Source organism: Echiichthys vipera (genome assembly GCF_963691815.1).
Source record: "Echiichthys vipera genome assembly, chromosome: 7".
In the NCBI taxonomy this organism is placed as follows: domain Eukaryota; kingdom Metazoa; phylum Chordata; class Actinopteri; order Perciformes; family Trachinidae; genus Echiichthys; species Echiichthys vipera.
In genome coordinates, this window is record NC_139832.1 from 18140544 (window position 1) to 18212632 (window position 72089).

General features: G+C 40.6%; 1 protein-coding gene across 1 annotated transcript; it reads left to right on the top strand.

Annotated features, from left to right (window-relative positions):
• The first annotated feature begins 22056 nt into the window (after positions 1-22056).
• wnt7bb (wingless-type MMTV integration site family, member 7Bb) lies at positions 22057-53722 on the top strand. The gene is made up of 4 exons (XM_083916271.1): positions 22057-22526; positions 29492-29718; positions 47306-47577; positions 52136-53722. The coding sequence occupies exons 1-4, from the start codon at positions 22339-22341 to the stop codon at positions 52613-52615; spliced, it is 1167 nt and encodes a 388-aa protein (XP_083772397.1). The 5' UTR covers positions 22057-22338; the 3' UTR covers positions 52616-53722.
• Positions 53723-72089: the final 18367 nt, after the last annotated feature.

The window sequence follows — 72089 nt, forward strand, 5'->3', positions numbered from 1 at the left end:
CAAATCAAATCACCTCGATATTAACTGTTCAGGAGGGACCTCTGCTCAGCACTGGATCAGAGCAGTCATACCAGATTAAGTTGTATTTAGCTTTGTGTCATCAGTGGGCAAAATTGTCAGGCCTTTCTGAGGGGGTGCACTAGAGCTTTGATTATCTGCCCAAACCCAACTGTGCCTAACGCGGCCTGAATTGTAATTTCTCAAAGTTACCTTGGAATTGAATCGGGTCGGGTTTGCGCAAATTTCCTGGATATCTATTAAACTTACACACAGATAAATTAGACATAGAAACATTAAAATTCTTCTTCCCTGTTGCTATACTCTGTTTCAGACAATGAATCTCTTATGCCTCTTGAACAAGAGTCCAGACACAACATTCTTGCAAATGCAAAACCACTTGATATTTAGATTAAGGATTACGACTTACTTGTCACACTGCTTCTTCTAGAATTCAATGGAGGTTCGCCGTCATCCATAAGCATGGGAATTCCAGCTCTGGGGTAAAGCTATGAGGTCGCCTGAAGCTGTGCTGAGATGTTTTGCTTGAATGCTCCTTGACCTCAGACTGTCTGGAGGCTCTTCACACACTAAGCCATGCTTATTGGTAAACAGGATGCTTTGCTGAGGTCCACCACGCTCAGTCTCTGAATAAGATCACTGTGCACAAAGGGACCATTCTGGTGTTTGGACCCAATTTCTATTCTCTATACTTTATATTTGTAGTAGAGGCTTTCATTTGCTTTGGATTGAGAAAATTGGAATACTTTTTTGCATAAAGCATGCATTAATCAGTAAATTGAGCACTGAGAAAAGTCAGTGAATGACTAGAAGGTAAGCCTTGATGTTTTTCATAGCACTCAGACCACCAACCTCACTGACAATACACCCCATAAAGTACTGCATGAAATCAAACAAGATTGTAAACCAAAACTGGCACCAGACCTCAGACTCTTGGCTGTCGCTTACTTTCTCACATTCTCCCTGTGCTAGTCTGTTAACTTTCAGTACCTCCTTAGGAAAACATGTTCATTAAATTCTCAGCAGGAGTCCCTACACAGGCTTCACCCTGTCATTGACAGATGCATGAATGACTCAATATGCGTCTGGATTTGTAACCTGCGAGGGCTTAAAGAAAAGCCTGGGAGACAATGGCTACTGAGGCAAAGTTGCAGAGCCTTCAGTCTAAACAAAATCTCATTGTTCCTATTTTCCACAGTTAGGGGGTTAGGCATACCCTTGCCCACCCCCACCCCATAACGATCACAGAACCCCAGTCCGCTGTCCCACCCCGGTCCCTGTATTACACCAGCTCTGAGTGCTGTTAGTGTGGCCAGTAATTAAACAGGGCTGCCTCTCAGTTTCTGCAGCTCCATGGGGGGAGTCCCTCTATGAAATGCACTCCTCATTCTGAGTCCAGACGGCAGCTGATGAGGGATTATCTACTGGCAGAGGCATGGCATACTCCCCACCATAATCTTCAATTAGTTCACGGTGATGTGTTTGGTGGACCTGCAACTACCTTTCCCACGGCATCTTTAAAAACACCACTAATGTATTAAAATATACTCTTTCTATTTTATTCTGACAGAATACAAGTAAGACCAACACTTATAACTTTTTGGTTTAAAGTCAGTGTATTACCAAATAGTGTTTCCATCATAATCATACTTGACTTTCTATTTAACCATTTAAGACTGGCCAGGATTAAGTTCAAGTTCATTTTCTCTTTTTGCAACTTATCACAAGACAAAGAAGAAGGTATTGGAAGAAATACAATCTGTTACATGGGCCACAATGTGGACATTTTGTATCGTGGTGTGATGGTTAGGGTGGAAAGAGTGTTTTGTACCAGTTGCCTCAAACAGCCCTAACTGCCCGACAAGACTGATAAACAGCTTCTACCATAGAGTTGTAACACTACAGACCTCTAAACCCCTTAGAGAATCTCTGGAAAATCCTTAGCAACAAAGTAATGTCTAAGAAACCCAGTACAGTTACCGAACTGTGGAAGAGACTCCAACCAGAGCAGTGTGAGAAACTAGTGATGTCCTGTGGGCACAGATGTGCTAAACTCATTCAAAGCAAGGGCCTCTACACTTCCTATTCATTTTTAATCCTATAGCCCAAAGAAAATATTGTTTAAATCTTCTCTTCTGAAACAGTGGCTACTGTTCTCTAATTTTGCTCACTGCTTTTCTCACAAATGAAATTTTTTGTTGAAGTGCCTTGGTTATTTAAAAAAAAACATGCTAGTACAGTAGGAGTATAGCCCGAGGCGGATATTCTATCAAATTCTGAACAATAAAAAATAACAATATTTTAGAATAAATTAAGTTTTAATAATTTGTTCTCTAATTTTTGTATCTTCAGTGTATACAAATTGATATTTATATTGTGTATACTGTTAACTGTTATTGTATAGTATATACATATGTATGTAGATATGTTTCTATTCATATTCCTGTACAAAAAAATGTCATTGTCTTGTGCAATGACAATAAAGATTATTCTATTCAATAGATGTATCCAATCAAGAACAAAAAAATATAGCACATGAAAAATACATCGCCTTCTGACCAGTCTCAGCTAATATGACTCAAGTTACCTTGCAACAAGCTCGACACAGAGGTAAAGCCTTATAAGAGGTATGCTTTACAGTCATCAGTGCTCTGTTCCTTTAAGTCTTGGTTCATTTACAGTTTGAACAACTGAGAACTCAGAAGACGTGTCTCAAATTACAAAAAAAAGGAAATCCATTAATTACTTTGACTGATAGATTTTTCCAAAAGCTCAGGTTACAGTTTTAAAACACAGTTCAGCGACTGGATTAAATACAATACTTACGCACATACATAGTTCAAGGGCAGCACCTTTTCTTTACTATAAATACACTGTTAATACATTATATTCTAAAAAGATCAAATATGATCAAATCTAATGCATACATTTTAAACATATTTGCAGCAAATTGGGAATCATATTGGAGATGTAACTATGAAATTATTGTGCTATTTCCCTACCTAATCAGCTAGTAGAATTATTCTCCACTCTTTATCCACTTCTCCCATCTTAATACTCTAAGTATTCTGCAATATCCCAAAACATTTCCATTTCAATAATGTATCTTTCAACAGGCATCTCAAGTTATGGGGGCATGTACTGTATGTCAAAGTGAAACGCTTGGTCTGTAATGATGAAAAATGAACAGCAGTGTTTGGAGAGAAACACAATATTTTGTTGAACTGGTTCTCACTGTTTTAAAATCACTTGAGATTATGTTGGAAAGTATTGGCTTTTATACTTAATGTCAGTCATAACGGTCTAATGCAAAGAGGCTGTTAAACTCTGACGAAATATGGTATCTTTTGGTTCGTAAAAATAAAACGATGGAAATCAATAACTCCATCTTGTCAGCGCAAAGGTTATCTGATCCGCCCATCAAACAGCCAAGAGACAGCCAGATAGCTTGGAGCAGGAGGTTGTGAAATGAACCCTCCAGCCACTTCCCCCTCTCTGGATGATCAGCTTGTTTTCCATGGGAAGTCACTAACAAAATGTCTGAAAAACCTGGAAATGGTCTCGCATATGAAAAGGCAAATCCTAAGCCCTTTGAAAATGGAGGCTTAACCAAACCCGAATCATCAAAAAAATCCAATCGGAGCACTATAAGAATACAGAACATAAGTATGATTTCTTGTTAAATGCTGCACCACTGCACTGATGTAGCCTTGTATAAACGTTATTCTTATTATATTATTCTAACATGAGGAATTTTTGATACAATCACAGATTTTCGAAAATCACAATTGCAAGGCTTTACGCTAAATGAAAACTACCATTTCAATGTGTTCTCATGAACGTTGTTCGTAGCAAATACTATGTTAAGTTATGCACAGAAATTTGTACCAAATAACACGCTGATGGTCCATGGCCGATTTAGCCAACAAAAGGTGATGGTTAGGGTTAGGCATATAAAACACATTGTTAGGAGGGAAAAAATAGCTATAACAGACTGGAAGTTGACTGTGAAAAATTGCCAAACTGGAAGTGCAACAACGCACAAAAAACAACGATTTTAGCCAACAAAAGGTGACATTTAGGGTTAGGCATGAAAAACACTGATTAGAAAAAAGGCAGTGGACTGGTTTTTGTACCTTGGCTCCCCACTGACTCGCTGTCTTACACTACGTCACATGCTTTAACTATGGGGAATACACCCACAGTACAATTGGGAATACACTCAAATTACTGTGCATTACTGCATTACTTTTAAAGTCTTATAAATATATTATCTGACGATCAGAAGATGGTTTTATCATTACTCTGTAACCCCTACACTATATTTCTATTTGACTTCAGGCAGCATATCTAAATTGAACAAAAACTTCACAGTAGCAGTATGTCAATTGTTCAACCCTGATGGTTTGATGATATAAATGTTGGTTGTAGCTCACAGTATCAGGACACAATTAAACACTCTAATACGTCTAATATTACTACAAAAAAGTGTGGAATAGCCTTCCAAGTAGTCAACAGTTTGCCTATGCCCACTCCATGCCTGCTGATTGCGAATATTTTATATGTTTTATCTTTAATCATAAACGTGCAATATGGGACAACTTCGTGACCATTTCAGTGGAGTCCTTATGTACATTTATTGTCTCTCTGTCTTCTGCATTTTAATGTGCAGAGGCCAATATTCTCAAATATGTTTACTAAAAAATCCCTGTCATACATGACACAGCACAAGGCATTACCAAACCAATGCAGATAACAGCTTGTGAAGTATTCTAAATTGCATTAACACGTCTTGTCTTCAAAAAAATACCCCAGGTAAAGATCACATACATAGCGTCAAATTTTGTCAAGTCAACAAAATAGATCACAACTAACTATTGGCAAGCTTCAGTGCAAGCGATTCAACTGGTTGTTTAGCCAAAAGTGTACAGTAGATCCTGTTACATTATTATAGGAGGTGTAAAAACCGCAGCAACACCAACAGGGTGAGTCACATTCGTGTGGAGAAGGGTCATCTCAGGTAAAGTGATCACGTGGACTCCCTTGGCACTTCAGGTCTGGCACTTTATCCTATTATTGTTGAGAAAAGCTGTCCCGCATGCTGTGTTCTACAAGAAAGTCAGCCTGACACTGACACAAGGCCAGAAATGCCAGGGCACAAACAAGGCATGGGACTCCCCTCACTTTACCTGTGACCTGCTTTTTAAGGACAAATCAGCCATGCTGCCAAGTGTTTTAGTAGATGTGTGTATATGTGGATCTTGTTTGTTTTCCCCGGAGTGCAGTGATAGGCTTAGATAGGCTGGCAGACATGCCTTAACAAGATGTGGGGCAGGCCTTGATAACAAACTCAGATGAGCTGCCTATCTTCAGTCATGGGCCTCCATGAACTCGCTCACCCGAGCCAGTGCAAATGAAAAAAAGTTGGCTGCAGATTCAAATATCAAAATTTAGCTGGGATCTTGTTTGGAACTTTATTTATACAAAAACATACAACATGAATTTTGTTGTGGCTCTTGCACATGTACATTTGCGTTTTGCATTCACTGTTGCATTCATTATCTGCATGTATTTCTTTGTGCACTGTGTCTGCATGTGTCTGCAAGTGCACAAGTGATCTTTGCATGTGGCAGCTAATGTTTATCTCATGCAGCATGGCCCTGTTGTTTGTCCGGGCATTGCCGCATCTGAACCCTGTCAGTGCTCAAGGATCATCTCCATTTGAGGGTTTTATCCCTTCGGCTGACCCAGAGATCTTTGCCGTTTCAGACTCAGTCTGTTGGGCCATCCCCATAGCCCTGCTGCGGTTATCTTACTCAACACGGCATGTGTTATTCATCACATGTTGTCATGAGCTGTCAAAAGCAGCCATGACAAATGCTGCTTCTCTGTTTATGATAGAATCATGTTGGCCTCACACTTCAAACCACCATTATCATCCATAGTTGACTGCTCTGCACTTGCAAAATCTGTTTTGTGGGCATACGGTGCCATAATTCAAAGACAGGAGGACATTTCATTTGCAAAGTCAATTTAATACAACATTCTTCATGTCAGTGCTGTGAAAAAAGCTGAGAAAACAACAGGAAAGACATTAGTATAATTAATGGTCAGACTGGCCAATATACTATTTTCCCTTACAGTAAGTGACCTGAATGAACTTACAGCATGCTGCAGTCAGCACTGATATCTGCACAATACAATTACTGTATATATCTGTCTATAACCCCCCTCCCATTCTCTCACAGATGACAAACATGCATTGTCCTTGTCCAGGGCCAGAACAATCACTTCCTTTGTGGTGGAATGCTCGAGGGTTCAGCAAGGTCAAGGATCTTTAAGAACTACAGGACTGTAAAAAAAAAATGCAAAGAAATGCGATTTTCCTTTCCACATAAGCATTTTTCACACTCATTCACAAGAAGGCTATTTATAGAAGCATTCAGACTTTATGTTACTGTAAACCCATTACCACTAGTTGAAATGAAGCTTCCTACTTGTGTACCTCTATTTTGTTTTTGCATCTAAAAATCTCAGACAAAAGCCTATTTTGGCTGCTGCATGAAGACAGTTCTGTCCCTCCCTGCGTCACTCCTTAATTCTTTCCCTTGACCCCTCCTCCACACAGGCTGAATCAGCACACTGGGGCTGTGGTCGAATAGACTTTTTTGCTTAGGAAGATTCATAACTAAGTGAAATGACCTGAAGTACGGCTTTTACGGCAGCAATATTTGAAACAAGGCACCATTCTGCTTGTCTTGCACTAATTTAGCAATTATTTCCATACAATCATAGTAATTGTTATTTGTGTCCATTCTCAATGTGACAACCATTCTGTTTCACTTCTTTATTTCTTTTAAAAAATTTAAATTTCAACCTTGGTAACCTTGCAGGATGGTAGGGGGCTAGTAACGACGACACAGAGAGACAACTGTTTGTTCAAAATAACAATGGCAGCTCCTAAAGAGGTTAGTGTAGATGCTGCAGTAGCATTGGTTTTATCAGAACTAGAGTATTTTATCATTGAAAGAAAAGAACCAAACTGAAGGGTTTTCTCAATGAAAAGAAAAATTATTTGACCTTCTCCAAATTGACTTTGGCAAGAAATTGATAGACAAATGGTTCATCCAATCACATGCCAGGTATGTTGTGAAAGTGTCTGCCCTTTTTCAAACAGTTTCCAATGATGCCTTCTCAGATGGTTGTAACTGGCTGTGTAACAAACCATCTGACAAGTCAGGTTATCTGAGATGGTTCTATGTAACAAACAATCTGGCGCGTCAGGTTACCATGACAGACCCATGCCAATAACATCTGCTGTTGCATAATTATGCAGCTTAGTGTATGTGCAGCCAGATTCTTTTAGCACCGCAATTGATTATTCTTAAGTCCTCATGAATTCTCCTTCACATCTTTCCTTGACCTTATGATGTTGTCCAACAAGGTCAATGAAAAGTGGCTAGGAGAAGACATGGGATATCTATGACTATTCGACCGCAGCCTGGGCCACACTGTTTTGCTTCACAATGGCATGAGCAAAAATTTGCTTTGGTGAGCCGGCCAATGCATCACCAACAGAGTGCTGTCTGCCCCAATGACAGAGCCAGAAGGGCGGGAAATGAATTTGAAACAGCCGAGGTGGCTCAAGTTAAAGAATCACTGAAAAGAAAAAAAAAGAAAAAAGTTATTCTCAACTGAGATTTAAGGGGAAACAGGCATAATAAATCAAAAAGAGCTCATGGAGCTTCTTTGTAATGTTGTTTTGGCTCTTGTTCTCGTTTTAACATTTAAAAGACATCTGTATTCACTTTAGCTGTGTAAAGACCACAGAGTATTTGTCATGATGAAATACATGGTGAAAGAGTAAATTCTAATCCTGCGTGATAACTAAACATAAAGCAAAGGAAGGAGATCAGTGTAAATTGGCACACATGTGAATATTACTCGCTAAACTTCTATCTGACCCTCATGATTAGAAGGGAGCTTGAGCAGCAGAGTTTACATGTGCAGTGAGTGGCGGAGTCGAGCAGTTTATGGCTCTGGGGTCTGCTCTGTTAAATGTGTGAATTGGTGTGGACGCAGCAAAGATTGATTGTATACGGGTAGAAAATCTGGTGCACACTCCCTCAGTATAATTTACTGGGTCACTGGCTCTCTTTCTATCTTACTCAAAATCTTTGAAGCATTTAGGAAAAGATAATCTCATTAGCAGCACTATATTTTCTGGTAGTTTGCATCAGGATGCCTGCTGACAAATGCAGAAATACCAGATGGAGAAATATTTTACAACAAGAGAGTAATAAATAAAATCCAGTGAAAGAAAATAGTCTACCATATTAAAGGATAATTACAGTCTAATGCAATTTAGGGTAATATTTTTTGTAGATTTGGCCATCATTTCAAGCAATAACTTCGTACTCATCATCTTATTTGGAGAAATCTTGGAACTTTGCGAGATATACAGGGAAGGTGCTGGGGCAACGAACAGGAAACTGCAAAACTAGGGTAACAAATTGCGATACATATATATTTTTAAACTCTTTTAGACGGCAAGATGGTTACTGGGTTGAACCCTATTTTCAACAAATGTGACAAAAAGACTAAAACCAACTCCCAATACTTTCTGACTTCCTTTCATCTTTTTTTTCCAAACATACTTTTTTTTAAAAATAAAAAAAATAAAAACTGGGCAATATAGTTTTTGGCTAGGTTAGTGTATTCGTGGGGGGGGGGGGGGGGGGCACTTTTATAATCTGTGGCTTCAGTGCACCAGTAAATATTTATGGCATTAGGATGGTATGGGATAGACAAAATACTACAGTGTCCATGTCAATCATAATGAATGAATAGTGATTAGAAAGATTTAATTTGGAACCACCAGACTTTTTATTCATTAACAGTGAGAAGAAGACATTTGTCCATGGAAAGAAAACACTCTTTGTCTTTAAAGGTTGAGCAAGTAAAAGTCCTAAAAGCTCATTTTCCTCAGCGGTTGTGACCAACAGACTGGTTACCGATGAGGTCCCTAAACTAATGCTACAAAATGCTGCTTTGAAATATTTCAAAAAAAGTTTCCTCCACACAATCATGGACATGAACGACATTTCCTCACAGGGGAATAATCATGCTGCTCAGTACATTTGTGATTACTATTCAGTTTGTGTAAGTAGCGCACACCACTATACATTCCAGGTTTTTACCGTCAATCCACGCACTACGAGAGGAGACAGTTTGGACGCCTCATTCCGGTCGAGATCAGCCTGAGATTGCACAATTAACACAGTATTTACATAATGTTTGATGTTTAAGTGCTTTGTGTAACATGCTAAAACAGAACCCAGCGCTATAATGCACTTTGACTCAGAGCAGTGGGCACAATGTCTATCTTTGATCAAGCTCTTTTTGAATCTTAATAGGGGTACTGTTACTGTACACTGATATGCCTGGTGGGACTGGGAGCGTGGGGTGTCCGAGCCAGACACTGTTTCAATCACACGGCAAGGCTGGAATCGGAGGAGATGTGTTCCTCTGAATCTAAAAAGTGGTGTACAATCACACACACACACACACGCACGCACGCACGCACACACACACACACACACACACACACACACACACACGCACACTCACACACACAAACACACACACAATCCAGTTGGCAATCCAATCCACTGTAGTATTGGCTGTAGTCAGGAAGTGCTAATGAAGTTATTAATGATATTCATGTGTGCAGTGGCGTGCAAGCAGGGACTGGGCCTCCATTGGCCAGCTGGTAGATCTGTCTCAAGTTTAGTTCATGGTGATTAATAAAGTGATGAAGAAAAAAAGAGAAAGAGACTTTCACTCTGAGCTTTGTCAAGTAAAAATGAGCAGAGAGATACAGCAGACAAGCACACGATGATGCAGGCAGACACTGAAGAAAAATGACCACTTTGACAATGAGGGAAATGCTGCATATGATTAGATTAGGGGTAAATCTCCTGAAGCACACTTTTATTGCACTAGGCTGTTTGGAAACTAGCAATGCAGACACACTTTCTAATACAGGATAACAACAGATACAAAATATAACGTATCTCTACGGTGATAGACACAGGCTGGTCTTGTCCACAGTTTTAGAACACTCTATTATCGCAGTGATTCTGAGTCATGAGTAACTCCTGCAAAGATGGCAACAATTAAGATGGCGGAAGGACTGGGGGGACAGTTAGACCCCAGCTCTATGCGGGCCAGATCCACTGGCTCCACTACTAGGAGCTGTTGAAAGTAAGGACCTCCTTCCCACTACTGCCTCAATGCTTATCCAACAACTCCCTCTGCTGGATGTCTACATTGCTCAGAGTTGAAGACCAGTTCAGTTTAATCAGACTTCTAATAGGTTGTATGCAGAGAGAGACTGTGAGTCTAACATCAGCCACTTTTTTGAGCATATTTTTAGATCTTTTTATAATCTTAAAGACTGTAAAATATATAATAATTTTTTCTCAATGCATTTCCTTTGCATGTTTTTATTTTGACAGAAAATGGACTTTGTGTGTAGACATTGTGTATAATTTTGTGCTGCACACTTTGTCTCCATCTACTGGGAACACTCTGCCGTCACTTTGTTTTCCAATATTTTTCCAGCGTCTTTCAGTGGCAGCAGATGCAGACATTTTACAATACCAAGACACCAGAAGGTAAGAAGTTGGGTCACTTGGTGAAAACACAGTTGCTCCAGATGTTGGCAATATTTAGGAATATTGCCCTTGGCAGCATATTTGACAGAAAAGTTATTTGTAAATGACTCCATGTAGCGTCACATACAGATTACAAACCAAAGAAGACTTTCTTGAACAGAATGTTTCAGACAGTTCACCTACAGATTAAATATATGTAGAGACATTGTGATCATAATATAGTGAGCTGATTCTTTGACATATTGCCCTAATTTATTATATACCACACACAGATGGGCAGTGATTCCCAAAGACATCATCATTCAGATGGCTTCCTGATGACAGCGGTCAAGTCCGAGTTTCATACAGGAGTGCCAGGATACAACCACCCATTAACCACCATGTATCCCTCAATATATTTAATCGCTTGGTTATGAATGATTTATCTGTCCGACAGCATGCGGCGCCAGCACTGTGCACGTTTGGGAGCCATTATTCTGTTTAAGCTAAATGAAGATAAAGGAAAGACAAATTTATTGCCCCCATGCACCACTGGTCGAAAAAGAGGAATTGCATTGTCCACATATACTATCTGCCACTTTCTGTGTGTCTGTGTCTCTGCCAGCAAGCCTTTGCTACATATTCCACTAGATTCCAGTAAGTGGTGTCAGACAGCTTTCCTGGGCTTAACGGGAAATCTGTCTTTGGGGTGCAAGATTATAACCTCTGCAAACCGCTAGTCAATGGAAAAGTCCTAATCCACTCTTAGGCCAACCACTCCTGTGTGTAATATTGGCTCATATAGAGGTGGCCGATTTGACCAAAAATAAATAAATTCTGTGAAGAATAAAATAAATACTCAGAATAACAGCATGTGGGGAACGGAAGAACATTTCGGTCTCTGTTTTCTTACAGTCACTTTTGGTTATGTAAGGACTGAACTTGGAGATGAGAAAATGCTGCTATAAAGATCTGGGCCCATTTTGTCCCCTCTGATTCGTCTAACACTGCAAACTCTGAGATACTGCAGCTTTTAGATTTGTTCGTTAACTAATTACAAATTACAATGTGGTTGGGGAATTCTTTGGAGTCATGCTAACATCTTCCACATGAATACCTTTTACATTACAGTACAATTCCACACATACAACAGCCTCTCATCAGAAGCTGATAATGACTTTTACTCTTGCACTTGGACTAATTGTTATACGTCAGTCCAAACAAAAGAGAGGTTCTTTTAAGTCTCTGAGGGAATGCATGTTGTAAAAAAAAGTGTTGGACCGCAACAAAATAAAACCAAATGGGAAGCCTTTCATGTGTCTGCAGCTTCAGTTAATAGCTGAGTTTACGCTATGACTGAAAATATCATTGTCATGCTGCCGGCGGCTGAGGTAATGGCTCTGGCCTCAGTGTGGAGGATGGCTCCCCTTCAGTGTCTGCCAGCCGTTGTTGTCATTTTCCCCCAAAATCCTGACACCAGACAGAAAGAGGAACTTAGGACGACATGAAGAAGACATGCAGAGGCAGACGAAGAGGAGGAAGAAAGGCGGATCCCCTTAGAGCGGCCACAGTCTAAATCCAATGGAACGCTTAAATGCCCTTTGACCTCCGTTGTCAAACAACCCAGAATGCTTTCTGTTTGCAGTTCCATTGGAGTTGAGCTTGCCGGCAGGGAGTTCTTGGTTTGGCAGTGCTGGCTGTCACTCTTCTGTCTCCACGGAAATGTCTTCTTCCTCTACGCGCCAAGGGGAAGCTTGAGGGCAGACACTCAGACCGACAGACAGACAAACCGCAGGCAGCCCAGCGCTCTGGAGTTGAAATAGCAGTCACTTCTCACAGGAAGTCGTTGCTCACTGGGATGCTTCACTGCTCAGACACAACAAAGTGGGCTTTTACAGACCAAAACACACAGGAAGAAAAGTGTGGGGTTAAGCAGAGGCCAGGAGCAGGATGAGAGTTGAAATAGAGTGTGTGTTGACTGTACATGCAAATAGTGTGGGATTTGTGTCCTTGAAGTAGCTTGGAAAAAGATGAAGTTGAAGTAAACAATCTTAATAGACAAATGGCCTCAGATAGTGTATTCATAAGGAGTTAATTTCTATTTTGGAAAAAAAAAAGGTTCATACAAGTCTCAAAGCGGTCTGGTTGCCCTTTGCAACACATGTATTGGTATGCGAACTGAAAGCCGGTAAGTTGTCAGCGTCTTTCCACGAGTGTCATCAGGACAACGACTCATGCATTTATTGTTCATGACAATTTAAGTGATTCTCACTGTGACCCGTCTGACCAAGGACAATTTAACTTTCTCTAGTATTTCCTCTCTTCTGGTTGCCTCCTGTTACACTGTCCGGCCTAAGCACTACAAGAACCTCCCTGACCCAATTTAGATGTCAGATTACTATTGTGGAGTCAAACATGCAAACAAGCAGTGTGTGGCTGTGTAACAGATCCATCCAAACATTCCTTTGTGTATGTGAGGCCCCTGCAAGGTTCAGCATGTAGCTGACACAACAAAGAGAACCTGTGTTTGTCAAGCGGCCCGAAGCCAGGCCCAACCCGAGGCTGCCAGAGAAGCCCGGGACACTCTGAACCCACCTGAGGTTGGATGTCCCGCTCATAGACACAATAATGAAAAAGATGCTATGAAAAGTAATGTGTGCTAAGAGTAAATGTTTTTTTTTAATTTATCTGAGAAGGTTTAATCTTTATGTGCCCACAAGACTGAGATGGCAATCAACATTTAAGTTAATCAATTAAATTAAAGCCTGGAAGATGGGGATAATGATAAGAATTTGATGTATATCAAGACCTTTCTTTCGTTCTTTCTTTTACTCCATTTGAAATTTTAAATGTTAAGACACCATGTTACCAGAAATGTAGATGTGATTATAATTTGATGATTCATGAGTAATACAGGTAACAAGCAAAAAATATTACTCATAATGTACTTACTGATATGTTCTGCATTAACTCTTCTTACTTTTCTACCTCAAACCTTATTTACAGCAGACAGTTGCAAAACGCTGTGCTTACCACAGTAACTACAGCCACGACTGACGTGGCTCATACACAACACTTAGTAGCTTATTCCGGAGCTTTCAAGCACATCTCATGGTCATCCTTGGATGGACAGTTAGCCACATGATATCAGGGATTACTGTCTCGCTCACATCTCACCTATTAACACAAGACCAGAGTTCTACAATTCTATACCTAGGTGATGACAAGTGAGCAAACTCCATCTGCTAAGGAAGACTCAGGTGTAATTGAAAAGCTCCGGAAAAGCACTAAAAGCATTTTCAAGATTTCTTGGTTATTTTAGTTTTGTAGTGTTACAATTCTTTATTGTTACAATGAAATACATTTTAAAGAAAAGTATTGTATTGCGTAATTAATAAAAGTTACTATATCAAAATGTACAAGCTATTTCATGTGCTTTAAATCCGCAGGGAGAAATATAATCATTGAGTAACACAAAATCTTGGCATGTGCCACAATGCGATTTGAAGGATGATTGGTCAAGCTAATTGCTGCCCTATATCAACAGCAAACCTAGCTTGAATATCATTTCACATCGACCCTCCTGAAAAAGTGCAGCACCGTAAGGAAACATTTTTCTGCCATTTCTTTATACCGCGGTCTATCAGGCCGGTATTATTAGGCCTCCCTGTACAGCTGCCAAGCCATCAGTGAGCAGGAGTGAACACCACAGATGGCCTTTACATATTACATACCCAGTGTTAGATGTCGGGATGGTATATGAAAAGACACACTGACAGTGCCAAAACAGGAAAACCACATTCCTATATCCAAACATATCAGGCCATTGGTATAGAAACCTCGATCTGCCAAACGCAATGCTGAAGATAAACAGCAAGGATGGATTGAGGGGAATGGTATATGCAGAGACGGAGCAGAATGAAAATTGCCAAACACTTGGAAAAAAAAGTTTTCAGAATTTAGCTGATGCACTCATCCAGAGGGATTTATGTTGAGTTCATCAGTGGAATAATGAAATTCTGAGAAAACGGCTAAGCAATAGTAGGGCCTTCTCTTTTTTTAATCCAATCCGACTGAATAATTGCACATGTAATGTATGATGTGATTTAAGACAATAAAATATATTGCTCTTTTTAAAAAATGCCTTTTGTTCATTTCGTAAAGACAGTCTGGAGTTCATTGTTTATCCATGTTTTTAGGAACCTCTATAACCAGAGCCGAGTGAAAGCGAGGACAACAATCTCCCATGAGTAATTTTGTAAACTTGGCGTTCCAGCTTCGTCCCGACAACCAGAGGTGATTCTAGAGTCAGTTGGAGCCCTAGGCAAAAATTCACAGGGGGGCCCCTCAAACTAGAGTATATCACCATTATAGGTTTGTTTAAACTGAATCATGTATATCACTTAAAAATACAAATAAAAAATAAAAAAATAAATAAAAATACGTATAGGTGGAGTCAGATGGGGCCCCCTGAAGGAGGCCAGGCCTCCTACTGTCATTGCAAACTTTGTGTATTGGCACTACTGTAGTTTTTGAGTTTGCCAGCCCTCAGGGGCCCCCTACTGGCCTGGGGCCCCAAGCCTGCCTTGCCTGCTGGCAAGCAGCGCCCCTGCCAACAGCAGGTTCGTCTTTGTGAATGTCATTGTTAATGAAAGGAAATAGTGCACAACTAAAATCTCTGTGACCCTGACTGGAATGCCAAAACATTTCCAGTTGCCTGAGGAAAAAACACAGGGGAAAATGTATCAGGTGCTTTTTTGAGATATTAGTTAATTTCTCAATGAACTTGGCCCCTGTTTTCTGAGTGCGACCTGAGGCCAAGCCTTCCCGGTTTGTGTGTGTCTTCACAAAAGCAAGCCTCAGTGTGTGCTTGAATGGCAAGGGGACGGAAACGAACACTGTTTGAGCTAGGTGCAGTGCAAACACAGACAGTGCATGGGTCATTGTGTGAGACAGAGAAGAGAACGAAAGACCCACTTGCACTGCAAACACTCCCAGCTGTTCAGAGTGAGATTTGCATGTGTGTGTGTACACGTGCACATGTCTATGCCTTTTGCCCGTCCATAGCTGCGGTCAGATACAACTATGGGGCCACACCTTCTGTCAATGCTCTCTGTTTAACTTTCACAGGTATGTAAACTCCAACTCCAAAGCATGCACTTGATGTATCCGCAAAGTTTACCCAAAAGGGAAGGAAAGTTAATACCTAATTCAGTTTTGCAATGTTATCTCATCCATATTCCTGGCTATTGAGGCAAAACACACTCGGAACATATATATAGTATCATTAGCTCCCAGCCAATGAGACCAATATGCCCTAGAATCAATGATGCAAGGTGGTTATTTATAGAGAACTATTGGCCATGTTGGAGCGCTAAGAGCCCTAAATTTCTTTAAAAAAAACCCAAACTTACTGTTTTATGTCATTTATGCTCTATTAATGCCTTATTTCAAAGTCAAGCTGACATTTAAAAAACAAAAGAACACTTATCCAGTTGAAGTTTTGCTTCTGCACATTGGGGACATGTCCTGATATCAATATTTCAGATTAAAGTGTCAAATTGACGAGGACTCTTTCTGTTCTCAGACTTTTTTCTCATATCCTTGGACTTATTAGAGGCCAACAGAGAGTCTTGCATGGAGGCTACTCGGTCTACTGCACACAGGGTTTGGGACCTTTGCTACAGACACATGCCATATGTCTGTCAGATTTTATTATAAATGTAAATGCCTGGGTTCCATTCTCTGACCAAGGAGACTGAATGCGGTCTATGTATTTTGTTTTATTGTAAGATCAGTCTTTTTCATTTTTTTTCTTCGTAACTAAATTCATTGTTTCTGCATTTAGTGATCTCTGTCACTCTGGGCTCAAAGAGCAGTAATGTACTCCCAATGCACTCTACCGTCTACCACATCCAGGATATTTACATTAAACGGTGTGTTAGTAAAGCCTGCAGGATTATCAGAGACCCCAGCCACCTGAACCACAAACTTTTTGGGCATCTGCTGTCTGGCAACTTCCAGGCCCGGACCAACAGGCAACTAGGCTTATGAACAATTGACACTTACCAACAAGCCTCACTCACACAAACACACTCACGTTAGTTTTCATTGCAATGATTGCTGCAATGTCAAGGAGACAAAATTAATAATTTAACTCTCTTATAATTGTAATTATAAGACAGTAAATATAATAATCGAGGCATTGCATTAAGGAAACCTGAATCTCATGAATCTCGAAATACAACACAAATGCCGTTTCTAATTACTACTGACAAGCCCATCTTCGAACTGATTTAAATTCAAGCACCTGCATACAAATAATTTTCTTCAGAGCAGTCAGGCCAGTCAAATCGGTCTGGAGAATGAAATGGCAGCACTGATGCTCTTAGACTTCTAGACATCGCATAGGGATTAAGAAGGCGAGCAGTATGTGGCTGTACATATTATGGTGTGTATTATCTCCAAGTTGTTTTCCATTTTATATATCAAAGTCTGGATGTGGGTACATATTTGATCTCTGGAATTGATTTAACTCCAGTTCAATCCCCCAGACAGTGTCAACTCACTATTCTGGTTTTTCAGTGGATTGTTTCTGACATTGGGGAAGGAAAAGCTAATAAGATGAATTAAAACATTCTACTAAATCATGAATTCAACAATAGATTACAAATGATTTATGAATTGGCATGAATTGAAGTGTGCAGACATATTTTTCCCAAATGTACTATATTGTACTTCGGGCTGATTAGAAAATATTAGTCTGTAAATCACAAGTGTTTGAGCAGAAGACATAACATCGGAAAAAACAGAGCATCAATTATGAAGTGTCGCTGATGATGATACTAGGGTCTGTTCTGGCATAATTCATTCCTGATGAACTATTACATTTAGTAAATATTAAGTGTATAACATACAACCAACTACAGTCACACTCATATACTCATGAGCCAGGTCTAGACACATGGCACAGTAGCATCATATCCTAATCTCACTCATTCTCAGGCCTCTCCAACTTGAAACTGGACTCTTTTTTTCCCCTCTAAGCCATTTCATTCATTTTACTGAGTGTGATCTTGAATAGAGGCTACAGCTTTGGCTTGGTGTCCCAGACTGTCAGATTTGGGTAAATTGATCCTGCCTCCCTGTTCTGTCTCGGAGCACTGGTCTGATCAGGAAAACACCCATGACAGTTTGGCTAGATGCCTTGCTAAGAAGTGAGCCCTATTTAAAATAGCAACATTGAAAATTAGTGTTTGGAGGTTTTAACCTAAGAAAAAAAAACACTGCTCTCCCTTTGAGTTTCAGTTCAAACTTTATACAAACTCCCAAAGTGGTATCGGACACTAGTGAGGCCAACCCTCAGAAAACCTGCTTTCCATTGGGAGCATGGCGCAGCATTTCAGCCTAAGCTAATCAGCCAGTAAGACGTCTGTTTGGATCCGTATGTATCCTAGCCTGGCAGTTCTGCTTGCATGTGTGTGCGCACACATGCGCGCAAATGAGCTACCAAGGACCTGATATATCAGCGAACATGGTGAGTAACTAATCAGACCACACCCTGCTTCCCTATCCACAGCTGTGACTGGACAAGAAAGAGGAAAAGGTCAAACCCATCGGTCAGGATGGGAGGACTGGTAGAGTTGGTTTAACCTCTGACATCTGACATCCAATCTAAAAGGTCACTTTCTCTAAGCGTACCTCTGTGAATCGTCTTCCTCGGGGGCTGCTTTCTTTCACTGTGTCATGTTCTCTGACTAAAGGCCTGTCTACACGAAAACGTGTCAGCACAACTTTAGTATTGTTTTGGCTGACCAACCACATGCAGCCGGCATTATCTGAGCTTGAAAACGGTATTTTTTGTAACCAGGTCCCAGAGTTGGAAGATTTGAGAAGTAGCGAGACAGTGACCGCCTGTGAGTGCTTTGGGACGGGGAAGGGGCTCACAGAGGACAGTAACTGCAGAGTGATTTGTGCATCAGAGTCTCCGAAACACCACGAAAGTCTCCAATAACATCAGAAACAGTCGACAGATTTCTCTATAGGATGGATGAAGATTTGGGAAGTGGCCAGATTTGGCAAGAACGTCTCTGGTGTTTGTATTATGATTATACACAACAGCGGCTCTCCCTCTCTTCTTCTACTTGTTGGTGTATTTCTGTGGCAGTTACAGCGCCAAATCCAGGCCTGGTATGTGTATTACAGCGTTTTTAGCTGGTTTCATGTGGACGCAGATATTTCTTGAGCCGAGTACGTGTGGATGGAAAACTTTTTAAGAACGACAGGGGAAAAAAGGTCATTTTCGATCATGCGGATGTACCCTAAATCTGAGCCCAGCTAATTGACGGAAGTGTTGAGCTCAAGAAGAATAGTGAGTTAAAGGGAGATGGCCGATGGAGAGGGAGACTTTGCGAGTGTATAATACCCGTTTCCCCCTTCTTGCCTGGGGCCCAGTGTAGATGTGGTGGACCCAGCCCCAGACGCCACTCCATGGTTTGGCATGCTCTGCATTTCAGCCCTCTCACTGTTTCCAGCTGAACCAGCTCCCATGCAAACACATGGGCAACCAGTGGGACTTCTTATTTAGTTGTCGGTCAAGAGTACTTAATAATATTCAAAAAGACAGTGCGACATATCATCCATGTTTGCCAGAGTGTGACCCCCCCTTCTTCCCAACATTTTCCACTCTACGGTTTAGGAAGAGTGCATGCAGATGAAAAGGAACAGATACACAATGGTGCAATCTCAAAGTTTGGCTGACAGTTGTTAAAATAATAGAGCAGACTGAGCAGGAGGGTAAGTACGGAGCAAGGAAGACAGTGGCCGCCTTTCAGGAGACTGTAAGAAAGAAATATTTCAAATACAATGGCCTGTAATGTGGCATAAAGCACAAGCAGTGATGTGGCGTATGACTTACTCAGATTGATATGTCCTCGCTGACCCAAATAGTCTCATCCCTGCCTCAGCTTTTTGAAGTTAAATAAACAGTGTGTCACAAGATCTTCCACATACCACCCAAGTGCTACAGCGTGTGGAAGAGTCTCCCTGTGTGTCTGCAGTGCTTGTGTCTATGGTTTGATTTGTGAGTACACAAACTTACATACTAACTGTATGTATGGAGACGGATAATGTGTGTTAGCGTGCACAGGAATGTGTGCGCCACCAACGAGCGAGCGTGGATGTGCGCGACATGTCTGTAATGACAATGGCGGGTGACAAATAACGCTGACGCACACTGTCCCGAGACTTGATCCTGCTTTAATAAAATAGTGTCAGCTCTTTGAACATTTTAATTAAACTAAACAGGGCCATCCCCACCCAGGCCTCGACGATGAGCTATGTACATTTGAAGACAAACAAGACCATCTGTTACGGGGTAGACATCAAATACATGTCTTTTTTATGTCACCCTGGGCCCGCATGTTGACTTTCATTATTTCTTAAAATCCATCTGGAATTTTGATGGGCATGTTTTGAAGGAAAAGGCCTTGAAACCACAATGCAGGGATGTCTTCAAACAAAGGTCTCTGCGGTTTTGTCTGTTTCTCGTGGTCAACAACAGCCCAACAGTCTCTGTGCTAAGATAGCTCATGTCTGTAATTTTAGTTTATGATATCATTATTACAACACTTTAGCCATTTCTCATAGTTTCTTGGAAATATAGTGAATTGATGGTTTATGTATTCTTTGAAGAAATAGGACTAAGACCATAAAATGTATAGAGAAGATAATGGGGTACCTTAGATTTCTGACAATAGCCAGGCAGAGGAGGAACTTATCCAGATGAGTGTTGCTTACTACAGAAAAAAAAATAGTTTTTATTTAAGTTGTGTCAATAACAGAAGAAGGGGTGAGGTAAAAATCTAAGATCAGAATGGCCTTGTCAAAACAACATCACTTTTATTATGTTCTTCGTGTATCTTCATATTAGATTTTCTCCTCACTAAATCTAAACTTTAATGGCATTTTGATTAAAAAAACAGTAATAAGTAGACAGTAGTTAAATGTCACTTATAGTACATAGAATATTTTGCCAGGTGTTAATTTGTCTGTGGACAGATTTTGTCACCGCAAAACTTTACAGCTGTATAGTTCAGATCAAAATATAGGCCACGTTTGAAAATTGGGTGATATGAGCAAGTCGGGGTAAGAGCTAAACAATAAGCTTCTGAAATAATCACTGGAAGCTTCTGTTCCTGGTGCATAAATGCCCACACACCATCTCTCTTAAAGGGGTCACCAACACACATGGCTGTTGAAAAATGATGAGCTGTCCACTGCAGCAGTGGTCAGCAGCTCCGCAGTGCTACTCTCTGCTAGGTTTACAGAATGTAATCAATATTTTCCTTAATGATTATTTCACAAAGACGCAACTCACTGTTAATCAGAATGTTTTTTTCCTTATGAATACACACACACTGGATCGGCACATGACTAACACACATAGGGTTGAGGGACTTCATTCTCTGCTCAGGACGTCATTATTCCACTATATCTTTACGTAGCAAATATATGTGTTGGCTGCTATTAATGCTCTGAATGTTGATTCCAGTTACTTTAATTTCACTGTAAAATGCCTGCATTAATGCATTTTGAAAAAAATCTTCTTTAGAGGAAATCTTTCACGATTCTGCAGAGCACCCACAGTATTTCATTTGATTTTAAAAGGACTGTCATGCAGGAGTCCCACTGCAGAGGAGGTTTTCACTGTCAGATCATGTCAGCAGTCTTTTTGCCACCAGAGGGAGTCTTCTTAGTCAAATAATATCTCCCAAAGGAGTTGACTCTTTATTCTGAACATCTGCTCAAAATTCACATCATCCTCACTCAAGCCCATGTAATGGGGATATTGATGTTTTGTTTATGCTGTTTTGTTCATGCACTGCACTGTTAATCAAAGTGACTGACTGACAGAATTTCACCAACACATATTTATCATGATGCCAATTCATTATTATTTGTCATTATTAGTCATGCAACTGTAATTTTTATTCATGCAGCTGGAAAGCCATTCCTCCTCTGTTTGACTTTATGGGGCTTACTGTTGTGGTGGAGCCCATCCGAGGAGCCCACATTAGTGGGGCAAAGCCCAATGTTGCAAGGGACAAGCACCAGCCTAGCCTGGACCACAGGCCTATAAAAGGCCATTTCACTTCGTTCATTTTAGTTTTCTGTACAACAACTACACGTGTTGAGCTCAGGCTCAGAAGCCCGTCCCATTCTCTGCATATCCATGCTGGAGGAGGAGGAGGAGGCGTGTAGCCCTTTTGTTACCTGTATTAGAGTACCTGGCTGTTGCAAGTTAGTAACATGGACTGCGTTTAAGGTGTCTTCAGTGAATAGAAACAACGAGCGATGTACAAAAGCTTTAAACAAAACAAGATCCACGGGGTTTGCAGGGCACTGCGAAATGCTAAGTGCCACTCGTTTTTTTTCTACCTGCATGGCGCAGAAAATGGGAATCGTTAATTAGGCTCTACCGTGAAAGTAAGGACGAATAGAAGGCACTTCCTCCAAGAACTCATTCACCTTTCAAGTCCGACCCTCTCTCAAGTTTCATTTTGGATCTCTCAACCACCATTCAGGTCGTCATCAGCATCTCACCTGTACTGCTGGGTCATGGATTTCACACAGACGAAGATTTCAAAAGCGCTTCATCTTCATGTCGCGGAAAATAGGCGGTATACGTGCATCTGGAAGGGTTAGGAAACCTGCCAATGTGAACGGAACGCGTGACCACTATTACATTGCATGGCCTCTGGACGAAGTGTTAACGATCATGCACAAACCCCTCCGAAAACGGAGTCTCTACGTGTTGCTGAGTTTTGGCATCATATACCTCAGACTCGGGTGAGTTTTCATTACCTGTGATTACATGCGCAGAGTGTTTTCTTTTCACATGAGCAAACCTGAAAACCAAATTCATTGCGACACTCTGACTATTAAACTATATACAGTAAAGCTTCGATTGCCCTCTGACCTCAGACTAAAGCATGATGTGAAAAAAATAGTTTTCAGCAAGTATTTTTTTTTAAATAATGATAATATTAATGATATCCAAACGCCCGCACCTGGGGACTGTGTCGCGCGTAAAAGTGTCAGATTTGGTGCCAACAGACAACAGAATCGATTCGTGTTCGCTATCAAATAACTGTTTAGTTCACCTCATGAGACCCATGCTCCATTTGTCGCGCAAGATAATTTGAGCCAGTGTAATTGCTCCAGATCCAGCTCACCCTGCATACCTTCATTAATAGCGGCAGACTGAGTTGTATTTCCACATTCCATTGGCCAGATGGAGTTTTTACCTGTTTTGCAATACCTCACCTTGGTGCATAAACACAGAAGGGCTTCTTATCCATTCTGTCGCTGTGCCTACTGCAGTGTCTCTCGAGCGTGATCGTGTTAGGACTCCCAGGTAGACAGCTATAGACTCGTGAAAATAAGTTTTTCCTAATTGTGTTCATACCGTGCATGCATGGCTCGACGGATGTTAGGCCTTCTCTACTTACGAAAGGTTGAGGGAAATAAAACACCCTGAAACTTAGGCTATAGCCTTCTTACACTTACTCTAACTTATTTTTAATTTAAATAATAACTTATAGTAACAAGTTACACGGTTATTATGCAACACTGCCTAGTTGACAAATTATGATCAGTGAAGGAATAAACCCACCAAGTAAATGTATGGTATTTTTTTCTGATACTTTTGCAGATAATGCATCAACATTACTGGCAACTTTTATGCGCCACTACATTTGCTTTCTTGAATAACTGTAACTGATTACGTGCATACAACATGAAGGCTCTAACACTGATTCCATAGTATTTTCGGAGATTCCTAGAGCCACAATGAACCAACAAAAAGTGTTAGCCCTCCCTGTGAGAACCGCATGTGGAGTGAAGCGTGCAAATGACTTCAAGTTCCACAGACGCTCATATCACATGACAGAAGCTCCCTATGGAGGAAAAGTCACCCATCTCCGTGTTTAGTGAGCCCGAGCAGTTAGCTCATTCCTTCCATCCTTTTACTAAATCTTTCATGGTACCCTCTTCATTTACAATGACTGGAGCCTGCAGGTGTTGAGTGAGAGGCACGATGCTGAGGCGATAAAAGCCTTCCACTCACTAAGCTCTATAGGACTAAATCTCCCAAACTATTTTATTTCTCTGCTCAGATCCAATCTCAGGCAATTTTTTTCAATACCTCACCTTTGGCAATCCTACAATCTAAGGGACCTTATTTTTCAAATGAACATTTGAATATTATAGGGTGACGGCCAACAAATACCATCGGAGTGCAACAGACAGACAGACAGAGCCGGATATTATAGACGTCTATAGGAAATAACATTTCCACGGGAAATAATAAGGTTTGCGGAACTCATATTTGAGTACCACTGAAATGCTTCATTTTATATTTCTGGGGAAATATTATAGGATAACTTGTTACAAGAGGACATAATACTGTATAGGTTCCAGGAATATCATAACCATATTATAGACATATCAGAAGAGGTAAGGATATTTATTTTCATCAGGATAATAACGCTTTATGCTTACTCTCACACACACCCATGCAGAAATATGCATATATGTCGTATTATTGCGTTAATATGACACCCACTTGTTGAATCAAAATGACTCATCCTGCCAAAGAAATGTGCAGATGTTTTTTTGCACGTGAAACGCTGATGATGTGTGTGAGGTTCAAGCAGCCGGCGTCTATGTTTGTTTATTTTTGGGCTGGATGGTGGGGTGGGTGTGGAGGGGTGTGTGGGGGGTGTGATGCTGAATGAAACCTCCTGCACGTCCAACGGGGATCGGATCAGTGTCACCCTATTGTCCCGTTGTGGCAAAGTGGGCGGATAGCAGTGTCTCTCCCTGCCCAATGGCAGGCACGACTCTCATGAGAGTGGAGAGAGGCACTTTTCTGCCATGCGAAATCCCTAAAACCATCATCATTCCGGCTCGGGAACCCACAGTACTGTGTAACAGCCTCTGCCGCTGAGAGATGACAGAGCCAATCTCAGCGCACACACGGCCTTGGGAGCTTGGAGCTGCGTAGAGCCACCGCACCATAGACACGGAGACGCACGGCACCACTTTTTGATTTTGTGCGAAAGGGACCTAAAACCGGGAATTAAAGGAGTTTTTTCATCCTGTCCGCGCCGTCTCACTCTATCCGAACGTGGCTATTTGCTCAATGTCATCATGATCATCTTCTCGTCGCGCAGTGTACTGCTGTCAGTCTATTATCCACAGATCTTCCTGATCCTGACGAGTGGCAGCTACCTGTAAGTTTGCGCCAATTACCGGGGTCCTTAATTAACTTCAGAGAGTGCGCGTGCTCATCCTCAGCAACACAAAGACGCGTGTGTTTGATTGTGCTCCCGTGCAGCTTTCCTACCGGACAACGGACTCTATTGCCTTTATCCTAATCATTAAACGCCGGTTCTGAGATTTATTTCTTTAGTTCACTACGTCCACAGATTGGAGATTCATTTGAACTTGTTTATATTGTGTCATCAGGCTGTAACGGCACAGGGAGCAGGCGTAGCAAAAATGCAACTGAAGCAGTAAATGTGATTTAATACTAGGATGTTTTTTCATCAGTAGAGAATGCTCATTAGTGGAAACCTTACCGGGGGAAATGATCCACGTGGGAATAAACTAATTAGATGAAAACCTGAACGCGCTAATGTGCCGTCTGCAGGCTGATGAGCATGTCTTGTGATTAAACAATGATGACTTGTATCTAGCTGTCTTATTGCAAATATTTTACAATATTTTACCAAACATTTTGGTAACTGCAACATGGATTCATTTTGGCCACAGAGTGGCAGAGATGTTCAAGACAATTGGATGCTGAGAGTCTGCCTTTTTTCCTGTGAGGAGAATTTAAGACAATATGGGTATGCGAGTATACCGTTAACCTGTCAGAGCGTGTGAAAGATTGTCTCTGAGCATTACCTCACCTCTGGTTCATTCTCAGTATTTCGATGTTATCATTTGAACCCACATCTTAGAATATCTGCCTGCAACATGCACGTGATTGACACTATAATGCGCTGCGGCTTTAAATTAAACGAGAATTACTCTTGCAGGAGAACACTGGCTTTCTTAAAGCTTCCAAAATAAATTACTCACCAATGCTCCCTCGCTCCTTTCTCTGCTGCCCGGAGACCCCAAACCTGATGCTGAAATAGATGCGGTTTTTGGTTTGCTGTTAAGTGGGCTACACTGCTAAGTATAGTAATGGCTTGCGCATTAAAAGTACAAACTATTGTTTGTTTAGATTATTTAAGTATGTTTTCTGCTGAGTATTAACCACAACATACGCAATGACGACAACATTTCTATATGGATTCAAAATATAGCCATGCCCCTTTCGCAGTGTCTTGGCTTGTTGAACTATTAAATGTGTAGCGTTGTGGGTGGTAAATGAGCCTTCAGCAAAAGGATCTGACCATGTAGAGCATTCTGGCTATTGAACATTTCGCACTCCACTATTGAGGAATTTCACACTTAGTGTTTCAATGGCAATAATCTGAGCATTTTCACTCTGCTTTATTAATATTACACTGGCCGAACCAGTGTGTGACTTGCATATAGTTAAAAACAGATGCTAAAAGTTTTAAAAATATAAATATATAAAATATAGTGTCACTGATCATCTTATTTGTAAATGAGCTGATAAAAGAGGAAATTCCTATTCAGCATTAAAATAACAGTTAATTTCCTGCTCTTGGAAAAAGAAGAGCATTTATCCACTTGACTTAACTAAGTTGTGTCTCAGGCATTTTTGAGAGTGCATTCCTCGGTAGAAGGTGCATGCCTGGGAGCTGAATAGTATGTCAGTTAGGTTCAAAGTGTTCCATGTGATGGAGTAGGTGGCTGTGAGCATGCTGTATGCCATGACGTAGACTACAGATTCTCTTAAGGCCAAACTACCCTGTGATGGAATCTGTATGCTCATCACTGCTCACACTGGTACTGGTTTGTTTTTTTCAGTCATGTTTTTCCAAAGAAATGAATTGATCGTCAGGTGAAACTGGCAGAGGCATCTGTTTCTCTGAAATTTATGTTTGATGTTTAGGGTGATGTATTTTTTGTTCACATCACACATTTTGTTATTCATATAACAGACAGTAAGCTATGTTTTTGTTTAAAGGCTCTCAAATTGTTAAGGAAAGGGATTAGTGTCACCTGTAGGTGTCAGGGCCAAAATCAGACATCAAATCTTGAAATAACATACAGTATAACACTTTTTTTTTTTTTTTCAAAGGTTTGCATATCATTTTGGAATTGCAATTTACAGGATCTGTGCAAGGCCCAAACTTGGCAACAATTCATGTCACCTGTTGCTTAGTAATTAACAACAAAAGCTCCTTCATCTCTTCATCACAGCTGCGTAGGACGCCGGTGACCAATGAAACACTGCACGCTTTGCATCCATTTATACATTAGATCATTACTGTAATACCTGATAGTTATACTCTAAGTTATACTTTAGAGTGGCTGTTGGCAGTCTATCTGATAGTAGATCTGTGACCGTGGGTGAGCTGTCCCCAAGCTGCTGGCGTACACACAGAGCATATGCTAAGCAAACAGAATCGCATTTGTGCACTTTGATGATTTCAGGGATTTAAAAGCTTAGCTCTGGAATTCTTCGTTTGGTGTTTAGGTTGCCGGTGGTAGATTGTGATTCTATGAATTAGCAGGTGAATGACATGAGAAAGAGCCAAGTGGGAGAGTTATCAGGAGTTCTGTTTGCCAGGAAACATATATATACGGTGTATATATATAGTATATATTTATGAGCTGTTGTATTAGCTTTAAAGCGCACTGAAGGTGCACTGAAGCCTCAAAAGTATTTTATTGCCTTTGGATTTACATAAATAAACCGGCTCCATTCACCCGTAACGTTCATTATGCAAGACAGTGAAGTTCTCCTGTTGCACATTAGCTATACTTGATTTAATGAACCAGACCTTTTCCTTTGTACAGACTACATGTCATTGTTGCCACGAACAACCACAAATACAGAAGGGGGTCACGCAGGGTCAGAACAGTTCAAGCCCGTTTAACAGCAGGGAGAGTGAAGAGGGTTCGAAAGAAGTAGCGGTCCGACTGTTAACTGCAGACACTCAATGCACCTGATGAATTTCTGTTGTTCATTTTGAGTTGTTTCATATTTTAAGTGATAGCCTTCAGTTAACAGTGTGGTGATGCAGATGTTCTGTCGAGAACCACAAGTTATGCTCTTTGTCTCATTAGCATCTTGCTTCTGTTTATTTCTCTCTCATTTATTTTGAAATTCACATCTTAGCGTGTTTATGTAACTGAAGCAAATCTTAGTTCAGTTAGCTTTTGTGTTCACTTTTAGAGCAGGGTTTGCAAAATCAACAGTATACACAATGGCCCTTTCCCTTTACTGTTGTGCGTTCCCCTGACTGCACGGAGAAGACCAAGAGAATGTGCGTAGCCCTCAGTCTAGAAACAGATACTCGTATCGCTGCAGTCAGGGTTTATTTGAACTCATGTGTTTGAAATTGAGATTTATGTGTTTCTGTCTTTGTGGAGAAACTCAAGCAACCAGCGGGGAAAGAGAGCATGATTGTCCGACAGCGATTTATAATCAACGATCATATCTTTGGTTTTAGTCAGGGTTCTCCTACCGAGATCACTGTGAACCAGAATCCACAGAAATCATTGTCTCTGCTTTCAGTGTCTCTCCCCCTCGCCCGCTCTTTCTCTTCATTCTGCTTTTCGCTGACACACAACTTGCCTGCGTTAGTTTGCCCTGTTTGTGGTGAGGCCTTTGGAGGTCGACGTCATACTTCAAAGCTGGTGTTTGCCTCTGCACTCTTTTATGGCTCCCCCATCCCTGACATGTTTGAAAAGTATGTATCTACATGGTTTCAAGGGCTATAAACAGAGTTGTGGAGAAAGTCAGCGCTTTGTTTAGCTGTAATCTGCTTTGGCTTTCTCAGCGGTTGCAAAGCCATCCTTAACATATGTTTTTATATTATCACATCGAGTGATCAGATGTGTTGACGTCTCCCTGAGGATTTGTGTCATTTACTTATACAGCACATTAATACTCTACGAATTAAGGCAACTGGTGTTGAAAGCCACCATATTTTCCGTTTCAAACCAATCTTAGGATGTGGCTAAAATAAAAACAGTCTCTTGTGAAATTTATAGGCAGCACTTTACACCCTGAATAACTTTCACACACATAATCACACAAATCATAAAGAATAATATTTTATATTGTGACGTTTGGCTTTAAATCAAACCCTGCATCTGCATCCCAAGACACTGAGCAAGTGTATATACTGTATTCGCCAAATAGTCAAGACTGGCAACTATTCATGCCACTATGTTACTTAACAATTAACACAAAAACCCCAACTCATTACTCAAACTCCCACCATCCAAACCAATGTGGAGTGGCGTTGTCAGTAGTCAAATAAATATCTTGTTTTCTCTCTCTGGGCTCTTTTACCAAGTTTCCCTGTACTTTATGTTTTTTTAAGTTTAAGATTGATTGAGTTGAGTTGATTTACCTCTAATCCATTAAATAGCAATACTTTAATGCAGTACAGCTTTCACTTCACTACGGAACGTGTATCAATCACTGGCTGAATTGAATCCTGTTCTGGAGAGTCTCACATAAATTAGTCACTCTGACCATCCTCTGGAATTTCTAACTGAATCTGTGTTTGTGTGTGTCTGTGTCCGTTCATGTGTGTGTGTGTATGAACGCATGTGTGCGTGCGTGGTGGTGCGTTTCTCTTACTTTGCAGGGCCCTGTCCTCGGTTGTGGCTCTGGGTGCCAACATCATCTGCAACAAGATTCCCGGGCTGGCACCTCGCCAGCGGGCCATCTGCCAGAGCCGCCCGGACGCCATCATTGTTGTGGGTGAAGGTGCCCAGATGGGCATCAATGAGTGTCAGTACCAGTTCCGATATGGACGCTGGAACTGTTCGGCGCTAGGAGAAAGGACAGTCTTCGGTCAGGAGCTGCGAGTAGGTCAGTCTGGGTTCTATCACAAAAGGGAAAGGTCACATTTTACACTTGTCTGTGTATTTCTGTGTGTTTCTATATGGCTTTCCTTGTGATAACCTTTTTGAGCTTTAGCTGCCAGAGTGCGGATATTTTTTGCATTCCATTTGGTGACAAACATTTTTTTAGTTAGGATTGTATTTGGGTTTATGTACATTCAGAGCTATATTCTTTTTGGACATGGTCTTGTTAAGGCAGCTTCAAGTTAAAAAGTGCCCCGGTTACTATGTGTTAGGATTTTATAATTCAATTAAACACAGCTCTGTGTAGGAATGACACAAAATACGCTGGAATAGTTAAAGATAGAAGGAAGGGCCACACAAATAGGTGGACCCGCTTTTATTGATATTAGACTAATTTGCAGTAACCAAAAAAAAGAATCTACAAAGCTACATGCGTCTAAAATGATATAAAAGATATTACATGCAATGATGCAGCCATAAAGATGGCACCTTAGTCTTCAGTTTAAGCGAAATACTGTTTCAGTGACGCACTGGAAAAAATCGACACCAGCATGTACTCTATATGAGACGCTGTGTTTAGTATGGAATCATATTTTTCTAACTTTGAACCTGATTAAGGTGAATTTTAGGGGAATATCAAGGTTCATGAGGTTAATGTTTGGAATGTTGTGTGAGGGATAAGGTGATTGATTTAGAGAAAGGAATGTTATCAGTGATAGATCTTCTCAAGTGCTTGTGCCTTGTTCACAGTGTATCATTAAATGAATAATTGAACACCGATACTATCACAAATGGTGTGTGTATGTAGGACGCAAAGCAGAGGATAGAGAACTTTTATAGCTGCGTGTGATTAGTGATTGTCATTTGGTAATGATAATGAAGCTGACAATAATAATAAAAGTGAGTGCAGTACGTCCTGTATTATTATTATTATTTTCTTCTTGAAGCAGGAATATAAGTTACAAAATACTCATTTCAAGCCATCATATTGTCTCAGTTTTAAGAAAGAGTACAAGAGAAGTATCAAAAATGCGGTACCACCCCGACCCTCTGAGCCCCATGGAATATGGCTCTTCCCAAGCCAAACCCAAGCTGCACACATCACACAGTCAAAACTCAAACCAGCAACACACAGTCTCTTTGACTCTCTATTGTATAACCATTTGCGTTGGCATTGCTCGAGAGGACTTCATACACTGCTGATTCCAGCCCATCTTAGTTGTCCTCTTTTCAATTGACATGTTGTATTTCTCCAGCATGCTCTGGTTTCTGTTGATGTAGAATCTGCAGCGAGACTGTTGGTTAGCAGCATGCCGACCATTGCTGGCTATGCCAAAGTTTTGGAAAAGCTACCGAAAGGCACTGAAGCCCTAATGGGGAAAACGTATGGTTGAAAAATGATATCGCAAATGAGGAGACAACTAATGGTGTTATTGCAAAGAACGCTTGTCGAACCAAAATAGATGGACACATCTGTTGTTAATCGGGCTAAATTGGTTGTGTCCATGCCTGGCTATGCATATACATGAAGAAAAAGACCTTCAGCAGACAAACATTTACATTTACGATGCTTTTGTTTGAGAGACTTGGCTCTCCGCAAACCTCTTCTGCATCACTTTTGTTTTACAGGGACTTTTATATATTTCCTTTCATTTAGAAGATGCTTTGTTGCCATTACATTGCGGTTGGGCTGTGCATTTAATCCAGTGGCTCTGTTAACAATCACTCCTCTTAAGGAGTAGCTGAATTAGCTCCAGCTCCCTCTCCAAAAGCATTTTTTCTTTGTTGTGAATGTGGTGCTTTCTTTTGTAATGGACCTCATGTTGTTTTCCTCCCCTTTTCTCCTCCTTTTAGCCTGTTCTTTTATGCCCTTTTGCAGGGCATAGAGATTTAGGAACGATATTAAGCACTGGTTCATCAGAAGCATCTGTGTGTCTAATAGTTTTGTAGCACTGAGGTTTGTGTTTTTACGTATTATATTGTTTAACTAAAGCATTGAATAGCAGCTCTAATTCTCTAATGGGGATGTGGTAGCATCTCATGTTTGTGTATTTGATGTACACACTTATGGGGGCTCTTCTACTTTTGTCAGTGATGCAACATCTACAACCCATAGTGGTGTCATCTGAATTTCCTGCTTGCTTTGTTTGGTTTCCATAGTGGATCTGCACAAATAAATGCTTCATGCGCCCGCGCTGAGCACATGACTGTTGGTGTCCAGTTCTGGTTGGAGAGTGATGACTACCGGGGCTTGCCATGATTGTCCAATAATGATGGGACTTGGTGGCCTTTTCAATAAAGTATTCCAACGATGACGTCTTCTTTTAGGCCAATGTGGAAATTGATTTCGCTCATGGTTCCCATGACAGACTTGCAAAGACATTGATTTAGGTTTTTGTTGAATAAAGATAATAACCAGCAAACAAAAGACAGATTTTTGTTCTACATGATAATCACCACAAATCTGCAATTCTGTTGTCACATTTAAATCACACATGCAGGCAATATAAAGTAAATATAAAGCTAAAATGTAGATTCTTGTGAAATGTTTTTATGTTGTATTTGTTAAAAGAAAGAACACATCTGGCGGAACTTACAAACTGTAATGTTCTATTGCCTCATCTGTGTGTCATTGGCACCCTATAATCTCACTCTGTAGCTCTGTTCTTGATCATTTGTGAGAACAGTAACAGGGATGCAGATTCTTCCTCTGTCCTTCGAGTGAGTAGATTTATTCCTTCACTCCACAGGGGCAAAAGGGAGATCATTTTGCATCATTTTTGTCTCTTGACAGCTTTGGCATATTATGTGGAACCCATGGCTGTACTGAGGCGCACACAGCAGCTCTTTGTCCATCGGGTTGGTAAACTGTCTAAACAGAGGCTTAAGCATTGGTTTTGTGATTAGGAAGTGGGTTCATGGTTTTCAAAGTTAACACTAGCCCTAAAGAGCTTAGGTGCTAAAATTATGAGTAACAGTAGCAGTAACTGTAAAAATGATAAGTTCAAGTACAGTCTTTACATTTTTGTGAATCATTTCTGTCAATAAATACACTGGAAAGTGACAAATTGAAAAAAACAACACACACCCAATCCCTCACAAATATTTTTTAATAAATGTGTATTTAAAAAAAAAAAGAAGTTCCAGTGAACAATACATTAACTCACTGACTGGAGCATTCATTGCACAGAAATTAAAGTGTGAAGTATCGAATTGACTTGAACTGAGTTGAGAAATCCTTTCCCCACAGGGTGTTAGATCATTCGGGAGACATGAATTATGACAAATCTCTTTTAAGCGTCTTTTCAGCTTGCGCAGGTATGTTAATGTTACCTGATGACTGAAATATGAGGTTTATTGTTTGATATTGCACATTTAATTAAGTAGTAATTAAGTAGTAAGTAGTAAAAGTAGATTAATGATCTGATGGTTGATTACAACAGCAACAGACTTTAAGACTTGACAGCATAGTTGGAAGGACAACACACAGACTGTGCTCAGCACTTAAAAGAGACGTGTGGGTATAAGAGAAATGATGCACTAATAAAACCAAGCTGGTATCAGCTGTGCCACCCACATTCACCATCTTTGCTTACCAGAAATAATAGTGTGTTGGCTATTCCAGTTGACCTTCTACAATGATCGACAGTCAGGTTTGTGTCAAACAGTACATTCTTCCCCCATACCGATCTGGTTATGTGGCTGGTGGTAGTGTCCTCTGATGTGCCCAGATACGTTCTATACGATCGTATTAACCATATGTTTTTGTGTCACAGCAGGGGTGTAGCGATTGAGAGTGATTGTGAACTTAGTATTGATGTATATCATCCTGGAGTAATATACAGACTTTTAATTTGCAGTTCCTTAAATGATGGCTGTATTAGCCTTTAGAGCATCATAGAGAGTTTCACACATCCACAGTTTCCCTGCTTTACTATTAATTGAGGATTAAGCCTTTTCTTCAGTATATCAGAATAATTGTGTTAGCATGAAGACACATAATTGTTAAAGTTGAACTCTGTGGCTGTTCTCCCTATACTTTTTTTTATTCATTTATTCATTTATTTCTCTTTTATTTTTGGGCAGTTTTCAGAGGACAGATATGAAATGTGGTGAGAGAGAGGGGGAGACATGCAGCAAAGGGCGGCAGGTCGGGGTCGAAACCCGCGGCCGATGCGTAGAGGACCTTCAGTCTCTTTACATGGGGCGACTGCTCTAACCACTGAGCCCCCAGCCCAACCCAGTTTTCCCTATACCAACCAAGCCATGAGATAGACTGCTGGATACATGTGTGTGTCGCGTCTTGAGGCAGCGGGATGAAGCTCTCCACTACTGTAGGTGGGAAGGCAGTTGGTTGGGATCTGACAGTGCTCGTTCAGTTTAGCAGTGTCCCACTAGGTCATCGTGGAAGACCACAGAAGCCACAGCTACTGCAGAACTCCACTGCCAAAAGTGGGCGATGTAACGTTTTCTCTCAACACCTTACTGCCTAGCTGCCATCAGCTCGCACACGACATTCTCAGTTGTGATAGTTTCCAGTGTTTGTTGCATGAGATTGACGATGTAACTAGGTTTTCTGACCATGTCTGTATATATTATGGAATTCTTTAGCATGGCATATGAAATCATGGAATACACCCCTTCAACAAAATGTTCCAATCCCTTCTCCGAATCTGCAAATTCCCACATCATCATAATCAAGTACAGGGGAAAAGCTATTCCCGTTCTGCTCCCATTTAAGTTTTTCATTCAAATCCCCCCAAATTATGAACACTAAACCTTTCCCCCCGCTCTGTGATCCAGTCTTAGTTTTGGACTGGAGGGAGGAGATGTCGACATTTTTTCAAGAACTAAAGATCAGCCGACCGCAAGTCTAATGCATTCTCTCTGTGCTGCCTGCTCTTGGAGGCAGTCCCTCTGTTCTGGAGCTTCTCCATAATATTACATTTGCTTTCCAAGAGAGCACACATTAATAGTTGGGTTATTGAGCATTACAAAGCTAGAGATATCTTCATTCGACAAAGGTAATTTAGTATCAAGGCTTGCCATTTGATATGAATTTCACTCTTCTAGTGTAAACAGAAAAAAAAGTGTATTCAGTTGAGAAGATAACTTCTGCTGGCTCTGTCACTGTCGCGTGACACCCTGCTGAACACAAGACTTGAGGGTAGATGGATTGATGGAAAAATGAAAGCATCCCCTTTCTTGTTGCAGCTCTATCCCTCACCAGTGTCTCTGTTTTGCAATGAGCATTGGCTCCATTATTATGCTCTAACTGACAAATTGAAGAACAACACCATAAACTCGCAGTGAGATTTGAAACTGGCAATTTTAGTGTGTCTCTGTTTCCTCTGCAAAAGCAAATATAGCAGTCTTCTCCTTGTGCCCTATGGTGTTGGCATGACTTAGTACTTTCAGTCTGTAAAAATGTGGAATGAATTATCCTGTGCTAACAGAAATGGGTGTTATTGAGGAGCTTGTTGCAGTCTAATAAGAAGTAATAATGAAATTAGAGACAAATCCATCAGCGAGTCAGGGGGAAAGGAGAGGGTTTCAGGATTTGAATGGCCAGCGTGGTCAATCCTCCAATCATAATACTTGGCCTGGTTTCTGGATGAATCATTCTATTTTAAATATTTCTGTCAAGACTGATCCCAGGGCTGTGATTTGTTGATGCCTTTGTATTATGCGTGTTTAAGTGTGTCCACCCACGCGTGAAGTGCATCGAAAGCCCCATGTGGTTTCTGTTACACATCTTACATAATAAGTTGAAATGTCTTATAGATCCAACCAGTGATCTTTGCCCCGTACCTCAACTTTTACACACAAACAGTATCATATGACCATGCTTTATTTTCCCGACACATTATTCCAATGCACAACCGCGGTGATTAAGGTTTTATCAATCAATTCAATTACTGCTGAATATTCATACTTTTTCCTCCTTTAACATTATGTTTTGACCTAACTTAAGTCTCATCTTGTGTACCATCAGACATTCCTTTGGTTAACTACCTGAAATAGAGATGCCCTTCACTTAAAAGACCTGCTTATGAACACCTTACAGCTCTGTTCAAATGGCAGTGCACTTGATGTCGGCGATTAGGGCTTGAAAATGGACACCTTTCAACGGCTACACTCAGCATCAAAGGCCAACACTGGCCCTCTTGTCATAAAATGGCCTGCTCTGGTTACTCTCTGTTTGACTTTCCAGCCCGTTTGTCACCGTCCTGATTCATGCTTTTCATCTGAAAGAGGTTTCTTGTTGTCCCTGCAGTGAAATATTACAAAAGTTCAATCATTCTGCCTCTGGCCCATTGCACAATAATAGATCCAGCACTTGAGCAGGTGAGCCTTTTGCTACATAGAGAATACTGCAGTTTTTTAGCAGTGTCATAAACCATAGTTTGTAGTTATTGTAGATTGATATGCATTGTTTTATCAATGTTACTTTGAAACAAAAGGGCTTTTCATAAAAGTGAAGTGACCTACATCCTACCTCTCTGCCTTCCCCTCCCTCTCTCTCTCTTTCATTTTCCTCAGATAGGTACTGAGTTATTGCCTCAAATGCGTCATGAATAGAAACTCAGGATGAGAAACTTGATAAGAAATGTCTATCTGAGTAGTTACCAAATCAAATGTGATAAAATTTGGAGGCTTCAGCTGAAGGGAGGTTGGAGAACCTCTTTTATAGTATAACCTCCCAGCCAGTCACTCCCTCCCTCCTCAATCGTTCACTCATCTCTCCTTGAAGCCCAGAATTTGGTGAAGGCAGTAAGCGATCCACCTGCCAGGGCTGCAGGGGCCAAACCAGCGTCTAGTCAGATAAAGGACATTTAAGTCAGCAGGTTCATTGAAAACCACTTGTGTGGAAAGAACTCCCGGACAGGCACATACTTGATTGGGAGCTGGAGATGCAGGACTCCTTTGAGCTGAGCTCCTTCTCAGAGGAGGGGAAAGGTCACTACAGGCAGATAGAGCCAGACATAACTCAGGGTTGAGGTCAGTTTATGTATCCCCAGTTCAAACAATGGAGAAGGATAAGTGCAAAGAGGATGTGGTTGATAGATGTTTTTAGATTTTGGTTTAGTGTTTTGCATTCCACATTAAAAAAAAGTAGAAGAATTTGTGTAAGATTTTTTGAAGGTTTTGTCTTTTTATGTTTGGATGAAGTGTGTCAAAGACAATAGATGCACAGGATTTTGGTTTTATGTCTTAGACTATTCTAAACAACAGAAAATCTGTGCATAGTGCATTTATTTTAGATTGTGAGGTTCTTAAATCAAAAGGACTGGTCAATCAGATGTCTCTTACTGAAGTTAGTTCTTTGGCATTTCCCACCACTTTAACTCATGTTGTAACAGAAGACAATGGCCCAAAGAGTCACAATGATTTGATACATTTCATTCAAGTTGAATGTAAAAACATTACAGCGGCAGTCGTAGTTAATAATCATGACCCTTATCTTTTATTTATTGTTGAAGGCCTAAAATAGCTACTCATTTGCTTTTTTCCCCACATATCCTGCATTTATCCTCTCATGTGCTGCACTACACACTCCTGGTTTGAGGACAACAAAATACTTGCAAATTATAAATGCATTGGCGGAGCTCCTTCCCCTTCTCGGAATCAGTTGATGGTCATTTGTGGTGAAATCATATCCCCGCAGAATGCAAGTACAACATCAGGGTCCAACCTAAGGCTAATAATGAACGGACGAGAAAATCTATTCAAATGACCATGTGGTTCCATTTGTGCTTTGTTTCCTCATTTTGACAAAGTAAAAGGAAATGCAAGTTGAAATATTAATTTCGACCATCTGAACTTCTTCAACAAACTCCTTTTAAATCATGTGATGCCTTCTTAAAAACATATATCAACTACAGGATAAACATTCTTTCCTTGAAAGCAAATAAGTCAGACGTACAATGTAACTGTCTAGCCACCTAAGTTGTCCACGTGCTTGATTGAAATTTTAAAGAAGAAAGAACAAGTCCATAAACTCAACATATTTCTTTGTTTTTCATATTTTAAAGGCATCATTATCATCAGGGAGAGAGGCTTCACAGTTAAATTCCTCCTCAAAAAAACTAAGACATTAGCATGTCTTACATATGAGCTTAGTGAGTTGGCTAGGAGTGTTATACCCAGGACTAGTGTAATAAAGACAGTCAAAAACTCATTCTTCAAAACTGGGCTTTTTCAACAGCACACAATTGGGTGCTTTGACACTGGTGAACTCTCCTAAAGTACCATCAATCATCTCACTGCCGCCGAGGTTTTTCCCTTTGTGGGATTAGTTCCTTGTTGGTTGTATAGCCTTCAGGCACATTGTGGTTATCAACTCAGATATGTAATCATTCACCCGATTCTGTTATCCCGCAGGCTATAGACTAAAAAAAAAATATTTGTCATTGTCATAAAAGGATGTTATATCGTGCCTGCTATCGTAAAAAAAATAAAGCTAAAATATCTCTAGTACATCGTAGTGCTGAGCTACCAGCCAAACTGCAGATTCACTCCCAGGCAGCCAAGTGCTTTGCGGATAACAGCGTGGAAATGATGCGTGCATTGTGTTATGGTGGAACGGTGGTGGATAAAAGGCCTATTTTTCAGCCCATCATCATGTGGGTAGCCGTAATCCTCTGCCCTTCCCTGTGTGAGTCCAGAGAAACAGAGCAGTCGTATATGTGTGTGTGTGTCCTAATGTGTAGGATGTTTCCCCTAACTTTTATCAGATAGGGGAGTGTGATGTGTTGTTGTTCTATGATGTGTGGGTTGTGGTCATCATGGCTTGGTAAAGGTCATCTCTTACTCTTTTTCTCCAAATTTTTCGCCTCACATCCCCTGCCCACAACATGTGTCTGTATCTAGGGTGGGGCCTCTCGTCCTACGCGACCAAACAGCGCTATCATCGCCAGGCCCCTTGTTCATTCATCAGCTCTGTCTCTGTCTCAGACTGTGTGGGTGTGTCGGGAGCTGGGGTCCCTCTCCTTTCCCTCACCCCTCTCTTACTCACTCACTCTCTCTCTCTCTCTCTCCTGCCCACCCACTGTCTGTCTGCTGACGTGGCCCGAGGTCGTTCTGGGCCCTAGCCCTCGGGCCCCTGTGTATGTGTGTATATGTGTGTGTGTTACTCGCCCCTCTTGCAGCGCTGTGTTATCGGTGGGATCTGCGTCTGTCTGTGTCTGCCAGTGCTGCTAGACGCAGGAGGAAACAGGATGCAAGAGGATCAACTGTAATCTCACAGTGCGCTTTGTTCCACACAATCCCAAGCCGATCACTGTATTCTCTACACACAGGGCCGCCACTGGACATTTACATGTGCCAACAATCACACCGCTACTGGCCCACTTAGGTGAGAGCTCAGAGGGAGTGAGAGTTAGTGGGTTTGGGGAAAAGAGAGGATGGACAGGATGTGAAGCTTTATTTGAGGGTTTGATGAATATAAACGAATATGGAAATGTTAGGTTTGGAGGTTTCTTTTGTAATGACAAAGGAAACATGACTGATTATAGTGATGGTGATAATGATATCTTCAATGATATGATGTGGGAGTTATGTTCCTACTGAAGATGAAACAAAGTCAAATGGTATCAAAATTGAGGAAAATCCTCAACATTGTCCTCAAATGAACTTGATTATTACTGTGTACAGCGCATACAGTCCTACATTTCCAGATTTGAGCAGGTAAGGTCCTCATTTAGTCTCATTATTAGGATGAAAGGGTGGGAAGAAGGATTTGTGCCTGTTTTAGCAAGTCTCGGTATTCAGTCAAAAAGCTTTATCTCCACCTCAGGGAGATCAGGGAAGAAAAAGGATGCATATGAAATGTTTTCTGCCAGCCAAATTTTCTATGCCTGGGAGGCAGCTTACTTAGATTCTCAGCATTTAATACCGGCAACGTTAAATACCCTCATAATTGTTTTAGCTTTAGTGCTTAAAGCCCTCCTTATTATACAGTATGAATCAAACTCGGGACCCTACAGTAAGCGGCTGTGCCAAAGCGTGTCACTTCCCCAGCTCCATGATGTGAGTACACGGAGAATGTGGAGCCTAGTTCTGGTAAAACAATATTATTTTATTGTACAGGAACACGGCTGTGCTAATTCCTCAAGCTGCAAACCTCACAGACCACAACTTTGTCTATAATTTGCTGGGAGCATATGTTCATAGCAACGGTACATAACGCGGAACGGAAAACAGTAGTAGAGAGTGCATTAGTCAGTTCAGTGATTGGTATACAAAGCAAGGGGTTTTCCTCTAACTTTCTTCCCCTTCCATGGGGCCCTGGAGACACGGTTCCAGCGCCAGCAAGGCATTGGTTAGAGCTTGTTTTCAGTGTTTTGGGTGTCATAACTTTATTATATATGTGCAGTCTGTTCATAGAGTATGCAGGAACCTATACAATCAGTGCCCAAAAGAATTTCATATTCTATTTGATTCACTCTACTCCTGAAATTTTATTGGTGTCTTTCATATTGTGAATTTATTTCGCTATATAACGTTTTAGCTTTTTTAAATGAAGAGTCTGGAATTTCTTGGCTTAAGGATTTTCACTTTATGAGTGGAATTGCGGCAAAGAGGAGAGAGAAGGGGTAATAAGTAGAAAAACCTTAAACAGGATTTAGTTTAAAGTCAGTGAATCTACATGCAGCTCCAGAAACAGTAATTTTAACTACTTTGGTTATCTCCCTATCCACCTTAAAATATAGTGGGCTGGTAATTGATGCAAAGTGGTGGTGAGTTTTGAGAATTTTCAACTGCTATGTCCCCTATATTAAAAAAAAAGGTTTCTTGTCCTGTTTTTAATATACTGTCAGTCAACATCTCCAACAGTGTAGAGACCCCTGGCCACCAGCAGGTGACACTTTTCCCTTTGTTCACTGTAGTGTCATTTGTCTGTGACAGGATGTCCTTGTGCTTAATGGATATGAAGCTCTAAAACTCCAGTGTATTGTTGTGTTGTTGAGATTTCATTTCTTATGCAATCCAATCCTCCTCTGTCCCCGGGGTGTGAGTGCATGTCCGGGATGAGGGGGCCTTTAAAAAGCTTTCCCCTTCACTGCTCCACCAACAGGCTTGGCTTGTGTTAAGAGGCCATTCAACTGCACTGCTGGGCTCTGCCGGTCTGTGTGTGTTTGTGCATGTGTGTGTTTTCCTGTTGCTTGGCAAGACCCATTCCAGCCTAAACTACTTCTCTGCAGCCCTTTTCATCTGCTGAATTCCTCCCTCATCCTTTTACTATATATCCGGTCGCCCTCACCTTTGTGGCAATTAAGTTGTGTCTGTGCTGCGGTGCTCTTACAGCATGCTTCACTACCGCTCACATGGGCCACAGACCTTTGTATGATCTTCTGCAACGTTAACTGCTAGAATCAGAATCAAGTTCTATGCACACAGACATTGAATTTGAAACTGGTTGTCAGTAGCTTTTTCAGTGCCAGAATCTAGACATTAACATACGGCTAACAAGATTTAAAAAAAGCTAAACAAGCAAAGCATGTACAGTAGCTTCTCTGTACAGGTGAATTTAGTCATGGCAACCAAAAAAAATACAAAATGGTATTCAGAAAGTAAGGTATAAGATGTAACATGGTGGGATCAGTTTAGATTTCAGGCCTTTATCATATGATGTAAAGGCGTATAATACAATTGACCTTTGGTTGTTTTTTGGACTGAGCAGCGGCCTCCACAGCCCCATGTGCAAATCCCCTCAGTATATCTTTTCCCTTTTCTCTTGTCAACAACATAACCTAACCATGGTCTGTAAGTGGTGAAGAAAGCGAGGCCCTTTGAGGTCAGCTGCAGTGTTACTACGTACATGAGCTAGCCTATACACTAGCACTGCCTGCATACATGAAGTGTCGTCGGTTGTAAATCTCCTATGCTGTGTCATGTGAAATTTGTCTAGTGGTGTGCCTGCCTCCGGCTCTAAACACAGATTGCCGTTTAAGCGGCGAGCCACTACATCCAGGGATTTCTTTTTGTGTCCCAGTTTCGGCAGATGGTCAAAAGACGCGACAAGCACTGCAGCAAGGGCCGGTGTCCAAAGTGATGTGGTTAGTCAATGTGAAGGCCAAGGCATACTGAGTCAGTAACTTACATTATATCTCTGGTTTTAGTCCCTGACACAGGGGTTTAACAGGATACTTTATACTTGTTTATGAATGCTTGTACCTGTTCTGAGTGAACCAAGGCTGATCTTCTTTCCTACTTTCTTGGATAGTGTAGCAGACACTTGCCACTAAACTCCATTAGACATCTGGTTTAATATTCCCCCATTCTTCTCTCCTGGATGTTTCCAAGTTCATTGAGGTTTTTCTGGTCACTCCAATGTTCCACTGGCAGCTAGCGAGGCTATCCCAGGGTGGTTCCTCCTGGAGGGCTGTCAGGACTCTGGGGCCAGCCTCTGTAGGGCTTTCAGCTGCTGTTATGGGTGCTTTTTCTCCTCAGCATTTAAACAACCGCATGGCTGTTCAGCAAAGCAGGGCCTTCGTTTCCTGAGGGCTCAGGAGTAAAATGATGTTTCGCACACAACATCCAACACAAGACAGAGGGCATTGTTATATGAAGCGTCCTTGGTTGTGGTTATATTATTCTGTTTGTCTTGTTTTTGTGATCTCAGAACTTTGGGGTCTTTAATTTCAGTTCACATTTGGGCCCCAAAATACAATTGCTATTCATCATGCATTTTACTTAATTTGTAACAATAAAATAAGTGACAAACATTTCAAACATTTGTATCAAGCCAAGTGAAACTTTTTAAACCCACCAACGGAAATTAAGTTGCAGATTAGGTATACAAACACATTCATCATAACAATCATGATCACATAATGCGACAATCTAGACAGACCACAGGGACAAACAGTTCAAATGAATGAAGACAGAAGGCATAAAACAGCGAAATGCCAAATAAAACTGCAACAAAGTAGAGTGAATAACTTTATATTATTGACTTAAAGAATTGTCACACATAATGAATTAAATAGGCAAGAGGGAGATTTATTGCTCCATAAACAAGGATATTTATACCCAGCATAAAACATATTTTAGAAATCCGATTTCTGATGTCTTTTTTGGTTCATTGCACAAAGAAAAAAGGGTCTTGATCGCCACAGCTCCATGGCTTGTGTAATTGGCTTTCATTATGGCCAGGCAGTCTTGGCAGTGCCAGACCCACCAGGGGGTGACAACCAGTACAAGCCCCATCATCATCATTTTCCCCATGAGCAGCACAACTCAATGGGCCCAGAAATGGGCATGCATCTATGGCTCAGGGAACCACCCTTTCTCTGGAAACTGCCTTTATCCTGTTTTAAACATTACAGTGACGCTCTGTTTATGCGTCTATGTGCAAATGTGTTTTTAACAGTGTATGTGTGTGAGGGTGGAGGGTAATGTGAGTGTGTTGTGTATTTTTATTATGTGGCTGGTCACTGAGTATTTGCGTGCATATGTATGCGTGTGAATGCACGTACATTATGGTTGCTCGCCTCCATCTGTACATGTGTGTGAGGTGGGGGCAGCAGAATGTTACCACAAGCTGGTGGGGCACAGCTCTGCTGCTAACCAAAGAAGCAAGTGGTTGTGAGTCAGTCCCCACCAGGCAAACCTGTGGCCGTGGTATTAGCTCTGCTGCACTCGTGCCAAGATAGGAAATTAACAGTGGCTTTGGGTGAAAACGTCTGTGAGAGTTCAGAAAAGGCCCCTGAGACTAGAATAAGAGGTGCAAAAAAATCTTGGAGGAGGAAGAGGAAATTAAATAAAAAAACAGCTGTAAATGACTGCATATAAGCAGCTTACTTAATGCCTGAAAGCTCCGTAAAATTAGCCAATAGGCAAATATAAAACCCAACAGATAAGTAGATTTTACTATTCTGCTTTATGCAAAGCAGTCATGCCAAAGCTAGACTCAAGCTAACCCTAGGTGCCTTGGCTGTACTGTCTGGGCACATTAAATTAAGTAAAATAAGCAAAGATTTTATGTCTAGTAACTTCTAAACATTTTTAAAGTTTATTTGGTTAAGCAAAATGACACAGGCCATACTGAGGTATGTTTGTGTTTTATTTCTATATAATTTCCACTTTATTGTTGTACGTCGCTGATGCAGATGTAAACATTTCCTCTATTTGCTAATTTTAGGTCATTTTTTCTGTTTTTGGTGGACTTGTGTGTTTGTATGTCTGGAGTATCTGACAGTTTATTTACTGAATGCACTGAATGTTTACAACATGTATTTCTTCATTTGGTATTTCACCAGGTTGCAGCTCCCTTTTGCACAAAGTTTTGCATATTTGTTTAAACTCCTCAATTTGAAATCATGTAGTAAATCGGTCACATCTGACATGTTTGATCATGTTACTGCCAAAAAGTCCAGTACAGTGCAGTACAATTTTACTGGTTCACCAAAAACTCATAATGCATCAAAATGATTATAGTTCTTCTTACTAAATGTTACTAGACATTACATATACATAAATCAGTCTCTAATGAAGTTCTGACCACATAGGATTTGATATATCCTTTTCTCTTAACACACAAATCTTCTGCAGTGCATATTGGCATTGAGTCGCAAAGTCCAGAACACTGGAGTTGCGGTTTAGATCTGACGTAATACTGTACAGTGAAGTTTGTTGCCAAACTGATCTTTCAAGCTTCCTGGCTGTTGGCTGTTTCTATGAAAGCCATTGAGGAAATGACAACTCAGCAAGGAGATTTTGGCTTTGTGAAGTACATAAAAAAATGCATTTTACCTAGAGAGATTCAAATAACTGCAACTGAGTACATTACACAACATACATTAAAAGACTTAAAACATTCCTCTCTGCTCTGCGGTTAGCCTTGTTCCTGCTGCTCGGCCGCTTCCAGATTACTTCCAGTTGAAGGGAGACTGGGGTTGTAATAGCCCACAGTCTGTTTTAGACCAGGGGAGCCCTTTTAAGCCAGCCCTCTGTTGCCATTAGGAGAATAGTGGAGGACTGAGATATTTAGAAAGAGATAGGAGTGGTATGACGTGGTTATTGTTGTCGACCTTTTGGCTAAATATGTATTGTAGTCTTTTGTTTCCCTTTTCATTTTAAAGGGATAGTTCAGATTTGATGGGCTTATATGAGGTACTTATCCAAAGCAATGTACTGCTGTGGACGGGGGCAGCAGCTAAACATATTTTTTTTATTTTATTTGTTTGTGTTATTGTACGGCTTTGTTGTTTAAAAGGGCTAGTACGGATTCACCAGTCACGTAATAACACAAATAACAGTTTCCTGCCGTAAAGGGCTGTCTGACAGCAGGGGTAGGTGAAAATATAAAACATTTGATTAAAAAAAGTCTGCTGAAATGATTAGTTGATCAAGAGAAATTAATCAACAGATTTTGACTAATTAATGTCATAGGTTATTTAAGGAAAAATGTCAAACATATGCTATTTTCACCGTCTCAAAGGTGAGGATTTGCACTTTTATATAATTCTAATTGAATATGTTTGCGATATAGACTTGTTCCAAGAAACCAGGCAATTTGAAGACATAGCATTGGGCATACTGGGGGTTTTCTGAATGGCGCTTTTCACTATTTTTGACATTTAATATATTCAACAATTCATCAATTAATTGAAAAATGAATCAGCCTATTAATCAATAACCATCATATTAAAGAATTACACCTATAAATTACCATTAGTTGCAGCAGAAATTTGACCTAACGGTTGAAACAATCAGATACTTGTATCAATTCATAAACCTTCAATTGGATCATCACGTGATCACATCACAGCGTAATGTACCTAACGTAGTGTAGAGTAACGTAATGTAGAGTAACGTAATGTAAATGGGATGTATAGACACAGCAGTACTTAACTATAACACACAGCACAGGTATAAAAAAAAATATCCTGTTTAGCTGCTGATCTTATCCTGTACAGTCTTGGTACAGTACCATCTGGCTCTTGCTCCCCAGAGTGTCTCCTTTCTTGTCAGTCAACAGTGTGAGTGAGGCAGCCAGACCTGCAGACCCCAGCTGTTTGCAGTGTGGGCAGCAGTACAAGGTGCTCCTGTAGAGGAATTCAGCACTTTGGACAGCACCTAGACCAGCTCTCCTCACACTGGAATTCCAACACTGCACTCTCGCAGGCTGGGCCCAAGGACTTTGCGGTCGGAAATGTGACCACATTTCTACCAAGGTGCAGGAGGGAAGCTGTTTAGGAGAGGGAAGGAAAAGATGGTAGCTTATCAAGACGATGGAGCAGGCTTGGACTTTCTGTGCTGTTTATCAAGGTCTCTCAAGGTATCTCTGCTGCAACTCATAACGTGACTTGAGTGGCATGTTGAAAGTTTGATCTGATGAAGGTAACCGGGGTCAGTGTTAGCCCACATAATTTAGACTTATACTGTTTACAATTGTATGAAAGCATGCTAAATTATCACTAAAATAACTTGAGATGCAGTTGTAGGTACTTTAGGTTAATGGATCAAAAGTGTGACTATCAAATGAAATATTTGAAAAAGAAAATTAATAAAGAAAAATTAATAAAAATGAATAACTTTAATATATTAAAAACTTCACGCGGAGAACCAATTAAATGTAGGGCCTTGACTCACATTCAGATTATGAGATTGAGTGTTCTCAATAAACTTATCGTTAATCAAGTAAATATTAGTTATCACCAATAATTATCAAAGATAATAATAAAAATGACTCTAGTTAAACGAGAGTTCCTCGGGGCACCACCGTCATAGAGGGAGTGACAACTAATATAAAAGTCTCATTAAATATATTAAACTACTAATTAAGGGTTGAACACCGATAAATGTAATAGTTTAATCAGTTGAAGGATTTAAAAGTTATTTTCTTAGTAGAGGCTGATTCATCTTTGTGTGATATTAAATAAACAGACATTTGGTAAACACAAACATTTATTAACAAATTAATAAATGCAACAAACAAAACACAATAAACTAACTAAAGCTAACAGCAAAAGTGTGTGTGTGTGTGTGTGTGTGTGTGTGTGTGTGTGTGTGTGTGTGTGTGTGTGTGTGTGTGTGTGTGTGTGTGTGTGTGTGTGTGTGTGTGTGTGTGTGTGTGTGTGTGTGTGTGAAAAGCCAGCAGTCTGAAAACCTCAGAAGTTATAATCAGGTTATAACAAAGTTACAATTCTATCTAGCCGTTCATACAGTCCTATAACATGTAGTAATGCCCAGTTGGTGATTAGTTACCAGTCCATGAGATGGGAAAGATACGTTGCGTTGCTTGCTAGTCTTTTCCCCTTTGTCTGAGCAAAGCGGAGGCCTTCTCATAATCAAACTGAAAGTTCACGTTAATCCAGAAATGAACAATCATCTTTGGGGTGCCGGTTGCACCTACACAGTTTTGAGCTGATGTATAAAATATATTTGGGTTAAAGGTTCACAAAACAAAGGTAGCATGTAATATGCTTACATGGGCTTTTAATGATTGTGGTGGGTGCATTATGCAACATGTGTTCTTGGTTTTGTAATTTGTATAGTAAAGGTGAAAGAAGTTCAACATTTTCATTGTGGCAGTGGTATCACTGTATTTGTAAGAAATAGATCTCTTTTCTCTCTTTTAGGCAGTCGGGAAGCAGCGTTCACCTACGCCATCACAGCGGCAGGGGTGGCCCACGCCATCACAGCAGCTTGCAGCCAGGGCAACCTGAGTCAGTGCGGCTGCGACCGGGAGAAGCAGGGGTATTACAATCAGGAGGAAGGCTGGAAGTGGGGAGGCTGCTCGGCGGACATCAAGTATGGAATCGAGTTTTCTCGCCGCTTCGTGGATGCCCGTGAGATTAAAAAGACCCCACGCCGCCTGATGAACTTGCATAACAATGAGGCAGGGAGAAAGGTAAAGAGATTTTTTTCATAATCCCAGATTTTTTCCCCAGAAGTCCTTCAGAGAGAGCCAATGTCATGCTGAATGAAAGGAAATGAAGGATATTATGAAAATGAGCAACTCCATCTTTTAAGAAATAATGATGACCTGATTCAAATTATTCTAATACTGTATATTACAACTAGTTTTGGCCATCATTCCTATCAGTAAAACTGTACATACCAAGTTAACTGCTGAGGATGTAATGGCATTTCCTAAAAAGAAGTCAGATGGGGCAAGAAACATAGCTAGTTATGAGACCCCAACGGTCCGTAAAAAACCTCCATCAGAGTTTATAGACCGACTTTCTCTTACCCACTGTACTAGATTTTCCTTTGCAATGAGGGATGTATTATTTTGGGTGTGCTCACTTTTATTTTCATCTCCAAATCTAATGGTTTAGATAATCTGCCAAAACTGTTTAAGTTTGTTTACAGCTTGGCAGATTGTTTTATTGCTTGTGTTTCTTGACTCTGCGTTGTTGTACCAATTTTTCTGTGCTCCCTGATCTCAGCAATTCTTGTAACAATAAGCGATAGAAATTATGGCCAATGTGACAAAAATCAGACCCAAGATGTAATGAAGGGGAATTATCCTTTAAGAAGTCCTTGAAGAGTACTCGAGTGACATGAAATAATCTTCTTTCAAAGACAAATAACATTTTATGATCCTATACTTGACAAACTAGATGTGTACATGCGCGTGTTAATATGTTCCTTTGCAGAAAAGCAAACAGTCCCAGATAAAGAGCTCACACAGTCATGTGACAAAAGACTGATTGACCAAGTTGCTGACTATGGATGGATCGCCCAATTATCCTTTCAGCAGCTTGCTTTGCTTCAGCCAATTATTGACATAGCTTTCCCTTCTAAGAGGGTGTTTTTTCTGAGTGTGTTGGCAAATTTCATTATGGACATGTTTGTTTGCTATTAGTTTGACCAGAACAGTCACCCAGTCATGGAGGAAAGAGTGTGGTAAATGAGACTGAGAGGCAAATAAAAGAGAGGAGATTATATTATGTTGACAAAGGGATCTAATTAATAACTCAAGTTTTATTGTGTCCACTGGGAAAATGGGGCCGGTCCAATGGTTGCCAAATGGAGGACTGCCACCCTCTCTTTCCAGCTCATTTTGTGGAATTATGAAGTGTAAAGTCAGGAACAGGATATTATTGCAGTTCTCTGCACAATACCAAAACATGTCACTGCCATTTGACCGCGTCTATTCAGGATGTGTAAGCAGGCCAACAATGCCGGTGTTAACACAGCAGATGATATGGTCTGTGCTGAATGCCAGGGTGCTGGCATGTTGGACTGTCAGGGTTGAAGTTGGCACTGGAGCTGTCTGCACTCTGGGGCTCGGAAACTCGGATTCTAGGAGGATGTGCAAAAGTCAGATTTCCGCTTTGCTGAGACAGTAAGAAGCCAAAATCCCTCTTAGACTGGAAGAGGTTATTGAGGATACAGAGGTCTGAGCCTCTGAAACTTTAATCTTGCTGATAGTCCATACATTTGATTCATCCATCCAATTGTGTTAGTTTATGGGTAATTCTTAGCTAGCTCACCATTATTGGTAACTGTTACTGCTTCAGTGCACAAGTTTTAGATTTTTTTCGAATCCCTGGCAAACAGCTCATGGGGACTCAAGCGGAGTATAGACCATGATTACATGTACCTGTAAAATGATTGTCATTAGATTTGGCCAACAGAGACACGTAGAAAGTGTAGAATGACCTCTGCTGGTTATTGATTAAGACATTTTTTTTGCGTACATTTTGCTGTTTTTTTTTGAGGAATTGTATACTGTATACTACGTAAATTGTATAGATCTTGTTTGTTTTCCCTGCTAACTGCAGGGGGATCATGAGCCAGCATGTGGAGATTAAATTTGTAGTAAAAATATCCAGTATCTTCAAGACAAATGAGCTAAAATAATTATCCTGATGAGGAAACGGTTCCTACAATGGGATCTAGCTGACATTGTGTTTTCTAATAACTAATAAGAAGAATCATTGAAACAGAAAACAATTACAACAGATTCCGTGACTTAACCGAATGTACACCCAGTGAATCACCAGATCTCTTTTATCTTGCATCTGGGCTATGTGTTTGACAAGTGATCTTTAGATGGGAATATTGGACTAATTAGTAGCAGATCTGAGGCTTTGATGGACACAATTTAAGTAAATGTTTCCATGCATCCGTCAGACTCCTTATGCCAGGCATTCCTTGTGGTTTTTGTGCTATACATTTTTGGAAATCCTCATTCTGAATCAACATGCGAGGCAAGATTGACAGCTGACCCCGGCTTTTTATAAAGTCGGCGGCGCTCATGTTTTTTCAATCAAATATCCAAAAATGTTCCACATTTTGGGACTGTGACCACATGAGTCAGTGGACAGCACAACGATACTGAACAACTCTTGTGTACATTTTGTAAGTGTCTGATAGAAATGATGACTTGTGCTTCTGGCGAGGCAAGGTGCCAGGAAAAGCTGCACTGGAAAAATGCCCTGCCAACCAAACTTACATCTTATACTACAAAGTCACACGCTTTGTTCAAGCAATGAATCCTAATTTGGTTAAAGGAGTCATGTTAGGATTATTACAGACGTGTTAATATGACCCATTCAAACTCCAACCCCTTTTCCTCTGTTCCTTTGATTTGAGAAAAGTTCAGCGGAAAATGAAGGGAACAGGGTTTTTTTGGGTTTTTTTGAGGTTTTTTCGTTTCTTAGTCACACGGGGCAAAGGATTGACACTTAAATATTGACGACAGCGCACAATATTTCCCATATGCCACAGGATTAGGCCTCAAGGAGAAGACATTCTTCCCTGTGTGTACCATATGTTGGACATAACCTCAAAGAGAAATTCCAAGTCTGAGTGAGGGAATAACCTTAAAAAAAATCTACATTATTGCATTTAAAATTACTCTTTGACTAAAAGCATCTGAATATATAACTGTGATCCACTTTCATGCATATGGTAACATTGCTTTCTTGTGTTTATCACAATGTTTTTAAGCAGTCAAATAAACCTCAAGTCTCTTGTCCAGCTGTAAACGATTAATTGAGTTTGTCTTTGTTTTGTACAGTATGTGAAACAATTAATGACAATAATCTGGATTCAAGATGATTAATAGGATTACGAAAGCTGTTTATTTTTTAGTGATGGGCTAACATTAACAAACACATTCTGAAAACCTCTTTCGCGTCTGGTATGTATCAGATAAGCTTTTCGAATGTTCTAGTGCTCATGACTCCCTAACTTTTCCCCCTCATACTTCCCATGCACTCGCTGTTATGGTGGGGTACTGCTCATGGTGCTTTGCGTGGTGTCGCAGTCGCTCAAAACAGTAACTGGGATAACCAATGAATGAGCAGGAATCATTGTCTCGAATGACAACAAAGAGTCGAGACAGCCTGACAGCTACTCACTTTACGAGATCAAATGAACCGTTGTCTCAAACTGTCCTAAATGAAAGACATTTTCAAGTGTCTCTAAGAATAAGCTTGCTAAAGCACAACTTTACAACTAGTGACTAAATGACTAAAGTAGTAACTAAGAGGGTGCAGCTCTATTAAATAGATTATTTTCTTTTTGTAATTCAAATGTATACATTATTACTGGCAATGCATTGAAGAGAAGTTTTGTGTTCTGGGCTGTCGCATGAGCTGTTGAATGTGCATGTAGTATAATGGAATGTCACAGAGAAACTGATGGCATATTTTGCATGTATCAAAACTTGAAAGGTTTGAAGGATTCGATACGTTTTACATGTATCAACTCGAAGGAGCTTATTCTGTTAAAAAGAATTGGTTCACCCATCACTATTATTTTTCTGTCATTGATGTGGTTTAAGGAAGGTAGACAAAATTACAGGATGGGATATTACCAGTAAGTGCAATTTTGCCTCCCTCATGGCTTGCAAATGCATGTCATCCATGACAAATTCAGATGTGCTTGGGTTTATTTACTTAACAGATATGTGTCACTCTGCATGTACCTGCATGTGGCATAAACGCACTGAACCTACAGTATAAGCCACTAGCACAATTACCACTTACTAAAAGCATGAATGCAGATAGGAAATGTCAAATTGCCAACACAGTGTCTACCAAAAATTTAAAAAACATCTCACTGTCCAGTTTATCTGCCATATTTTGCATTTATTTGTACTTACATAGTGGCTGGGTAAGACTTAATAAACCCAATTAATAAACCCAATGTTTGGTCAATGTTTATGGAATTAATGCAGAAATAAATAATAGAGTGCTCTCAACAGTTCTTACACCAAAAGAGAAAATAATAGAATAGAAATACTTTATTGATCCCAAGCTGGGAAAATAGTGATGTTAACATGAATTTCATCTAGGAAAATGACAGCATGGTCAGAAAAATAATAACAAAAATGAAATTACGTTGGTTCACCATGATATTTCTTCCTGTTACCTCTAGTGACTTATAGTCATGCAGATAGTTGTTGTCTAAAGTTTTACAACTGTTTTGTTTTCTCTATTACTTTCCAGGTACTAGAAGAAAGGATGAAGTTAGAGTGCAAGTGCCACGGTGTGTCAGGCTCCTGCACCACCAAGACCTGTTGGACCACACTTCCCAAGTTTCGAGAGATTGGCTACGTACTTAAGGACAAGTACAACGAAGCAGTGCATGTGGAGGTAGTCCGGGCTAGCCGACTGCGCCAGCCTACCCACCTCAAGGTGAAGCAGACTCAGGGCTATCGTAAGCCAATGGAGACAGACCTTGTCTACATCGAGAGGTCACCCAACTACTGCGAGGAGGACGCAGCCACGGGGAGCGTGGGTACCCAGGGACGCCTGTGCAACCGCACCTCGCCACATACAGACGGCTGCGACCTTATGTGCTGTGGACGGGGCTACAACACACACCAGTACACCAAAGTGTGGCAGTGCAATTGTAAGTTCCAATGGTGCTGCTTTGTCAAGTGCAACACGTGCAGTGAGAGGACGGAGGTGTTTACCTGCAAATAAGGACGCATGGAACTCAGTGCCAGGATGTGAGGCGCCAAGGACTAACTGAATGAGGAAGACACGAACGAGCAAGATAAAAGTGTGATCTGGACCAGTGACAGATTTTGAAATAAAGTAATGGAATTTACACTATCAGCTCTTCATGGCATCGTTTTGCACAGCAGAATCTATCTAATTTCTTTCAGAAAGTAAATGCTAAATATCAATAGGTAATACCCCAGAACTTTACTGTCGCATAGAGATTGTGCTCATGTACTGATGTATTTACAGTGAAGCTGGGACTACAGGTAATGAATGAAGCCCTGGTGGGAACTGTGTTTTGCACTCTGGGATTTGTAATTGTTAAATTAACAAGAGACTTGTGCATGGAGAGGAAACACAGTAACCTGGGAGTTGATCAAAATGACAGCAGCTGATGAGGGGTGACTGGCAGAGATCTGTCAAGTCTTTGATCGAAAACCTTTAAGAGTTTTGTCGTATTTTCACTAAAGGGGAGCAAAAGTGAATCTTGACATTGATGACCCCCCAAATTGTCTGGGGCTTATGTTGGAAGTCTGTAGAAATGAAGAACATTTTGTAATTATGGTGCGTTGGGGTGCGCCAAGATCGGAGTGGAGAACTCTGTTAAACCCTCTGCTGCCAACTGGAATACGGTGGAGTATGTTAGTTTTCCAGTCACACTGGAACTGTCTGTTCTGAACACTGAAAATAAATTGTTTATTTATGTTATAGTATCTTAAAACGAAGCACTAACGGGTAGAGATGTCTTTTTTGTACTAAGTGTAAAGAAAAATACTTTTTAGAAACTCTGACTGAATATGTGTGTCTATTAGAAAATGACCCCCCCCCCCCATCCCTAAAACGGCTCATCTTTCCTTTTAAAAAGAAAGAAAGAAGGTTTCACTCCTAGAACTACTCTGTGTTGAGAACAAAACATCTTTACAGTGTGTTTCACATTCAAACACCTTTTACTGTAGCATGTTTGTTCAATTCATAGACAGTAGCAAGAAAACTCATTTAACTGCAGAAATCCTTCCTCAATTCATTAAACATGAAGCTGATATGTTGCTGGATGTGTTGTCGAGTGCTGCACTGATATTTTCTATTCAGATACAACTTATGAGAATTAAATAAACTCCCATGTGACTCAGTTTGGCAGTTCATTGCATAAACATCAGTCGGAGTTGAGCTTGCAGTCTGCTCATAGTTTAAAGAGAGACACTGATTAATATGTGTTCCAGAAGTCTGTAACGCTCTTGTCAGTGGTGTGATAATTAGTTGCAACTACACACCTATGGATATAATAGCAGCAAATGAAACCTGCAGAGGAGGAGATTATTATTATTTAGCCTAATATGCCCCTGAACAAGAGCTTATAGTTTAAGTATTTTTTTTCACTTAACATAACACGAACTTGGATGTGATTCTTGTTCTCATTAGAGCTGTAGAAGAATGTTGCTCCTGACTAGATTAGCTCTGTTCTGCAACAATGTTAAAGGACAATTCCACATTATTACAACTTTGATGTTTAGGAGATACAACAATGTTGTACAGATCCATAAAGACTGATAAAGACAAGGATTGCATCCAAAATGTAGGTTAGAATAAATGTACAGTTAGTCAAATGCCATTTCCCACTGCATGTGACAGCTCAGCTCAACTCAGCTCTACTCAACTCTCTGTTTTTTTGGTTTTCCATTAGCAAACGTTGTGGGTTGTACCTGGTACTTGTTTTGGTACCACCCCAGTCGTGGTTCCAAGCAAGCTGGGGCGATACTAAAAGGTGGCGTTAAAACACTGTGGACCACTGATCGACATTAAAAAAACATCCTGCACAAACACAGCCTTTTTACATAACCAAGCTACCGTCAGTATGCCAAACTAGGATGTACACAGTACGTACACTACTCTGTCGATTCCTTTGTTTATTTGCCATTGAAAGGATTGTGTCATGGCAGTTTCATGCGGCGACACTATGACGATCGGCTGAGAATCCCGCCTCCTGGTATTATCTGCAGTGGAAAACCAAAAGACAAAGCAGAAGCAGAGCCATTTCGTACAGTAGAAATACAGAGGAAGTACGGCAAAACTTGAACCAGTTTGTTAACTGTTCGCGCCTTTAATCTTACAAATAACTTAAGCCAACCTCCTTTTTAGCTGTCTCAGCATTCCCAGACAATTGCTATTGACTTACTAAGTACAAGGTTATGATAATTAATGAGGGTCAAAACTCTAAAAAATTAGTAAGGTGCTCCAAGTATTTCCTGATAAACAATAGTACCTCTGTGCCGGGTCTCTGCTGTCTGCTCCAGAAACTCAGTGCACCCCGATGTTGTTCGCCAAGATATTATTGCAGTATTTATTCATGCTAGTCATTATTGTAAATTTGAAATTTGGAAAGAGTATAGTTAACTGTTTCACCGTGCTAAGCTAACTTAAACTGATTCCCTCCTGGCTCTAGCTCCACACTTGACACACAGACATGAGAGCAGTATAGATCTTCTCATTTTACTGTCAGGATTAAAGTGAAAAAGAGAACTTCTGAAAAAGTCAAATAACTCCTTTTATACATGCAGTGTGAAAGAGGCTAAATGAACCATACATTGACACAAGGTTTTGGGCTGAGAATGTGCAGTGCTTTGTGGCACTTAATGTTATAACCACTTTTTGTTTGTTGACATATTCATGCTGTTGTCGTCTATTCAGCTTTATTCTATAATACCATACGTTTCAAGGTCATGTGAGGTTCAAGGACTATACAGGCCAGTTTATCTCTTGGTTTACATATTAATTTATAGGTTTAGAATATATAATATCTTTTGCACATTAACAATAACCATACATTTTAGAGATTTACAGACTTATATAGCCTAGTCTTGCACTTTGCATGATTAGTATTTTGTATGTGCATCAGTCTTAACTTATTTTATTCCAGCAGAGGGACTACTCAGATGGATCACACAGTTGTCATGTAAATAGATTTGCATATTTACTCAATTAAAGTAACTTATTAATATAACAGCATGTAGCCTTATTCTGACATGTATATGTTCTTCTGAAACAGATAAAAATAACTCCAAATGGAGATATAAAAAACATGTTTCTTTTGACAAGGATGCAAATACATTTCCACACATAATAAAGTTGACGTGTCTTTAATTTAATGATGAGTTGTATTAAGAAACATACAAGAAAGCCCAGAGTACAGAATCCCTATTCTTCATTTTGCTGTTTAATGTATGTTCGTACAAGAATGTTCCCACTCAGTGTTCGGTTGCCCATATCGACTGTTCCAATATCCAAAGCTATTATTTTCATAAATGCTCTCCCTGTGAAGAAAAACACACAGGTTTGAAGCCAAATTTGAGTCTGTTATTCAAACATTCCAACCACGCTTAATATAGTAACTGGCAAATGCATTAGGAAGCATAAATCATTAAAAATCAGAAATAAATAAATCCAGCAGTGTGCTGACTTGCTGACATTATTTTGTACATAGCACATTTTCATAATATGCTGTGGTCTTCTGTCTTGGTTGTGGCACGCACGGAACAGAAGTCAATTATCTCTCCCAGCATGGAAACAAGCATCTTCTCCATGTTTGTCTTAAGCAAAAATGTGATCAGAAACACAAAAAGAGAAAGAAAAACAAGCAAGAAAGATTGTGTTTTTCCATTTAAAATAAAAAGAAATGCTCCCCACAAAAATTAAATCCCTTGTTGCACCCTGCAAAATGTGATTATTCATCAAGTTGGAATTGTTTTTTGTTTAAGGATTAAAAGAACGTTTACTGTTTTCAATCTCTTCAAAGTAATTGGGACTTCTGACTTGGGTGGTCAACCCATCTGTGGCACTTTACATGTTTATTTTCTATTGTTGTTGGAATGGCAGGTGATATTACCAATATACTCTCAAGGCATGATGCGGTATCATTCATGATACTTTGAGGATAAACTGAATGAGGATTTAGGACGGACAGAATAACTGGCTCAACACTCAAGTCTCTCCTAATGCTTTCTGTGTTGGCAGAGCAGTTCGGAGTCACTAAATGCGAAGAGGACCTTCATGCAAATGACCTGAAGTGAATAGGAAGTGGTTCAGTGTGCCTCTTGTTTTTAGACACACAAACAAGAGTGTAGTTCTTTTATGAGGGTGTTTTTGAGATGGATGGGATGGCTTGATGAAACAAGGAGGTGCATGTGTAGCCGGAAACTGCGAGTGAATAGAGTGGCTATTTAGGAGAGGAGCTAATTGAGAGTGGTTTGGAGAAAGACTGGGTACACTATATAAGTAGGAGCAGCTGTCGAACCAAGTTAGGGACTATGTGCAAAGCATGGTAAAAAGATTTGGTAACACAGTTTTCAGCCTATGAATCATTTCATGACAGTTAATTCATCATTTTTATTTCGTGAGGTAGTGAGGGATAATGGACATCATTCATAAATGACAATTTTGGACATGACCACTGTCACCATCCAGCTCTTTCTATGAAGTGGCTCTGTGAAAGAGAGCCATGCTATTTCATTCATTTGCTGGACGCTCCCACTTGTCCTCCTGTATGTGAAAAGCATTGTAGGTGGGCAGCAGAGCAGAACTAAGATGTGTTTTGTTAGTTGTCTGAAGCCCTGGGGACCGGAACCGCATAAGCTCCCCATACTATGCCCTGGATTGGGAAAAATAAATCCATTTGTTTCTGACAAACATTTTGTCATTAAAAATATGAGATAGAAAAACAGAGTCTGCTGTGTCTGTCTTCTTCTAAAGCAGCTATTGTTTGGGTGTCAGGATCATTAGTTCATTGGGATATATTCTGAAAGCTAATGCTTCTGGTCTAATTCACACTGAGAGAGATGCACCCACTTTTCCAATTCAGGGCCCAGTTGAGAGGAAAGACAGTCGCAAGGTAACATGGCCACTGACATCATTGGACAGGATGTTGATTACGTCCGGCCAAGGCCATGCATATATGCAAATTTATTGTATGATCCTGCTATTCACTGGGAAACCAGGATAGCTTCTATTGACTGCAAAGAGCATGTCACAGAGTCCGTTTCGTTCACACTGATTAGAGAGAACAGGAAAGACAGATGACAGAACTAAACTATTATTTTGATTATTATTATTTGAGCTAAAAAAGTAGCTCAGAACAGATCAATCTTCCAGAGTGATTTCCTCTTGTTTGGCTGAGGGAACCTTTTACTATCTGCTGAAAAAACGGAATTTATAATGACTGTCTTGGTAATTGCATGACTCACAGCCAAAGGCGCTTAAAACAACTTTTAATTTAGATCTTTTTGAATGTTTTGAGCAACATTCCTTTAAGTCATTTTTTTAAATGTTCTTCCCTGTTTTTTGAAGTGACAGAAGGCCTCCCAAATTCCTTTGAATTAGCTCCAACATTCTGCCTCCTCTTGTAATTTGTAACTTTGGCAAACATGAACGTTCAGATCAGAAGCTTGGCCTCTCAGAGATAAGATACATCTGCAAGAGCGGGGGAAGAGAATGCAAGGGTGGCAAAAAAAATGCCCAAATGAAGGGATTGAATTAAAAATCAGAGAGTCAGAGGTCTTGTTAACTGGTGTTTGAAACTAGCCAGATACCAAGTGTGAAGAAAAGAATTGTTGTCTTCCAGACGCCGCACTTCCATTACAGACTTCTCCTGAGTTGAGGAAAGGGGTGTTTAACAGTCCCATGGGTGATGGATTATTCTGGGGCAATCCTTTACGTCTTGTTTGTTATTTCAGGATGTGAAGACTTTGGTTAAGGTGATACAACATTAAAAAAAAAAAACATTGAAGTACTACTGTACTGAAAGCATCTCTTAGCAGCCCCTGTGAACAGAAATGTGATCAGTCTTTGTACCATAATAATGCTCATTTAAAATGTTAAAACATCTGAACAAAGCAGAAGATCACACAATACAGTTTAACCTTGCCCTCAACACAGCCTGCAGTAATTAAGAATGTATAGTCTCGCTCTCTTTTTCGTTTCATGTGATCACTTGGTGTTTTTCTGTGTTCCTTTAACTTTGTTTTGACTGCTTGTCTTAGTGAAAGACCATCATTTGGAGGTTTCACATCATCTGTTTGATATTAGTGGTGAGGAACACATGGCCATTCAAAGGCAGAGCCTGATGTGACATCATAGACCACAAGGCAAAGTGGGGATCGTCAAGACCCCAGACTGAGGACTCTGAACGCTACCTGACTGCCTCCATTCATCTGCAACTGTACTGTATGTCCAAATAATGGGCCAGTGCGGGCCTCTGTTTCTGATGCGTGCCTGGTGTTTTTGCAGAACTCTGCGTTGTCTCTTCTGCACAGACATTAGATGCCTGAGAGGCCTTTTTCAAAATATCTTTAATTTCATATCAACATAGCATGCAGAGCACAATGAACTAAACTGAAATCAGCTGTCAAACTTAATAGCGAAGACTGTGCATGGTGATTAAATGAAAAGAAAAAAAAGAAGCAAGAAGCAACAGAGTTTTGATTGAAGAGGTTTGATGTGACAAAGACAAAAACAACTTCTCTACTATGGCTCTGAATGAAGAGGTTAAATGCTGTCTGTCAGAGACACTGTAAATACCTTCAGATTCACAGATATTAAAATGAAAGTACTGACTATATATATAAGCAGACAAGACATTAGCCTGGGGAGTAATGACGCCCAATTTGGCGTGCACACCTGTTTATGTTGGACTGGGGTAGTAAGCGGTGCTTGTAAAATATGAGCGAGGTTAATACTTATGCGGTGACGCCCTCAGGCCTCACAGCTACAGTAAGGACAGCATCAGCAGTCTGAGATGATGGGATGGGTTTAACCCCAGGCACTGCTGTATTTGTGTCTGTGTTCATGCGTGTGCAAAGCTCATTCTATAGATTTAAAGCATTTAGCACTAAGCATTTATTTGTCTTCTCCCCTCACCTTGAGTTTCTGTCAGATTGCAACTTCTGCGTCTGAGTGTGCCTATGAGAGACAGACACATCCCCATGGGAAGTGGGTTTCTGTGTGGAGAGATTTGGCGGAGGGAGCTCGAGGACAGCCCACACGCGCTTTTGTACTGCTCAGTGTCCAGTGGTTGGCCTGGCCACGGCTTCTCCTTGAGGTTATTTTTCTCCCAACGTTTTGTTTTCATGAAGTGAGGTCGGGGTTCTAAAAGCAGACTCCACCGAGGGAAAAAATACAAGACCCTTAAGGGCCCTTTTCTTAGCACTTCACCCCTCACCCTATGTGAGACGAAACAGAAGCCAAATGTTCTGGAAGAAGACAATTTTCACAAAGAAGATGCGTTTTCCATGGCCTATTGATTTTAACATACAGTGAGGTACAGTATTTCCAAGGATACAGCATGGATTTGTACAGCTAATTGCCCAGCAGCTCAGTTTTCTAAATCAGGATTATTTTTCTTCAACAAATTGAATTTGGCATTTGATTTGAATGCTGCAAACAATAAACCGAACAAACAAAAATAGACTCAGTCCAAACCAGACTTAGAAAGGCTCCAAGTGCTGTACTCTAAACGATCTGTTCTGATAAAACAACATGAACACGATACACAGCTGAGACCACAGAATTTGAAACTGTACACTGAAAGGCAGACTTAGTGAGTTTTCTACACTTAAGCAACAAATTGTAACACCAGCAACACGTCGATACCTCTTTTGTTAAAGAGCGACACTTGTGAGGCAGGTCCTGAGAAAAGTCCAGGAATAGCCAACCCCCGTACACAGCCAGTGCCAGTGAGATTCAGCGCCAGTGTATCATCCTTCCTTGTCTAGCCTGCAGAAAGAGCAGTGGTGGAGGTGAAGAGGTTCCATGATGTGGGTCATAGCCTACATGGAAAGTTCTTCTGAATCCTGCTTTTCCATGGGGATGGAAGGTCACCGGAACAACACACAAACAGCTCCAACTCAACATGTAGCTAAGTGTGCTGCAAGAAGTGTGCTGCAAGAAATTATCTTGCTACTTTTAATGGCTTTTTCAGCTGTGTCAAACCTAACAAGTACTTGCTTACAGATTGTAAGCAATTGTGGCAGGTAATGAAGAGCAGCATGTTGACAAAGTTTGCTTAACACAAGTGAACTTGTCCATCTCCTCCTCAGAGAGTTGATGGCTAACTAAGTCTGTCAGCAGAGTGCACCGCATGGAAAGCAACATCAGAGGAACTGGTTGCCCAGCGCTTGTATATTTCTGTCTCCATCTGTGTCACCGGCTGGAAGTGGGCTAGTGTACATGCCTTTGAATATGTAGGGCATTGGACACCAGCTCCATGTGGTTTGGGAGAAGTTAAAGGCTGGTTGGGGCTTTAATCCACCAAACCCTCCTCCCAGTTTTTCCCCTTTTTCCTCGTCTCTGTGGGCCTGTTTCCCCCCACCGGTTCCCCATGTACCACACAGACCCGTCAGCACCATAGCTCCAGATGCCCCCCCCCCCCCCCCCCCCCCCATTGCCTCCACACCAACTGGGCCTTGCCTCGCCACAGTCCTGACGTCCTAATGGCTGATGGATGCACCGAGGTCACACTGATGATCTAGAGAAGTCCTTTGGTCCATCATTGAGCCTTTGATCAACATACTTAACCCTTTCTTCCTAAGAACCCCCCTCAGTGGATGAGAATGTGGGGAGATTGAGTTACACAGTGCTGGGGAGCGTGCAGGCTGACATCCCTTTGGTAACACATGTCTTTGTTTAAGGCATAGCTCTGGCACTGACAATCCTCTTCCAAACTCCTCTCCCGCTTTTAATATCCCACCAGAGATACCAGTGAGAAGATCTATAGCGGAGATTCAGCCTGTACCCTGTGAGAAAACCTTAGCAGTTACTTCCAAATCACCCTTCTAGCACAGCTCGTCAACCATGTGACATTTTGGAAAATACACTTGTTTGCTTTCTTGTTGAGTTAGATGAAAAGATTGATGCCACTCTCATATCTGTGTGTTAAAAACAAGGTTACAGCCAGCAGCCAGTTAGCTTAGCTTAGCACAAAGACTCGCCTAGCTCTGTCTGAAGGTAGCAAAATCTACCTGCCAGCATCTAAATCTGTAATGGTCACCAATCAAAACTCTGCACTTAAGTGAATAAGTTATGCTTTACTTCCATAATCGCAAATTATTATATAAAATGTTGTATTGACCATCTAAAGAAAGAAGATACCTGTCACTTTTGCTGTGCAAAGGGCTAAAACAATGCATTTCCTCCAGTATTCAAATTAACTCCAATCAATGGAATTTACTTTTAAATTATTTTCAAATGTTTTAAAAGCTTTTACATCTATACAAAGCTTGAACAATGCGTAAGCAGTGCATGGGAAAAGTACATTTGAGGCATGTTCCTTTCAGCAATGTGATTAATCATTTTATTTGTAGTGCAGGTGTCAGCTTGTTGAGCATGAACCTCACTAGCACCATGACAACCCAATGTTTTTTGGATGCAAAACACAGTGTGCCACCACACAGTAGTTGCATTCATTATTGCTTCTAAAAAACAAGGTACAGGTTTTGCTTAAAGCCAGAGCTAGGTGTTTAGAAGTATTTAAAGTTCATCTCTACATAATTTCAAAGCTTCTATTTTAACCAATTAATGTCTGTATATAACACGACTACGAAGTGCCATATGTATGTTGTACAGTAAATCATCTATTTCATAAGAGCATTACAGAGTGAAATAGCCCATTATATGGTAGATTATATGGTGGTAATCAGATCTTTCATTTGAGTTCTGTAAACACAACGAATCAAATTTATGCTCTCCCATCAGCAAAAAAAAAAATCCTTGTTTTATGTTTTGAAGGATTAGTAAAATCAATTCCTTACTTTGAATTTGCTCAAAGATGATTTTCATTAGCCATTCACAACATATGAAATGAAAAACTTATCCAGTTTGTCATTTCAGGATCACCTTACCAGTATTGTTGTATCAATTAGCGGGCTTGGGCAGAAAGCAGAGGAAAAATGAATGTGTTTCTAATTCTGAGTATCATGGTTTCTGCATATGGACCTGTAGATCAGCCCTCCAAAGAAAACTTCTACCCTTACATTTCTCTGTTTTATTGAGCTGACTTGCAATAAAATGTAATCCACAAATACATAAACGCATTAGACCTCAATGGGAAGTGCTATTAGGCCTGTCTTAAAGCAACAGTAAAAATCTGTTTTTAACTTCTACAGTAACACCTCTCATCACTTTAGTCATTTTAGAATACTGCTTGCTCTACGTGGAGTCAAAGTGATAGGGCACTCCTGTCCTGTCTTGTCCCCACCATCTGCTTGGCTTTCTGTGGACTTTTCCCATGTGCGCAGGTTCGTCAGGCAACAGCAGCTGTCAGACGGTGGTTGATGGCAGGGTGTGGTGCCTGACCAGCGGGTCGGACCAGACACTTGTGCTGTTGTACTCAGCCATGGGCAGAGACTTGACCCCAAAGCCTGCCTCAGACAACTGGTTGACGTGCTGTGGTTGTCGGGGTCCATGACAGCATGGATGAAAATCGACAGAAGGGATGACCTGGACTTCCTGGGTGTGTATTGTCGCATCAGGATTGGCCTATTCTGATTCTGAGAAGATGTCGGGGCTTCTTTTACATGTATATTCATCTTCCTTTGATTGAGCTTATATAAGCTGGCTAAGTAACTTCACAGCTAAACAAACTGTGATTTGTGACCCACAGTAATCCTGTTCTTGGGTCATATTCCTTATTTTCTCTTTCCTTTAATATGCTACTCTAAGTTCCCTCAGAGAGATCTTTAGATCTGGCTGAAGATAAATAGCGAGCACAGCTTGAAGCAGAGTTGGTTTGAGAGGAATATGAGTGATGACTGTCACTATGGCAACTACCTCATGTTTTCAGTTTGAAGCTGACATCTCAATAGGTCCTGTTTTGTCCTGATATGTGGGGGTAGTAAATGTTATAAATGTACGAGGTGAGTTATTAGGAAGTCTGTTAATTACAGGGGTGGGACAAGGTATAAATCTTAGAGATTAGAGGCTGGATGTATAAGCGAAACAATCTGCAAGTTCAACACTTGGTACTTTAAGAGGCCATGTGATAGCAGTGCTGGATAGCCGCAATATAAAGACATGGCATGGAAGACTCAATTATCAAAGTCAAGCTCAGCGTGTATGGAATTGAATCTGATGAATGGAGATTCATAAAATGGGTAGGGGGTGGCCGTATGCAGTGAAAAAACCAGTGCAGACTATTCCATGTTTTCCATTTTTCTTTTTTAAACATTTAAACTTAACATACTAATATAATGGAACACAAGCTTGGTTTTCAGCACTGCATTATACAATTTTAGATTGTCAAGCTAGTACTAGCAGCTATCGCAATAAGTTGCTTATTAAAGCATGTAAATCACTGCAGTCATGCACTGCACAACCATAACTTAAAGAGTAACAATCTTATTTCATAATGCTGCCAATACAGAGCTTATTTAGTGGATTGAATTTTGCCCTACTGTGCCTGATCGGAATTGACAGCTTTTTTTTAATTGACATGGTCAAATAACATGTTTTACTTATAAGTCTCATTAATTCAGTCATGACAGGCCACAAACTCAGTGACAAGGCCCCATGTACCCAATCCCAATAAGTTCCACTGTGCAATGTATACAGATTTTACAGCTGGGATAAAGAGAGCACTGGTATCGCATTGGTATTTAGAGAGATAGATACCTTGAGCTGAGGTAACCAAGAAGTTTCTTGGCCTGTTTGATATCTTTTTAGCAATATCAGCAATTAAAGTCAAACTGAAGTCACTACTTTTTGTAGTCAAAAATGTTTTTAAATGTATTATTATTTTTTTCTATCGGAAGGATGAATAAGGTGATTTACAGAGCATATATATGATGTCAAACACAAATAAATGCAATTTAATTTCAGTTGGAGTTTGTAAGTACAACACTGTTATTTACCTCTGTCAAGGAGGTCATATTCTCCGCTCAGTCTATTTCTTTGTTTGTCAGTGGAAAAAGTACTGGCCAGGTTTCATGAAACTTGGTGGAAGGGTGTCGCACAAGGAAGAACCCATTCAGTTTTGGATCTGAATCATGGAGCCGATACATCAAACTTTTTTTCTGATTTGGGAAAAGTCACACTGTATTAACATTGTGAGATATGGCATGCCTCGGTGGAGGTCTGCACTCTCCAAGTGCCCTTCTAGTTACCAATGTGAACCAATATATGGCCAAAATCATAAAAAACAAGACTCACCTCTAGTTGGATGTGACAAATTGATGTCTGGTTATATGGAATGGCTTGCAGATCTGAAGTGTCAAATGGATCACAAAAGATGTATAAGCAAATGAAAAAAGAGGTACACAACCACAAACAAACATTTCTACTAGGTGAGAGCAGGCGAGCCTGGGTATTGAGAATAGGCAGGAGGGAGGCTGATGGCTGGATAGACAGATCTAGAGGTTGGAGCATTCATGCACAATAGGCCATGAGAGGCTCCTTTCTCCTCTGTGGCAGGCCCTTTCACAGGTTCCTCCTCCCCAGCCCTGAAAAGGACCCCACATGCATCCCCACTGCCCTGTCAGTCCACTTTCCTTTCCCATCATTTCCCAACAGCTGTTTCTGGGTGGCGTTTTGTCATTATTTGTACTCATTTACGGCCCCCTGCCTGCAAAGAGCTTGGTTTTGTTAGGGTTGTTGTGGTAGCGTGCTCACATTTGGTTTCAAATATGTTGCATGTAAGTTATTTGATGGTTTGGCTGTTGACAAGCACTGGTTAAACTAATTTAAATGCTCATAGAAAAAAACACAAGCCTCCAATGCAAGTGAACACATTAATACATTTTTCAAAAGTGACGTATTCTCTTCAGCACTGCTGTTCCGATATTGCAGGAATGGTTTCCTTTAACCATAATATAATGTTGCTGGCACAAAATGTTTGAAGGAGATATTTCCTAATTATGACTGGGGAACATAATCTGTGATCAGATATCAAATGAAACCAACAGGGCATGTTTTCGTGTGGAGAGCAAAACTCGGCTCTGCAATTTTGGCGAAGCAATGAGATGTCTCAGACACTCACTGACACTCGCTCTGACTCGAAAAGACAAGGCATGATCTACCACAGTAGCTCTGACATTTTCTGGGTTTTGGATAAACAGGTGCAACACCGCGACCCTCATGGAAACAATCTTATGTCTAGAATCAACCCACTATCACCCTCAATCCACATAAAGACCTTGTGGATTGTGCAAGAGGACAGTGGTGGATATATCACGTGAAAAAGTGATATGGCAAACTTATGGTTCTGTGCCAGAAGAGCTATAGGGGAGCCACATGTGGTCAAAGTGGTGAAGGGAGGCCTCACAGTGTTGGCAGCCACGTGTGCTAGAGTCCACCAGTTGCTGCTTCCACTTATCTGTTTGATGCAATATGCAGATTTAAGGATCTACCTACTTACTTTCTAACCAGACTGCTATATACGTTCAGTACGCAGGCTAGTTTTTACATCAGTTCAGGGCTGATTTTAAAGTGGAAACAATTTTCACCCACCTAGTGTTGCCAAGTTGTATTGTTGGTGCCACTGTTGCAAAGACAACCAGATAGGGATCGCTTTCGGTTTTTCTCAGAACTAACGTTACCAACAACACAGGACACTGTATTTGCACAAAACTGCACAACAGAGACGATAACAACATATTTTCTGTCTGTTGATTTTCATATGAACAATACATCAATCTAGTGAGGCTGCCTATTTGAACATGAGCTATATTATTTGAGTTATTTATTTGTTGCTTATATGCTGAGGATGCCTTTTGTTATTGGTTTTAGGGAGGTTTTGTTACTTACTGATCGAGCTTAGTAGAAATAATGTTTTTTTTTTTATCACTCTCCCTCTTCCATTCAAAGGGCTTCTTTTCATAAGATGTATAGGGCTTTTATCGTGAAAGGCAGGTATAAAGTAGCGAAGCTGTCGTGCACTGCTGTTGACAGTGTGGAAGGCAAAACTGTTTGCCGTCCTGGTTCAGATCATGGTTCAGACTATAAAGCTTCTGTGTTATTATTTAAGTACTTTCATAAGTACAGACGGGCAGCACGGTGGTGTGGGTTCTTGGTTTGAATCCCGACTGGGCCCCGTCTGTGTGGAGTTTGCATTTTCTTCCCGTGTCTGCGTGGGTTTTCTCCGGATTCTCCGGCTTCCTCCAATAGTCCAAAGACATGCAGGTGTAAGGTCAATTGATTACTCTAAATTGCCCGTAGGTGTGAGTGTGAATGGTTGTCTGTCTCTGATTCTCTATATGTGCCCTGTGATAGACTGGCGTCCTGTCCAGGGTGTACCCCGCCTCACGCCCGATATCAGCTGGGATTGAGTCCAGCCCCCCCGTGACCCCGATAGGGACAAGTGGTTGAAGATGGAAGGATGGATAAGTACTTGAAAACTGAAGCGTTTTCCTCTTACTTTGTGCTGTAAAGCAAGTTGTCATTTTCCCAGGAGCCCGTACCCAGTGGCTGACAAAATTGCATAGTGAAAGCAAGGCTTATAGGGAACCAATCTAAACGGCAGTGTTGTTTGTGCGCGCAACATTGTGCAATCAACATTTACTTCATTATGATAAGTTAAAACAGAAAAGTTATCTGTTGTCACTTTTAATCTATAATAATAATAATAATAATAATGTCAAATTTCCCAACAATCATGTGTGAGACAAAAACTGAACTATTAACTATGCCTTCTGAACTGGCTAAATAAGAATTACACATGTCACAACTTAACTATTTATTTGAAGATCCTTCAGTCGGCTTGCATTTTATATTTGGACACCGTTTGTGGCCTATGGAATGCTTTTAGCGGTCATTTTAACTAGTCTCTGCATAAACACGTGGAATTTGTTACACGGATTTCAGTTATCAAAGCTGTACAGCAGTTTTCTTTGCACATTTTTCATATTTTCATTGCTTTGTTGTTGACTTTGTTTCAAGCTGTGTTTTGTGAATGAGGGTTCTGTTATGGCCTCCAGTGTGATCAGTTATCTTAATATTTTGTGACTTACAAGTGTTTTTCATCACAGTGGGAAATGAGCTGTAAAAGTATAGAGGAAAAAGCTTGGAAGTTGTGTGTTTGCTTGGAGCACACTGAGCATACAGATGAGCGGAGAATTGGATAATGTTGCAAGAGTGACTTGAGAAGTTTATATGGACATTTTTTCCACCGTGAAAAGTGGTCAGTATTGAAATCCATTGTAGCTGGCGTGAAGTCAAACTGGCCATGGACTGAAAATAAAAGGAGAAAGATGTGTTAACCATTGACTTCTTACACATATGAATTCTGAAACCTTTCCGAATTACGTTGTACGTTTTTACTGATGCAGTGACAATAAAGGAACTCTATTCTATATGATGCAGCAATCAATACTCATGAATACAGTTTCAGTGTCTAGTATTTCTGCCATCAGTTACATTAATTCAGTCACAGGCTGCTGACTCACTTATCAGGTCCTTGACAATGTTTGGCCACATGTTACCCACATTGGTGATCGCGATAAGTTTGGCACAATGAGATATAAAAATTTTAAAAAATATTTTAAGAAAGAATTCAGTTTATAATGTGGTAATGGCAGATACCCTGAGTTGAGGGAATCCAAAGTGTCATTAGAAAACAAAAAGTAGGATCATTCTAAATGAATGCGTTTATTTCACAAATACGCCAGAATTAGAAATCAAAGAGATCTTTCTTCAGTAACAAACACTATTAAAACATCAGACCAGAACCCAAACGATCATTACCATGGCGATAACTCATTCATTCAAGTAGCAGCCGACAACTCAAACAAAATACCTTCCAAGTTTCATTTCCATCATTATAATAGGAAGGTCATGTTTTGGCAGAATCAGGGCCATAGGATTTCCCTGCCTGTGTATGCAAGTGGCGATGCCAGTCATGAGGCCTGGGTCACAACAGCCATTCTAGTCAGCGGTCACCATGGTCCAGTTGTTAATGATTGAGTGTGTTCCTTGTGCTGACACTAAGTGGTGAGTCAGGTCAAACGGCCATTCAGTGGAATTCCGTCTCGGACATTCCAATGCTGCTGTTCCCTCAGGTTCACATCACGGAGGGTGCAAGGGAAAAAAGGTCGAACAATGTGATCTGGAATCTGGGAGGGAGTTTGCCACCGCCTGTTCACGGCTCCTGAGATATGAGTTAAACATGCGGAATGTTAATCTGTCAATGTGTGGTCATGGTGCGTTTTTGTAAGCGGTTGTGATTTGAATCACGAGGCCCTGTGGTTTTGCCCAGGCCCTCTCCGCCTATCAGGCGCAATTAGAGGTAACCAGTTCTGACACCCTGATGGCCATGAGAGACATCCCTCGCCCGCCAACAAAGCCACATGTCACACACGGCCATCTTGTTTTCTCCCAGCAGGCCTCTGGAATGTAGTTCATCCCTTCAGCCTGCTCAATAAGACCATTCTACAAATTCAGGGTTGGTGGCTATTGAATCTTAACTCTTCAGGGGGATGCAAAAAAGCTCTCAGCATGTGAAACTATGTAGAACGAATGCATTTTAGCACCCTTTATCTGCCCCTCAATAGACTGTCTTCATTGATACAGGCATTCTGAAGCCTGTCTTGGTGAACTTGTCTCTAAAATGAAACGGTGAAACAGCAGGAAAGACATATGTGATAATCAACTCAAGCTCTGTTAATGCTAATGATACTCCTGCATGGGAAGCATAAATAAGATCACAGAAATAGTCGATGTTGAAAATTGTTTGCATGAAGTGCATCTGAGCCCCCAAACCCTGACTGTACCAGTCATAACCTTCTTTGGTTTCTCGTTTGAAGGAAGTGAAAAATGCATTTTTTAATCTCAGTATGCAGGGATAGATCCATGCCATGTTGGAAAAACATTTGCACCACAGCTCTGGTTTGTGGCTGGCTATTGTACAGGGAGTGGTATTTCACTTATGAAGTGATTCCGTTACAGCTGTCCCTTCAACCATCCCCCCTCTGCACGCACTCCCATTCAACCACACACACACACAAACACACACACACACACACACACACACACACACACACACACACACACACACACACACACACACACACACACACACACACACACACACACACACACACACACACACACACACACACACACACACACACACACACACACACACACACACACACACACACACACACTCACACACACACACACAGAGGCAGAACCATTTAAACACAGTTCTCCATAAACACGTACAAATCAGTTCCAACGGGTGCTCCAGCAAAACTCAGACATGGACCCAGACCCACAGCACTCAAAAACAGGTTATTTTAGAAATTACATGATATGCCAAGTTGCACATCTGCAGTCAGATCCTGCCAAGCTGCCATGTGAAATAGGATCTAACCCTGGTCTGCTTGATTCCAATGAATGACATCCTTACGCTCCTATCTGTTGAATAATGCATTTCACTTAAGTCCTCATATAGGGGGGCTCCCTGGCTGGTTGGGGGGAAACAAATCTTGAAAGGATTTTTGTATTTACTTTCTTTGGCGAGGCTCTGAATTGGTATGGGAGGCAGTTGTGGCTTTTGTGGTCATGTGTTTATTGTTTATGCTTTGTATTTATCCTTAATTAATGCTGCGCTGATGAGTGCTGTCAGAGACACCAGTGAACAACGGTCGGGTCTCACGCAATATGCGGATGATTTCCTCCCCACATTCAAGGCCTTGAAGAGGAGCAAAAAGCTTCCTCCGGCTTGTTTCTTTGAGCCAGAGCAGGAAGACAGATGCTCTAGAAAAACACACAACAAACCAAAGACTGTCAATCTGTGTTCCCACTACTCCTCAAGTGCATATCTTTTTTGGAAGCCCTCTTTTTGTTTTCAGCATGTGCTTGGGGAGAAAGGAAGTTCAAAGATGTGTTTTTCGGCATCACAATAGTTACGCACGTTTTCCCCAGATGAAAGCTCGTGATCCAGATGCAGATCAGCTAAGGGGGTCACTGCAAGGTCTCTCTGACCCCCCTCCATGCGGCTATACTCCATCCAACCAATCTCTGTCATAGGATTATTGTTTTCAAATGATTTGCTCACTGACAAATGATGTGTGACTAATTTTATAATAATGCAACTTGTCTTCTCTGAGAAATGGAATCCTGGGATTCCATACAGTTGGAAGTTGAGTGAACATTCTGTGTGAAATTAAAAGTGACTGACACTGATGTTGATTAATGTTACGCTTTAGACATTAACACTTGGATTTGATAACAGTCTCTCTTATTTAAAATAGCCTACTTTGTGTCACAATATAACATATTCAAATACAATTTAAATTAAATAAAATTAAAAAATTAAAATTTTGTTGCTTGATTGAATATTCAAAACTCAATGTTTGGTTAAAAGCTTTCTCAACCATATCTTAACCTATCACTGCCTTCTTGGTTGGGTGTCAATTTAGTATATTTCACCACAGGGACATGTACAGACATTTGGAAGGGCTATTACTCTAACCTGATAAAAGAGCACTAATGATTCGACAGTCAAAGCACCAGATCCCTGTATTTCTACAGAACGCAGACATAATGTAATGGTAGTAACTGAACAGTTATGTGGCCTGCCACCTATACGTTAGCTAGCTAGCTGAAACTCTTTCATATGATAGTATAATATAAGGCAATATTTCTTGACATGATGCAAACGTGACAAGCTGAATATTGTTCTTTATCCTGGCCTTGTGCATGCTTCTGTTTCACCACAGATGAAGGTGAAGAACCTTTATACTCAAAAATGTACCAAAAAAAAACAGTAAAGTTGGAAGTCGTAAGATCAGAAAAATGAATTTGCTTAGTAAGAGACTAAAACGTGTCATAGAGCTGAGGTGACTTGCAATCATTTTCAGACTGATAATTCTAGGTGGGCTTTTGTCTCTAGAAATACACTTTACTTTACACACCATTATATCCATTTTAAATATAGTAATGTTGATCAGTGAAGCTTTTAAGACAAGAACATCAAATGGTTGTCCATCTTGCATTACTATGTATAATACACCACCTAAACAAATCCAATCCAATCTGACAACACATTAGCAAGATACAGCATAAAACAGACTCACTCCTTGCACATTTGTTGGTATATACTACTACTATAGGAAACAATATGTTGTACATAATCCATGGCACAGCTTGTCTCTATAAAGCACACTACTGTTTACAGTCCTGTCTAATGCACATTTGATTCCCAGTCTTTGTTTCCTCCAGGATTTTCTGGAATAAAAGCTCCTCTATAGTTTAGTTTACAATAAAGACGTCAAAGACCCGTGTGGCTTGCTAACTCAAGCATGGGGTACTGTTTGTTGGAGATGTTGAACCTAAATATAGGCTACTCTTCTCTATTTTGGTTGAAGCGCTTAACATATCAGGGCTGCTCTCCCCTATAGGGGAAAATACGGCTACACTTCATTTTGCCTGGGGTCAGGATCTCCCTTAGGGAGAGAGTGGACAACTTTCTCAA

Coding starts and splice junctions, on each gene's coding strand:
- wnt7bb (XM_083916271.1), top strand. CDS start 22,339: ATGTCGCGGAAAATAGGCGGTATACGTGCATCTGGAAGGGTTAGGAAA. Junction 29,719..47,305: donor CGGTCAGGAGCTGCGAGTAG/GTCAGTCTGGGT, acceptor TCTCTCTTTTAG/GCAGTCGGGAAGCAGCGTTC. Junction 47,578..52,135: donor ACAATGAGGCAGGGAGAAAG/GTAAAGAGATTT, acceptor ATTACTTTCCAG/GTACTAGAAGAAAGGATGAA.